General features: G+C 34.6%; 5 protein-coding genes and 1 pseudogene across 5 annotated transcripts; 2 read left to right on the forward strand and 4 right to left on the reverse strand.

Annotated features, from left to right (window-relative positions):
• Positions 1-12,628: 12,628 nt before the first annotated feature.
• On the forward strand, positions 12,629-16,303 carry LOC144548285 (putative disease resistance protein RGA4). Its single transcript, XM_078296970.1, has one exon. The coding sequence runs from the start codon at positions 12,629-12,631 to the stop codon at positions 16,301-16,303; it is 3,675 nt and encodes a 1,224-aa protein (XP_078153096.1).
• A 1,906-nt stretch (positions 16,304-18,209) lies between these two features.
• Positions 18,210-19,640, forward strand: LOC144548538 (short-chain dehydrogenase/reductase 1-like). Its single transcript, XM_078297239.1, has 5 exons — positions 18,210-18,284; positions 18,383-18,632; positions 18,711-18,764; positions 18,875-19,058; positions 19,162-19,640. Exons 4-5 carry the CDS (start codon positions 18,951-18,953, stop codon positions 19,543-19,545), a joined length of 492 nt encoding a protein of 163 aa, XP_078153365.1. The 5' UTR covers positions 18,210-18,284; positions 18,383-18,632; positions 18,711-18,764; positions 18,875-18,950; the 3' UTR covers positions 19,546-19,640.
• Positions 19,641-20,448: 808 nt separating this feature from the next.
• Positions 20,449-23,549, reverse strand: LOC144548532 (uncharacterized). Its single transcript, XM_078297232.1, has 2 exons — positions 23,294-23,549; positions 20,449-22,528 (listed from the first exon to the last, which is right to left on the reverse strand). Exon 2 carries the CDS (start codon positions 22,321-22,323, stop codon positions 20,608-20,610), a length of 1,716 nt encoding a protein of 571 aa, XP_078153358.1. The 5' UTR covers positions 22,324-22,528; positions 23,294-23,549; the 3' UTR covers positions 20,449-20,607.
• Positions 23,550-29,002: 5,453 nt separating this feature from the next.
• Positions 29,003-29,206, reverse strand: LOC144548682 (uncharacterized; annotated as a pseudogene).
• A 6,065-nt stretch (positions 29,207-35,271) lies between these two features.
• Positions 35,272-38,444, reverse strand: LOC144548533 (uncharacterized). The gene is made up of 2 exons (XM_078297233.1): positions 38,156-38,444; positions 35,272-37,487 (listed from the first exon to the last, which is right to left on the reverse strand). The coding sequence occupies exon 2, from the start codon at positions 37,280-37,282 to the stop codon at positions 35,567-35,569; it is 1,716 nt and encodes a 571-aa protein (XP_078153359.1). The 5' UTR covers positions 37,283-37,487; positions 38,156-38,444; the 3' UTR covers positions 35,272-35,566.
• An 11,051-nt stretch (positions 38,445-49,495) lies between these two features.
• LOC144548534 (uncharacterized) lies at positions 49,496-51,406 on the reverse strand. The gene has a single exon (XM_078297234.1). The coding sequence runs from the start codon at positions 51,389-51,391 to the stop codon at positions 49,676-49,678; it is 1,716 nt and encodes a 571-aa protein (XP_078153360.1). The 5' UTR covers positions 51,392-51,406; the 3' UTR covers positions 49,496-49,675.
• Between the last annotated feature and the right edge of the window lie 2,359 nt (positions 51,407-53,765).

Raw genomic sequence — 53,765 nt, forward strand, 5'->3', positions numbered from 1 at the left:
CTGACGATATATATATGTTAAGAAAATGGGAGACATCAACATGTTCATACATTTAATTTGCTAGTGTAATTACATTTTTGTTTGCAATTTCTTAAGTGGCTACTTGTACGCATTACAAATAGCTAGATGATTCATAATTCTGAGATTTAAAAGAAAAACAAAAGGTACAAATAAAAAAAAGAAAGAAAACAAACTTGAGATTTGAAAGGAGTGCGCAAAGGACCTATTCCAATTGTTAGGTATCCATTTTTCCAATACAAGATGGGGCTGCTTAGCAGCTACCATGGTCTATGGCATCATTTATCCTGTTTTTTAAGTAGCTCTATGGTCGTCACATGCTTCGTGTACATGTTGTTGGGTAAATCCATCGGAAGTCTGATTATTTATTGTCGTCACGTGCTCTATGGTCGTCACATGCTCACACATAGCCTATGGTCGTCACATGCTCACACGGTCTGATTATTTTTAAGTAGCTCTATGGTCGTCACATGCTCACACATAATCTGATTATTTTTAAGTAGCTCTATGGTCATCACATGCTCACACAGTCTGATTATTTTTAAGTAGCTCTATGGTCGTCACATGCTCACACATAGTCTGATTATTTTTAAGTAGCTCTATGGTCGGCACTTGTACCCTTTTCAAGATACTAACATTACTGTCACTGCTGCCAGTAAAATGTACTAGTTTGGAGACTCAGCTACAATTTAGCAAACAGGAACTAATAACATGAAAATGAAAACTTAACCAATCTAGTTAATTAATGCCTCTCATAATTTAGAAATAAGGATCGTAGTACCAGTTGGTTTATTCGTGAACCAACAACCGAGTCCAGTCAGTTATTAGCCTGTTCAGCAAAACTCAATGTATAACCTCATTTATGTCTCCAAAAGGTATATAATTTCAAAAGAAGAGAAACTAACCATTGCATTTCAAAAGTGGCCTTATAAATTGAAATTGGTACAGTATGAATGAAGGGACCATCTATTTTACGCGGCACAAGCCAGTACAGCAACCAGCTCATCTCACTTTTACAATAAATCTGTCAGTGAAGTCATTTGGTTTATTTTCATTCTGGACTTGACAAAAAACTCCAAGCAGACTTTCCATGGCAGGACTGCTAAAAGTTAAGTACCACACTACAAGTTTTCTTTCAAACATTTCATCGAACAAGTTCCGAGTATAATAAGGGATTTCCCAAATTTCATTTTCATATCATTTGATGTGGCATATTAATCACAGAGGAATACGCCTCCATGCCCTCGGCAACCACTGCATGCTCAGCAACTCCGTGAAAAATATTAATCACAAACAAGATTAGTGAGGCTGAACTAGGAAATTCAATGAGATTCAAGAGGGAGAATTGTGTACAAAATAGAGAAAGGGAGAACAGACATAAGGGATGAAGCCGGTTTTAGCCCCTCTAGAGAGAGAAAGGAGCACAATTACTGTACCAGCAGTCCCAGTGGCCGGTACTGATGAATAGGTGAGTATGTCATGTGAGAGAATTTTTCTTTTATAGCAGTACTATGTAGATTTTTCAAATTTCAATGCATAGATAACAGGTTTAGTAATTGCATTGTAAATATTTTAAAAAGGAAATAGGGAATTGGTGTCCATCTGCATATATATTTACTACGATACATTTTTTATGAAGAAAAAGGTATTACCTGTATTTGAAAGACTTCAATGTGCAACATACTCTTGATTAAATCATAGCTTCAATAGGTTAATTTCAGCATATAAATTTTGTTGTCGCTACCAGGACAGTGTAAAAATATGGAGACTCAACTATAATTTAACAAATAACATGAAAACTTGATCTATCACTATCCGAGTTCATGGCTTTCATAATTAGAAATAAGGATTGTATTGTAATACCAGCGTGTTTTTACATGTACTCAGTCCAGTCAGTTATCCAATTCAACTCCCCCCCACCCACACACACCCACTTCTTAACAAGAAAAAAAAAACCTATAATTCTGAGGGAGAGAAATTGACCTTATGAAATTGGTTCAGTACAAAAGAATGCACGATCAGTTTTAAACGGCACATTCTAGTACAACACTTGAACCTGCACACAAATAATCCATCATAACTTGAAGTAAGAGAAATACTTGGTTCAACATTGAACTGATTTAAAATGATAATTATTAACAAACTCAGCCGTGAATTACCTTCAATATAAATACACTTTGGTAAAATTTAAATCCAACGCTACAAGGCTTCTTTCAAACATTTCATCAAACAAGTTTTGAGCACAGTCAGGGTATTTCCTAACGTTCACATTCACATCAATTGATGGAGCACTAAATACAGAGGAACGTGCCTCCACACCCTCAGTAACCAATTATTAATTTCAAGCTGCACTCCATGCTCGGCAACCCCGTTAAGATATTATTCACAAACAAGATTAGTGAGGCTGAACTAGCCTGCACATGCACTAACAGTTACTAGCAAGCACACACTATAAACTACAAAAGGACCAAAGCTTAATTTAGTTTCAACTTTATGGACATAGCTTTCACCATTTCAAAAGGTTCCCAGATCTCTCAGATGAATTTTGTAATTTTTGTGAAATTGTGGAAGTTTTGCATGGTTCAGCATCAAATGTCAGTGCTAGTTGCTCCTAAAAACCAGCTTTATATGAAAGCCTAAGGTCTAGTAGTAGAGTAGCTGCCAAGCACCACTACCTAATTGTATACCTAGCAAGTACTGTGTCACCAAGTCGGATGTAGCACAAAGCATTTGATAAAGAAAAATACAATAAAAAAAATGCAAACTAAATAAATAAAACATCACCAATAAAGAAAGAACAGTAGAAAAAATAATAAAAATTTCTAGAAAAACAGAAATATTGAGCAAAGCAGTAGAAATGCTTCATCAGAGTAACAAACTGCCCAAATTACATAAAATGATTATCCAAATTAAAATTAGCTATCTCCAACCAAACTCAACACTTCAATCATTAGTCTTACTAGTTGTCTGCTCCATCAGATCTCTTGCATCATCATCTCGTCCCATTTTTAAAAGCAGTTCTAATACTGGTGCAGAGGCAGCTAATCGGGTTTCACCCCTTCTTGCTTCATTCCCTTTAGCACACACATAGCCTCTTTTACTTTTTTGTTCTTAGCATATGCTTTGAGCAAATAAGTGTAAGTTAAGAGATCTGGCGCTACATGATTGAGCTGCATCCTATTTAGGATATTCATCACATCATCAATATTACCATCATTTACATAGCCAAGAAGTAAAAATCGATATGACACAACACCTGGTTTTATACCTCCCCTTACCATAAAGTCAAGTAACTTTTCAGCTTCCTTGCTTTGGCCTTGTTTGCACAAAGAATCCATCATTGATCTATAAGTAACCTCATCTGGCAAAAAGCCTCGATCAATCATATCCTTGAAAACTCTAATCGAATCTTTCCAACAGCCTAGTTTAGAATATCCATTTATAACAATAGTATAAGTGATAAGATTAGGTGTGACACCGTTATCAATCATATGATACAGTAGTTTCTCTGCGTTGTCAGTTTGCCCCCTCTTGCAAAGTGAATCCACAATTATAGTGCAAGTCACGGTGTTAGACAATATTCCCTTTGAAATCATCTCGTTCAACAACTTCTTTGCTTTTTCTAGTTTGTTCATCTTGCAGAGCCCATCTATAAGAGTAGAGTAGGTTAAAACATTAGGAACCTTTCCTCTAGAAATCATATTACATAGCACCTCCTCTGCCTTTTCACATTCCCCCTCCTTGCATAATACATCTATGATGATAGTATAAGTCACAACATTGGGATCATGCCCTTTAGAAATCATGGACTGAAGCAATTCCACTGCCTTGTCCAATAGCCCTTTCTTGCACAACCCATCCACTAGAGTATTATATGTCACAACATCAGGTTGAATTCCCTGAGAAACCATGTAGCACAACAGTTCCTCTGCCTTCTCAGTATCCCCTTCCTTGCACAGGCCATTAATCAGTGAGCTGTATGTGACTACATCTGGCAGAATACCCTCTGAAAGCATCCGCTCAAACAAACTAAATGCTTTACTAATTACACCTTCTTTACAAAGGCCGTCAATCAAAGAGGTATATGTGACTACATTAGGCACAATACCCACTGAAAGCATTCGTTCAAACAAACTAAATGCTTGACTAACCGCACCTTCTTTACAAAGGCCATCAATAACAGTGCTGTAGGAGATCACGTCAGGTGTGCAGCCAAGCTTGGGCATTTCATGGCAGCAGCCTCACTAATCCTATTCTCATAACAGAGGCCCTTGAGTATAGGAGTGAAGAAGCATGTATCAGCTCTCTGGCCCTCCCTAATAAACCGTCCAAAGAAAATCAACCCGAGTCCAGGCCGATTCATCCGAGTACAGTAGTCAATCAACATAGTATAGGTCACGACATTGGGTGAGGGTGAGACTCCTTTAGTTTGGCTCAAACGGTTAAAGAGTGAAAATACAATTGCATAATGGTTGTTTGAATTCTTCATACGAATTAAGGCCTTAAACAGATGATTAAAGGAATAGATGGATGGTGCCGGGCTCTTAGCAGCCAACAAGCGATCAAAAAATTGAAGAGCATCTTTCATAGTAAGGGTGCCCGACCAGCAACGTTCTTTCACAGCCAGTTCCAATTGGCGGATCCCCATGGCCATGTATTGAAAATGGTCACAACTGCCCCTTGGAGATGGTTCACTAGAGGCTGTTGGTAGCCTCTAAAAATGGGTTGCCCCCTTGTTCAACTATATGGTGTCATAAAAATAAATCAATACATTCCCTGAGAAAAATAAATGAAATAATTGTTAACAAATTTTGCGTAACATGACAAAGGCTATAGGTAACAGAACAGTACTAGTTAGGCATCAGTCAGATACGTGATGCCCACCTTTGCTTAATAGTGATGCACAATGCAAATAGTCAAACACAAATAGATGAAGTTTTCCAGGTTGGTACCATTTCAATTTAGATCAGCTACCATGCTGCTACTCTATGTACTGCTGGGTACTACCAGATGCCTTTTTGTGTTATACAATGTCATACTCATTCGTTATATTTTCTTATTTGGACTAGATGTGCTTTATTGTGGGCAGTGAAGGTCAATTTGGGCTCTTCCCAAAGGGCTGTTTGGTCAATTTTTCTAATTAGGGATTTGGTCATTGAGCAGGTCATCTAAGGCATCAAAGAAGCAACACAGGACTCAAAACTTGATAAATAATAAATCTTAGTACCATAATAAATGTAGCAAAAGGCTAAATAGAGGACTCCCTATTTACTTAATTAATGTTCGAATTCGATCCTCTTATACCAGTAATTATTCAGCTAGTAGTGGTCTGCATCAGACAAAATTCGATTTTATGAACCAGATTTTAGTAGTTACTTGAGACCTTTTGTGTTTGCCTTTTGTCCAATTTACAAATCATTTCTATATTGAGGATCTTAGATATAATTCCTATACTGTACTAAAAAGGTGAGATATCCAGATTTGGTATGATTCGAGAAATACCTTACAAATAAACAATCTAATACCAGCCTCTTAATTTCCCAATAAAGTAATTACTTCAGGAGATAACTAAACCATAGAAATCTAAAATTAAACTTAACCTTACAAATTGAAACTGTGGCAGTAGATAGTGTGCATGCACAGTGGTAATCAGAGATGCCAGTACCAAACTTGATCAGCTCAATAGCAAAAGAACCTGATATTGGAGTCCTTGACTGCAACTGGTACTGTAACCTGCTCATAAATGAATTATGCTTAAGAGAATACTTGATCCAATAATCAATTGTCTTTTCATGATTCATTATAATATTATGTCACCATTATTCTTGTAACCTTCAAACCAAGTTTAGATGCCATGAGGTAACATGCACTAGAAAATATTCAAGTAGATGTATCTAAAGCAATTAAAGAGAGAAGTAGAAATAAGATCTGAGAACTTTTGTATTCCTTTTAGCTTATATTTTCAATTACAATAACCTCTATTTAAAGAGTTGTTTAGAGTCTAAGATAACTAACCCATCTCCTGTTACAAAGCTTTAACAGAACACTAACCAACTTCTCTATTACAATGCCTTAACAGAAAACTGTTAGGCTAATCGATTGCTTAACTGAAACTGTTACTAGCATATTCAATCTAACTATTCTGAAGTTGGTGCGCATAACTGGATGGTTCCAGTATGCTTGTCAGTATGCCTCAGAATGGTACTCTTAGTGTGTTCTCATTCTTTTTATTATTTATATCCATAATTACTAAACTGGTTGTTGGTTCATAACCTAAACCATTGTTTCCTTCCTAAATAATCCAGCTTCACTTATAGTTTGACAAGGCAAAAGATGCCTTTTGCATGGGCAAAGCTTCTTATTTTCCACAATTTAGGCTCTAACTCAACTTTTTTTTAAGAATACAAAACAAAGTTTCTTAATTACCAAATTATAGGGTTAACAACTGCAATTAATTTATTTTATGGATTATTTCTCCATCTGGGGAATGAAGCTAAATTACTTCCCAATGGAAAGGTTGAAACAATTTAATTCATGTACTGTCTCTTTGGGGCAATTTATCAAGCACCTCGTGCACAGTCAGTGGGGACACATAATTTGAGGAAAGGAGAAAAAAATAAAAATCAATTAAGGTGCTAAATTACTGGCATAAAAAAGTGGTAGAGGAGGGCATAGCTGTTACCATGGTTAAAGAGAGTCTAGTCTGTCTTCTTCATTCGTGTATTTCAGAGAAGAGGTTGAGAGATTGTTTAGAAAACGTGCACAAAGCGTTGCCGTCAAAATCTGCTGGTGGAAGTGAGAATATCTCTCTGAGGGACATTTTCACAAACAGTTGATGTGCAAGAGAGTTGTATTAAACCACTTAGAAAAAGAGAGGAGAGGAGAGGGGGGTAAGAGAGGAGTTTGTAAGGAGGAGGCGATTAGTGAAATAGAAAGGGAGAGTAATTCTCTTCTCCAAACCTCTCACTAATATCTAGAGAATTCAGCGGCGCTGAGCGTGTGAGTGAGGGGTAATTTGGTCCGATTTTAAAACAACCAAGCAGCAGACAATTTGGCGAGACCTTCACCCTTCATTTTCTTTTTTTCTTTTTTTTCTTTTTATAACTCAGATCACCTAGACAATTTGGCGTCTTTACTTTTGATAGGCATTTGAACCCTCCTCTTATCTTAATTTTGTTTTTGGCTACTTATTATTCATTCTACTTGGTTGAAAATTTGATTGTGTTTAGTTATTATTTTTTTTGTCAATCAAGTTTTTCAATCATTGTACATAATTATTATTTAATTTTACTTCATTTTCTTAATTCAAATTAGCCCACAGGAACTTTAATTAAGATTTCACTATATAAAACCTTACATTACTGGTTAAAGTCATCAATTTTGATATTATGTCAATTATTAGTTGTCAAAAAAAAAATTAAAACTTTGATTGAAGGATGTGAAATAATTGAGGGGCTTAATTGAATACAAATTCAAAAACTTGTTTCAATCAAATACAACAACTAAAATTTCATACTGGGACTTCGTCTCATTTTATATGTTGATTTATGCTAATGAAGGAATAAAGTTAATTTTCTATAACCATGAGCTGGTTCAAATGCTGACTTTTTGTCACCACAATTTTGTTCCACTAATCAAACAATTATTTCAACCCTTATTTTTTTAAATGTAGTGTTTTGTTTTTTATTTTTAGTAAATCTATTATGAGTTTAATATCATCAAGATAATTTGTTAAAACAAATTTCTGATCTATTGAATCGGTTATAAACAGTGTTCTAAATAGCTAGCTATAGCGGCGCTATAGCTTTTCCGGACCATAAACGCTAAGCTATGAGATAAAATTGCGCTAACTCAGCTACGACCGTTATAGCTATAATAGCTGACCGCTATTACCGCTATATGAGACCCGCTATAGCTACCGCTATGCTACACATAGGTTTTTTTTTACAATTTATATGGACTTCTGTACTTCTATTCTTATTTCTAATACTATATAGTCTTCTACGATAAGTATACTAAACCAAACTATATGCTTCTATTTTTATTTGTGATTTATTCTATTATTCTATATCGAGAAATATTCAAATACTAATTCTTCATTTTGATTGCTCTTTGCATAGTATTCATTTGTAAAATTATTATCGTTCGTTTCAATTGAAAGCTGATTTTGATTATTATTATAATATATAAAATGTTTAAATATGTATATTGACTTCATTTGTCTTATAAAATTAATTGCTCTTTGTCTATTATAATATGTAATACTATGAAGTATAAACTATTAAATAATGTTACTTTTTAGATTTTTTTTTTCTTATTTGCGTAATTAATAAAAAAATATAGACTTAAATTAGTTGTTATTTAGTTGTTACATCAATTCTCTAATATTGATTATGTTTGAAAAAGAAAAATCGCTGTGTATGATAGCTTCCGCTATAGCTACGCTATTTGCAATAACTTTTTTTTTGATCTCCCTGCTATGCTGCTATAATCGTTATTTCGAACCTTAGTTATAAACAACAAATTAATTCAAACAATTCAGATTAATAGAGTAGAGGAGTTGCGGCGGGACACCGCACTGTGACTAATTTTGTTCTATGGGACCGGAAGAAGTATAAAGTACAATGTGGTGCTACTTTGGTCCGATTTCAAAAGGTAAATTTTTAATTTGATTGGCAATAAGTTCAATTGGAGTCACTGAGATTTTGGAAATAGCCTTCGCTGCTTATTCTACTTGGTGGATATTTGATTGGCAATAAGTTCAATTGGAGTAACTCAATCTTTGGATTTTGAAATTGGGATCGTTTGATTCGAATCAGTAATAATCTATCTGAAGTGAATTACACACATCCCGAAAGATGAATTTGAATCGGAAAATAATCTCGAACAACGAATTCGAATCGGACGGTCACAATCCAATCCGGACCCGTGAAATCAGACGAAACTTCAAAGAAAATGAAGTAACAAGTAACAAAAATAATAAAACAAAGACCAATTTGGTCGGTGGGATTTAAGGTTGCGTCGAGGAGATCAGGTGGAGAAGGAATTGAAATAAACGATAAGTTGGGCTTTTTAGAAAGCTTTGGAGCTCCATACAGATATTGTTATAAAGTCTCGTAATGGGCCTTCTATTTGTGAATTTTAACCTCTTTTACAAATGATCCGACATTGTAAAAAACAATTTATTGTGCAATCCACATGTTGTACACTTTCCTGAACAGATATCTTTACCTGAACTAGTACACTATGAACTTAGGCTCTTCCTATTGCCAATCAAGTACAACCAGCTGCCTTCTCCATTCCTTGTTATTTTCCATTATTTTGGCTCTAACCCAACTTGATGCATAATTTACCACATCTATAGGGGGTCCTAACTATAATCAATCTATGCCTTGTTTCCCAATTTGATAGAAACAGAAAATGATATTTTTCCTTAAATAAATCAATATCAGATCCCATACTGTAAGTTTCTTTGAGACATTTCATCAAGTAACTTGTGTGCACGGTCAGAGATTCCCAAATGATACATTCATATTCACAAATTCGGTACAAAATACAGATCTTAAATTGAAGGATACAAAGAATCACTGTGATCTATCAAAACGCTAAATTTTATGGCCTAAATGCAAAGCACCTAAAAAATCTAACACGAGGCAAGCATAGCACCTACCGGGTTTGCCTTGTTGCATTTCAGAGAAGAATTCGAGAATTGGTTTAGGCACCATGAGTAATGTATAGCCACAAGACGCTTGTGCTTTGAGCTACGGTACGTCTGTTGGGTATTTCAACAAATTAACACTTTTGTCTTGCAAGAGAGCCATAAACCATCACATCCAGGATATATTTTTTAGTTAATTAGCAATAAGCAGGGTTAACCGTAGGTTAGCTGGACGTGAATACGTGATGGTTTATAACGTCTAGCGGATGTGATAAACCATCACGTTCTTACTATATTATGAGATTTCACGATATCCTACCCCTATTTGGATATTCATTTTCTTTTCTGTTAATAAAAAATTGGTAGGGTTCTTCTTAGGAAGATTTTAGTGAGGCATACTCTTATGTAATAGAGATGAGTGTTATGAATATAATTGTGTATGTCCATTCATTTGGTAACTCTCAACACTAATCACCTAAATTTATTTTCTCATTTATTAGTATAATTAATTTAAATAGTTTTTCATTTACAATTTGTGGCTTATAAATAGTGGGCTTGTAATCTTGTATTATATGTATAAGAAATATATGAATAAGAGATGACCATCATTTATACAGTCTATCTTGATTTTGTTTATATATGTTTGTTAATCCTTATTTTACAACAAAAGGGAAAAACAAAAACAAAAAAATTGAGACAATAGATTCAGAGAAATAATATTTTGCTCTCATCAACACAATAGAATAGAGTAGTTGAGTAGTTCAATATCATTACATTTTAGTTTCTTCGAGATGTTGTTGTAAAGTAATTCGGATTAAATATTTAAAGTAGTGAGATGCATCATTAAAAAAAAAGAGATGGAAGTTGATGTATTTTGAACCGAGATTTTTATTTTTACCCAAAATAAAAAATAATTTAATATAAATAACCACAGTTTAGCAGGGATTTTATTTTTACCCAAACCGTATAAAATATTTACGGTCCGGAATTTTAGCTAGTATCGAATATTTATGGTCCAAAACTTTTTTTTTGGAACCGTATAGAATATTTACGGTCCAAAATATAATTTTTTTTTTTTGGGAATTGAGTGAAGTTTCGTATGAAAATTGACCAACATACAGTTTTGATATCTCATGATCTGTTTGGTGATTTCATACGAAACTTGACAGCCTTGTTCTATGATGTCAAGACTGCATGTCGGTCAATTTTCATGATTTTTAGAGATATTTTGCTATGTTAACCAAGGGTGCAAAGTTGGGCTCAGAATGCACTCCTTTAGTAGTTCGGGCGATTTTTGAGACCTGATATCTCACTATTTGTTTGGAGATTTCATACGAAACTTTACAGCCTTGTTCTATGATGTCAAGACTGCATGTCAGTCAATTTTCACGATTTTTGGAAATGTTTTTCTATGTTAACCAGGGGTGCAAAGTTGGGCTCAGAATGCACTCCTTTAGCAGTCCGGGCGATTTTTGAGACCTGATATCTCACTATTTGTTTGGAGATTATGTACGAAACTTTACAGACCCGTTCTATGATATTAAGACTGCATGTTGGTCAATTTTCATGATTTATGGAGATGTTTTGCTATGTTAACCAGGGGTGCAAAGTTGCTACTATGTGCAATATTTTAGCAGTTTGGTCAGTTTGCCCAAATTTGCACCTGTAATTAATATAGCAAAACATCTCCAAAAATAGTCAAAAATTGATCGACATGCAGTCTTGACATCATAGAATAGGGCTATAAAGTTTCGTATGTAATCTCCAAACAAATAGTGAGATATCAGGTCTCAAAAATCGTCCGAACTGCTAAAGGAGTGCATTCTAAGCCCAAATTTGCACCCCTGGTTAACATAGCAAAACATCTCTAAAAATCGTGAAAATTGACCGACATGCAGTCTTGACATCATAGAACAAGGCTGTGAAGTTTCGTATGAAATCTCTAAACAAATCATGAGATATCAAAACTGTATTTCGGTCAATCTTCATACGAAACTTCACTCAATTCCCCCCCCCCCCAAAAAAAAATAAATAAATAAATTTTGGACCGTAAATATTCTATACGGTTCCAAAAAAAAAAAAGTTTCGGGCCGTAAATATTCTATACGGTTTGGGCAAAAATAAAATTCATGCTAAAATGTGGTTATTTATATTAAATTTTTTTTTTTTTGGGTAAAAATAAAAATCTCGGTATTTTGAAGGAGATTGCTGCGTTTTATATTTACTGCATCATATGAGACACATACCACTTTAAAGATAAAAACATCAACTAATACTTTAGTTGGATGAATTCGACAATAGACAGATCAATGAGCGAGGTTTCGAAACTAGTATTTACATTTCTATCGTTATTATATTTATTTACTTCCATAATGAACGTATTAATGAGGAGATAGGAGTAGGTCCGATGGGCATTGGACCTACTTTTAGGTTCAATTAGCTCTATCACCGTACGATTAACATTAAGATCTGAGCACACGGAAATTGATAAAAAATCATACGGATTTTAATAAGAGTGCACGATTCTTGATGCAATTGAATGGCCAGATCACCCATCAACCAAAGTAGGTCCAATGAGCATCGCACCTACTCGAAGTGATTAATGAGATACACTGAATCAGTCTTTACGTCTATATCTATATGTATTTAGAGTTGTTATAGATTTAAGGGAAAATTAAAGGGAAAACAAGAAGAGACACCATACCCCTTTTTTAAGTGTAAAAGTTCACATCCCTCAACCCTACCTACTCCCCTAGCTACCTACTCTTTCTGGAGCTTACCGATCATCAAATTATATTTCTCCTCTCATCTCCTTCCTGTCTTGACACATCTTGTTCCGTGTACCTAACCTAGCTATTTCTTACAATATATACACCCCGTTGACCCCAACCTATCCCCCTGTTCTTTTCCCCTCTTTTTTCTTTGTTGTTTCTCTTAAAATTAAAATAAGGGATGACAGGAGTTGAGTTGATTATTGGAGGGAGGTTTGCATCTGCCGTCATTGGCAAGCTGGTAAATCTAGGGTGCTCCTACCTCGGTGACAACTATGATCTGCATTCTGGGACCAAAAAGATGCTCACAAACTTGGCGATTCAACTTCCCCATATCCAAAGCGTCATTGAAGCAGCCGAGAAGCAGCAAATTACCAACAACAGGGGTCTCGCGACATGGCTAGAGCAGCTCAAAGATGCTGCGTATGAGGCAGAAGATGTTATGGATGACTTTGAAGCAAAAAGAATTCGTAAGATCATCAAGGGAAAGGGAAAGATTAGTGAAATTGCCTCGTCATCTGCTAAGATGATTAAAACTCTGTTTTCTTCTGATATAGAATTGAAGAAGTTGGAATCTGTTGTGGATAAGCTTGATAAGCTGTGCATGGGGGATTTCATTAATACTTTACAATCAACTCATGGTGATAAAGGGAAAGAACATTTGGACAATCCTGGTAGCGATAGTGAAACAAGCTCCTGCTTAGTCCCTGGTGTAACCATATTTGGCCGGGATGAAGAAATCAAGTTAATTTTGGACATGATATTAAACGTAGTATATGGAGATTTTTACCAACAGGCTTTAGATGATCCTGATTTACAACAGGGAGAAGGAGAAGAGAGCAGCAGCCTCTCTGATAAAATATTTAGGACTTGTTTAAGCTGGGGTATACCGGGGAAACTAATATTTATTCGGACAGTTAAAAAGGGTGATGCACCAGAACAAAGTAAAAAAAGTTTGTTAGGCTTGAGGGAATCTGGGAAATCAATGCTTAGTGACACAATTAAAAAGGATGATAATATTCTAACAGCGATTACTACTATGACACAATCTGATTCTATCAGCAACCATAAACTAGCAGTTATACCCATTGTTGGTCTAGGTGGTGTTGGGAAAACTACTGTTGCTAAAAAGATCTACAACGATGGGAGAGTGGAAGAGCATTTTACTTTAAGAGCCTGGGTCTATGTCTCAGAAAATTATGATGCTAAAAAAATTATGCAAGAGATGTTATGTTCTTTTGAAAGTCATACCTATATTGATCCAATGATGAGTTTGGAAAATGCTGGAAATAAGCTTAAAAATATTATTTCAAATTGCAGATTCTTACTTATCTTAGATAATATGAATGACAGGATGAAGCGCATATGGAGTAGGCTAGAGGAAGTGTTACTTTATGGAGTTCCAGGAAGTGTTGTTGTTGTAACCACCCAGAGCAAAAGTATTGCAAACACAATAGGAACTCTGCCTGAAGTTACACTGGATGTTTTGAAACCAGATTTATTCTGGGAACTTTTTCAGTATTACGCATTTGGCGGTTTGGGGAATCATCCAACTTTACTTCCGTCAAAACACGATGAATTGAAATTGAAAAAGGTTGGTAAACATATAGCTGAAAAGTTGCATGGGTTGCCTCTAGCAGGCAAGGTTATTGGGACCTTGTTGAGTACCAGGTTAGAAAGAGAATTCTGGGAAGATATTCGTGGAAGTGATTGGTGGAACATTGAAGATGTCCGCGAGAACATCCTTCCATCTATTGTTGTTGGCTATAATTATTTGGATCCTGAGCTAAAACAATGCTTTGTATTTTGTTCCATATTTCCAAAGCACTATGTATTTGAAAGGGAAACATTGGTTCAGATGTGGATTGCACATGGCTTTATTCAACCCGGTAAAGAAGAGACAAACAGGCTAGAGAAAGGAGAAATTAGATTAGAAGATATAGGAAGGAAGTGGTTTGATAAACTCGTTAACAGATCCTTCTTCCAGCCAACATTAAGTGATGGCAAGTACATCATGCATGATGTGGTGCATGACCTAGCTATTATTGTTTCCTCTAATGAATTTTGTTTCGTGAAAAGCCATGATAAACATCTGCCATATTTAGCCCGCCACATGGGCATAGATTGTGATAATTTAGAGGTGGAGTGGAAATGCAATGAAAGTACAAGACTGCGAACTGTGATTTTGTTTGGTAATTGGACAAACTGCAGTGCCGAATTCATTAGCAATATCGTTTCCAAATACAATGGTCTACGTTTGTTGGACTTATCTTACATTATGCTTGAAAGAAACGAACCCATTAATGCTGCTTGTCAACTATCGCATCTCCGATTTGTGGATCTCTCCTTCACTGGTATTAAGTCGATTCCTGATGAATTTTGTGCCTTATGCCATCTTGAGGTGCTAGATATGCGAGGCTGTTACTTAAAAAAGCTACCTAAAGGAATGAATCAACTTATAAACTTGCGGCATTTATATGCAACCTCTCATGCTATTTCTCTAATATCCGGTATAGGGAAACTAACCAAGCTCCAAGAGCTTGAGAAATTCCATATAGGAGAGCGTGAGGGGTATAGGATCAGTGAGTTGATGGACATGAATGAAATCAGTGGACACCTTCTTCTAAGTAATCTCAACAATGTACCCAGTAAAGAAGAAGCAGCTAAATCCCAATTAGACAAGAAAATGTTCCTCAAAAGTTTAGAGTTGGAATATAATACCTATGGAAGTAGACAGGTGACAATCGAGATTCTTGATGCCCTAAAGCCAGCCTGCAGTTTAGAAATTCTAAAAGTGACGGGATGTGGATCCGAACCTTTTCCAGGTTGGGTGTTCTCACCTGATAATGGTTTTTGCAATTTAAAGGTTATCCATGTAAATTACTTACGGTTAAGCAGCCTTCCTGCTTTTGGGGAGCTTGCTTCCCTCGAAATTCTCAGCTTTGATGATTTACCATTAATTGAGAAGGTTGGTAGTGAATTATATGGCAGCTCCGATGTGGTATTTCCATCTTTGAAGGAGTTGAAATTCTCTAGAATGTCATCATGGAGAGACTGGTCAGTTGCAGAGGCTGGAGAGACTATATTTCCATGCCTCATGAAGCTAGTATTATCAGAGTGTCATCTCCTTTGTAATATTGAAACAGTATTGAAAGGGATGCCTAACCTTGCTCACTTGAGCATAACTCAAATCTGCGACTCTTTGACTATATATTGTACTCCCTTAAAGTTTCTTGAGGTTATGGAACTCACGAATATTAAACAACTTCAATTTGTTGAAGGGTTAGCATACCTTGTTTGCCTCAGAAAGTTAGTAATAGCAGGTTTTGAGAAAATCAAGCAGACCTATGACAAACCTGGCTTTGGTACATACGAGATTTCTCCAAGAGAAATTGACTACCAATGTCTGGATTCTCTAACTTATCTGCACCTACACCACGGCTACCCAAGTACTCAGAGCCTCCCAAGAGTAGGAAGACTATCATCACTGCGTTCACTTGTGATAGAAAACTCCTATGCAGTAGAATATACTAGAGATGAAGAAAGTTGGTTCAAACAATTAATATCCCTAGAAAAACTTGAGTTCCGTAAGTGTTTCAGGCTGCAAGGGCTTCCTTCCCAATTACATTTGCTCACTTCCTTGAAGAAATTACAAATTAATTATTGCAATCGGATTGTTTCGTTACCGGAATATGGTTTACCACAAAATCTTGCAGAACTGTACATCGAGAATTGCCCAGATCTAATACACCGATGCCAACCCAATCAAGGGGATGATTGGCATAAGATTTCTCATATTCCATTTGTTCACTTCAAGTTACCAGATCCCCATATCTCATCTATATCACCTCGCTAGTCACTTCTGAATCACCTCGCTAGCGTCACTTCTAACTTTCAAAGGTGTGTTGTACTTGTATCTTTCATCTAGCTCCTTTTATTTTACTTTCTTAATTATATATGTGATTTTGAATCTTATGGAGAATTTATATTTTGATCTGCATTAGGCATATATAAAATCTGAAATAAATCATAATTTTGCTTCTCTTTAATTCACAATTGGATTTCATGCCCTTCTATACAGAGATTCCAAGATCTGATCAAACGTTATGATTTTATCCCTTGTTTGCACGTACCGCTGGGAAGATTTTGAAAAGCAAAAGGAAACTACGGATTAGAGTAAAGTAAATTGCAGCTCGCAATATATACATCTGCGTTCTCCAGGTACGTCAATCTCGCTTTAGGGCACTAGCTTTTAAATTAGTCAAAAACGATTTCTTGAATTGTTTCTAAAGATGGCTCAAGATGGCTCATGAGGTAGATAGTCTGTTGTCACAAAAAGCAAGCTAGGCATGTATTTTCAGTTTCTTTAGTAATATCACGAATTGTTTTTTGCATCAAAAATTTAATAAATTCACATCAAACAAATTATTAATTTAATCTAAGTTTTTAGTTGAACAACCAAAGTTTGTATACCAAATACTGGCAGCTACAAATAAACAATTTTAATAAATTAAACGAAAAAAAAACATTACAACAACTACTGACATTTAAATATTTGAATATATAGAATCTTTGTATAATTTATGACTTTGGTGACTTTAAATAATTTATATTACTATGTCGTTATTTTGTGGCAAATGATGAGAAACAAGATCTTGGCCTAATCTCAACTCACGAAGAGATTTATTCCAAGTTATACTTGAAAAATAAATTAGTGACTAACTTTATATGAGCCAATTATTTAATTCTTAAAGGCAGATAAGATGTTAGCATAAAAAATAATAATTCAAGATTACTGATGATAATAATGTCAAAGTTATCATATATCTTAAACCGTTTGCATAACAAAGTCCATTTTTTGCTTTAAAATGAAAGAGTTCATATTCAACAATCATTTAGATCTAATATTATATTAAATAGTGAAAACATTTGGAGGCTCTAAAAAAATATGAAAAAGAAAAAAATTGTTGAGTACATTTAATTTAATTTTCACCGAAATTCGAATTATTTCAATATATTTTGTCATAAAATCTTAAGTGTGGGAGAGAGCATGGTTCTAAAGTGCAAACTCTGATCTTAGATGCATGGTTAGAGGGGGTCCTATGCACGCGACGAGAGAGTTGCTGGCCTTGACGTCAGATCGATGAATGCTTGCGAGAGGGTTCAATTCATAAGAAGTACGGGTAGGTTATCGACCCAGATCCAAATCTGGAAGTGCAGACCGGATCAGGCAATGAGTCGTCGATCAAGATATTCGCGGATCTGACACGATCATCCGGATTTGACAGAAAAATGCAATTAAGAATAGTCTTATTTTATTTTATCTTGTTGTAAACTTGTAATATAATTAAATAGATGTTTAAACTTTGATGTAAATATTTTTTTGTCATCTTACCCTGAAAAAAAAAATAATACACACTTACTTGACATGTTGTGGAATTAAGTACCTAAAATTAATTTTATATGGATATGAATATAAAATTCCATCCAATCAACACAGTATCCATTGCGAACTTATTTTGATCAACACATCGTACCGCTAAGCAGTGACGCAATCTGAATTTTCTCCGTAGAAATTCGAAGCGCGCAGTTGAATTTCTAGTCCTGCTAGGAGTTCTTTTTTATTAATTCTGTAGACTTTTTTTTATTTCGAGACTTTAGATCTTCCGTGTCCTTGTGATGAAAATCTGCTAAACCCTTTCTCTCTCAAACTCACATAAATCTATAAATCCCATAATAGATGGACACAAATAACATATTCAAAGTTTTATACTTGAGAGCAAGAATTTCTTTGTCATTCAATCCTCAACGGCGCCTAAAATGGAACCAAACAACAAGTACAAGATTTTTATTTAATTTCTACATATCTGTCTCTCTAAGAAAAAAATATTTCTATGTACGTAGTTGCTTCATGATATTATTTTATTTATTTCAGGATTGCTTTGGTAACAGGCGGAAACAAAGGCATTGGATTGGAAATTAATATGCAAAAAACTGGCTTTCAATGGAGTAGATGTTATTCTAACAGTAAGAGATGAGAAGAGAGGTAAGGAGGCAATAGAGGAGGTTACTAGAGATTATGGTCTAACAAATATAATCTTTCATCAGCTGGATGTTACTGATCGTTCTAGCATGAATCTTTAGCTGGTTTTGTCAAAAACCAGTTTGGAAAATTAGTTATTCTGGTATACAATGTTGTGCATTTAAATATATAATATGCACAAATTAAATACTGTGCATTTACTAACAAACTATGTTTACAGGTGAACAATGCAGTGGTTGGAGGATTTGAGGTCACAAAGGCAATTGACGAAAAGGTACATTCATTAATATATAACAGATATGGTAATGGGAATTCGTTTTTTTTTTTTTAAATTAGGTTGCTTTTACTGGTATATGGATGTTAATTTTAATGATTTTTGTACAGCTTCCGCAACAAGAAAGGGCTGCAATTTTCCTAAATAACATGATAGAGCTACGAAAAAGCTGGTGATTGCTTTAATATGAGCTATTATGGAGTCAAGAACATGATGGAAGTGTTTTTACCACTTGTACAATTATCCAATTTTGGAAGAATAGTGAATGTCTCATCGAGCCACGCACGACTACAGGTAAATTTTTCAAATTACTCTAGAAAACCTGTAAATGTATGAATTAATTTCTTATACACCTACTATTTTGAGTTTTTTTTTTTTTCTTTTTTTCTTTTTCCAGTATGTGAACAATGACAAGATCAGGAATGAACTTGTCGATATTGATGAACTAATTGTGGAGAGGATCGATGATATTGCAAAATCTTTTCTAAAATCTGTTGAAGACAATACATTTGGATTGGAGGAAAATAGATGGATGCCAGGTAATAAATTATACCGCGTGTCGAAGATTTTAATGAATGCCTACACAAGAGTTGTTGCAAAAAGTTATCCCAGTGTAACCATTAATTGTGTGCATCGAGGCTTTGTCAACACTGACTTCAGTTTAAACACCGGGGCTCTAACTGTGAGCGAAGGTGCTGAAGGCCCGAAGATGGTTGCTCTGGCTGAAGGAGAGCAACACACTGGCCAGTTCTATGATCGAACTCAGATCTCCACCTTTTAGCTAATTTTATTAAGTAGAAATTTATAGTTTTGTCCTTTATATTTTGTAATTTTCACAGGAACATATACTTTTTAGACCCATTATAAAATAAAATTACTACTTTATATATCTTATTCAACCTCCCAATCTCAATTTTCTAGTTCTGTCTGTGCTAGTTATGTTTGAAGCTTTTGTTTAATATTCATCTAGAATTGGAAAGCATTTGTTTCCCCCCTTTAAGAATTTATTGCATATAAACATAGACAAGTTTAGATTTTCTGAGTATAATTGACTACAATATATAAGTTGTTTAATGCATACTTGAGTATTATGTAAACCAAGTCACATTTAGCTATATCACTTGATCCATTCCTAATAGGTATTAGAAAACCATGATCGTTATTTGAACCATATGATTTCAATCAAAGAGTACAGATTAAATAACTGCAATCAAAACATAAGTCAGAAGTTCAGAACTAACAAAAACATTTATAATTCAGCCTCAATTTAGGAGGCTTAACATTGGTACCCAAGATAGAGGCGAAGTATGAAGGACAAAAGCTTAATTTGGTTTCCAATGATATTTCAATTTTGTGGACAATCATTTCTCCAATTCAATAGTCTCCCAGTTTTCTCGAATGGATATTAATTGCTAAAACCTTTGTGAAATTGAGGAAGATTTGCATGGTACAAAATTTGAAATTTAGAATTCAAATGTTAGTGCAAGTTGGCTCTCCAAACACCAGCTTTTATACGGCTTAAGATTAAGGGCCAGTAGTGGAGTAGCTGCCAGATACTGGTACATTAATTGTACCTGGTAAGTGCTTGATCAGTAAATTGGATGCAGCACGACTGCAAGTGAAAAACAATGAAATCACACAAAAAAAATGCAGAATGAGCAAATAAAACATTAAAAAATTATAACAGAAAAAAACAATGAGAAAAAAAAAAATTCATCCAGAATAAGATAAATATTCATAAAGACAGTACAAAAACTTCAGTTAATGGCGCAACAAGCTGCCCAAAGCATAATAATTGATTATCTACATTAAAAAAAAGCCATCTTCAACCCGATTTGGCACATCAATCATTTGTTTTACCACTTGTCTGTTCCATGAGATCTCTCGCATCATCATCTCTTCCCATTTTCAAAAGCAGTTCTAATACTGGTGCAGAGGCAGCTAAATCGTGTTTCACCCCTTCTCGCTTCATTCTATTCAGCAAACACATAGCCTCGTTAACTTTTCTGTTCTTAGCATATGCTTTGACCAAGGAAGTGTAAGTCGAGAGATCTGGGGTTACATGATTGAGATGCATTCTATCTAGCATATTCATCACATCATCAACATTGCCATCATCTACATAGCTCAGAAGTAAAAATCGATATGGCATAACACCTGGTTTTATACCTCCCCTTACCATTAAGTCAAGTAACTTTTCAGCTTCCTTGACTTGCCCTTGTTTGCACAAAGAATCCATCATTGATCCAAATGTAACCTCATTGGGCAAAATGCCATGATCAATCATATCCTTCAAAACTCTAATCGACTCTTTCCAGCAGCCTAGCTTAGAATAACCATTTATAACAATATTATATGTGATAAGACTCGGTGTGACACCTATATCAAGCATATGATACAGTACTTTCTCTGCTCTGTCAGGTTCTCCCCTCTTGCAAAGAGAATCCATAATTATATTGCATGTCACGGTGTTAGGCAATATTCCTTTTGAAACCATCTCATTTAGTAACTCCTTTGCCTTTTTTAGTCTGTTCATCTTGCATAGCCTATCTATAAGAGTACTATAGGTAAAAACATTAGGATCCTTACCTCTAGAAATCATAATACAAATCAAATCTTCTGCCTTTTCCGTTGCCCCCTCCTTACATAGTGTATCTATGATGGTATTATAAGTCACAACATTGGGATCATGCCCTTTAGAAACCATGGACTGAAGCAATTCCACAGCTTTGTCGAATAGCCCTTTCTTGCACAACCCATTTACAAGAGTAGTATAGGTCACAACATTCGGTTTAAGCCCTTGAGAAACCATGTAGCGCAACAGTTCCTGTGCCTTCTCAGTTTCTCCTTCCTTGCACAGGCCATTAATCAGTGAGTTGTACGTGACAACATCTGGCACAATACCCTCCGAAAGCATTCGCTCAAACAAACTAAATGCTTTACTAATTGTGCCTTCTTTACAAAGGCCGTCAATCAAAGAGCTATATGTGACTACATTAGGCACAATACCAACTGAAAGCATTCGCTCAAACAAACTAAATGCTTTACTAACTGTGCCTTCTTTACAAAGGCCATCAATAACAGTGCTGTAAGAGATCACATTAGGTGTGCAGCCCAGCTTTGGCATTTTGTAGAGCAACATGGCAATGGCCTCACTAATCCTATTCTCATAACAGAGGCCCTTGAGTATAGGAGTGAAGATGAAAGCATCAGCTCTCTGGCCCACCCTTATGAACCTTCCAAACAAAATCAATCCATGTCCCAGTTGATTCATACGGATACAGTAGCCGATCAAGACACTATAGGTGCAAACATTGGGTGAGGGTGAGACCCGTTTAGATTGGGTCCAGCGGTTAAAGAGTGAAAAGACAGTTGCATAATGGTTGTCGGAGTTCTTCATATGAGTTAAGGCTGAAAAGAGTTGGGTAAAGGAATAGATGGATGGTGCCGGGTTCTTAGCAGCCAGCAAGCGATCAAAGAATTGAAGAGCATCTTTAATAGTAAGGGTGCCCGACCGACAACGTTCCTTTACAACTAGTTCTAACTGGCGGATCCCCATGGCCGTGTGTTGAAAATTGTCACAAGTTCCACTTGTAGAATCGGTGGTAGCCTCAACACTGCTTCTAGAATATGGGCTGATACACCCGTTTGTTTGACTTGTTTGGATAAAAATCCACTTGGAGAACACAGCCTTCACAGTTCAAGGAGATAGGTCGGCTGCAAGGGACTTACTGAATGAGTGCTATAATTAATCAATGGATCACCTACATAATAAAAAATGAAAGAATGGTGAATAGATTTTGCATAAAGTGGTAAAGTATTGCAGGTCAGTACAATAGGTACCACACTAAGTACTGTACTAGTTAGGCTTCAGTATTTGGGAGCTAGCAATCCTTACAGTACAATGTAAATAGTTTAACACAATTAGTAACAGAATCTTGCAATCACAATTTCATTCAGATCAGCTACAGTTGGTACTACCATATGTCCTTTTTGTGCTATACATTTTTGCATCTTTTTTTTTTTATTTGTGCTTACGCAGGTATAGCAAAGGGCAGCTGTATAATCAAATTAAGCTCTTCCAGAAGGGCTATTTCGCCATTTACCAGCCAGGGATATGGTCAATGAGTGATCTAAGGAATCAAGAAGAAATAAGAGGCTGCAAAACCTTCTAAATTAATATATCATGTTAAATAGTTGGTTGTACAAGTATACATTGACCAATTTTCGCTCCAACCCAACTTTTTAATACATTGTAGATGATGATGCTTAATTACCAGATTTATAGTGTTCATAACTGTAGTCAATTGGTTTTATGCTGTGTACGGTACCCAAGCATCTATTTCACAGAAACAGCAAAGGATATATTCCATGAAAATATTTGACAAATTGAATTCCAGACTGTAACATTTCTGGACATTTTTCCAAGCAACTTGAATGCACAGTCACCACGATCTACCAAGGTGCTAAATTTCTGACATAAATGCAAAACACCTAAAGAAGCTGGAACAGGAACACAGAGCTCTTACCACAGTTAAAGAGAGCCTAGTCTGTCTTGTTTCATCTGGAAGAGGAGGTAGAGCGGTTCATTAGGTAACAAGTATGACGGGTGGTGCTTTGAGCGACAATTCTTCTAAGAAGCATTTTGACAAACAGTTGAAGTGTAGGAGAGAGTTGAGAGAGGAGGTGAGCTGAGAGTAGAGAGGAGGAAGACAGAAGTTGCGTTGGAAGAAGAGAATGAGGCGGCTGTGGTGGCGCTGGGAGTAATTTAGTTCAGTTGGGGAGAAAAAGGGTAGTGCTTTCGTCCGATCAATATTGGTCGGTGGGATTTAAAAGGGGCGGAGATGCGAGAAAATCTTTGTTTAATTGGCGTCACTAGCAAGTCTAGCAAGAGGCGCCTTCGTCCGATCAATTTTGCACTTTTGACTCGTAGGCTGGAGCCATAATTGTTTTTCGTTTGTTTGCTGCTTACTATTTGTGTACTTTTGTCGAACATTTTTTTTGCCTAAAGTTCTTAATTTTTTTTGTTCAGCCAAGATTTTTAATGTTTTTTTTTAACTCAATTAGCCTTCTAAAATTATTAATTAAGACTTAACTTTGTAAGTTCTTACATTACTGCTTAAAATTACCGATTTTGATATTATGTTAATTATTAATTGACTAATTAAAATATTAATTTAAACCAATCTCAAAACATAAAGGAAATGGTTGTCAGGAAAAAACAATAAAACTTTGATTGAAGGATGGAAAATAATTGAGAGGTTTAATTATATAGAAGTTACAAAAACTTCATTTATCCAAATACAACAACTATTTGTCACCACAATTTTATTCATATTAATCAAACACAACTAATACTTTTCAGTTGGCGCTTAGTGAAAAGAGAATTGTTCAAAACACAAATAAGGCATTCTAGAACTAACCACGGACTAATACTTTTCAGTTGGCGCTTAGTGAAAAGAGAATTGTTCTAGTTACTCGGGCCATCATATCCGAGCGCGTCCCCCAAGTAGTTTAACAGAAAAACCTTCCAATATTGTCTAATTTCCATTTCCAACGCTAATATCCAAACATTTAAAGCTATGTTTATAACATTTTAAAATGTTACTCGCAAATATATAAATCTCTGTCTAAAAGCATTTCTAGATAATTTTAACTCTGAACTGCTTTTGTCATGAAGCCAAAAAAGAAAAAATTCTTTTCACCCACTATTTTTTATTTTTTTCTGATAATTATAATTTATTTTTCCGATGATCCATGATAAAATTTACCAATCTAAAAATACGAACATTTTCTATTCGATTTTATCTTTCAAATAAGATCCACGAAGAAATATTTTTGAGTAATTTTAAAGTAATTTGTTTTTTTTAAGTAAAACTCATGAACACTTTTAATTTTCAAGTTTTTAAATCTCAGTCTACAACCGTTAAAATTTTCAAAGCTTTGTACATGAGGTTTATATGCTTTGTAAATGCAGTGTTATTGTTGAGATTTATATGCTTTGAAGTGTTATTGTTGAGGTTTAAATTCTTTGTACATGAGGTTTATATATTTTATTCTAGAAATTTAAAGTGTTATTAATGAGGTTTATATGCTTGTACATGAGATTTATATGCTTGTAAACAGAGATTTAAATTATTTTCTAGCAAAATAAAAAAGCTGAAAGTCACAAAGATTTAAAGTGGTAAAAAAAAATTACGTCACAAATATAACTCGAAAGTTATTCTTCATGGATCTCATTTGAAAGAGAAAATCAGATAAAAAAACGTTTACATTTTTAGATTCGCAAAATTCATCACGGATCGTCAAGAAAATGAATGAGAATGATCAGAGAAAAAATAAAAAAAAGTGAGTAAAATGAATCTTTTCGTTTTTGGGTTGAAAACAAAAGTAGTTAGGAGTTAAAACTATACAGATTTAGAATTTTAATACTTGCAGATAGAGGTTTAAATGCTTGCGAGTAACATTGTAAAATGTTATCAACAGAGCTTTAAATGTTTGATATTAGTGCTGGAAATGAAAGTTAGATAATATTGAAAGTTTTTTTTGTTAAACTACTTGGGGGACGCACTTGGAGATTTTGTTTGGGATACAATTATCAGGCTCCAATATAATAATATATATGAGGAGGGCTAAAATGCCCATTGGTTCATGCCTCAATCGTATTCTAATGTTTTTATTTTTAATTTCAAAGTTCAAACAGACGATCCAAACTGCTCAACATGATATCCACGTTTAAATATGATTGGAAACCAAATTTTATATTTTTTGGAATTCTTTTACTTTTTTTCAAAGTAGGTACAAAATAATTATTTTTCAGAAAATTGTGAACCATCTAAAACAATGATTTTGTACCTATCTTAAAAAATAGTAAAAAAATTTCAAAAAATATAAATTTTGGTCTCCAATCATATTTTAACATGAATATTATGTTAAGCAGTTCAAATCTTTTATTTAGACTTTGAAATTGAAAATAAAGATGTTAATATATGATTGAGGCAAAATGAAGGTAGACATTTGAGCCCTCCTTTATTATTTATACAGGAAGTTTGCAAGTTGAAAGTATGTATCTTGAATGGACAAAAAAGATTAATTACAGTCGTTAGTTGACTAAGGGAAAAAGCAAATTAATTAGAGGGGAAAAAAGGGAAAAGCTTATCCAGAAAACACAGGAGATATCTGCTAATAGGAAGGTCTTTATGTAAAGTGGTTTGAGATTTTAATTTGAACAAAAGGAGGAAGTTTGAAATTAGGTGAAAATGGAGTGGATAATATCCGACCGATATTTGATACGTATTTAAAAACTAAATACGGATATTGAATATTTGAATATTGATATGTGCGAATTCGGATACAGATATAACTTTAAACTTTAGCTATTCATATTGAATAGTAAATATATACCATTATAATTATTTATAAGATCAATATTATGAATTTTGATATTTTTTTAATAATATTTATATTTTTTAATAAATAATAGTACTGAAAAGGGATATTTATCCGTATTCATCAAATATTGAATCTGTATTCGTATAAAAAAATACAGATATAATTTTACCACTATTTGATCCGCTTTCATCGCTAAATTTGAACAAAGAACAAAAGGAAGGGAGAAAGATGCATCAATCCAGTTAAAGGGAAACTTCTTATAGGAATAAACAAAAATGAGAAAAATTGAACAATATTTTGTGCACTTTTTATGTCCTTATTGAAATATTTATTAGCGGAAGAATTATTTTTTATCTTTATTTTAGTGGAAGGAGGATGTTGATTGCCCCTAGCTCCTAGTCACTGGGATAACTAGTTTAATTAATAAATTCGCATCAAACAAATATTAATTTAATCTAACTTTTTAGTTGAACAACCGAAGTTTGTATACCAAATAGAAATTATTCCAGGGGACATCTGTACAGCAACACAACCACACTATAAATTTAAAAAAAAAAAAATGGACACTACTATTGGAAACAACCAATTCTAAGAAATCACATCAACAAAATACACTATTAAAATTACCGACCAGTTACAAATTAACTATTTAACATTATAACAACTACTGACATTTTATTTTATTTACGGCGGGATATCCATTTGAATAAACAGACTTATTGTATAATTTATGACTTTGATGACTTTAAATATAATTAATATTGCTATATCGCTAATTTGTGGCAAAATGAGAAAAAAGAATTTGGCCTAATCTCAACTCAATAAGATATGAGTGAGGCTATGCTACTTTGCAATGTGCACATTGTTCCGTACATTAAATTTATATCTCTATTTTTAAAGTCCAAATAGTCAATCCGAATAGCTACATATTATTATCATATTTTTTTTTATTTGAATATTATGATCATATAAAAATATACTTGGAGATCGAATTTTATATTTTTTGAAACTTTTTTACTATTTTTTTTGGTAGGTAGAAAATCACTACTTTCGGATGGTCCAGAATTTTTTAAATCAGGCGATTTTCTAATTGTCTCAAAAAATAGTAAAAAAATTTCAACAAAAACATAAAATTTGATCTCCAAGTATACTTTCATATGATAATAATGTTGAGCGGTTTCAGATCGACTATTTAGACTTTAAAAATAAAGATATAAATACAATGTACCGAACGATCCGCGCATTGCAAAGTACCATAGCCTCACTCATAAGATATTTATTCGAAGTTATACTTGAAAAAAAAAGTTAGTGACTAATTTTTTATTTGAGCTAACTATTTAATTCTTAAAAGCAGATAAATCTTAACCGTTAGCATAACAAAAATAATTCATGATTACGGATGATAATAGGAAAGTTATCATATATCTGAACTGTTTGCATAGCAAAATCAATTTCTGCTATAAAATAAAAGAGATAAATTGTAACTGTTAACATAACAAAAAAAATTCAACATTATATCAGAGGTATCATATATCTTAAACCGTTTGCATAACAAAGTTGATTTTTTGTTTTTATTTATAATGAAAGAATTCATACTCAACACCCATTTAAATTAATATCATATTAAATAGTGAACACATATGAATGTTACAATTCTTCTTACTAATTAAATAATTTCAATTATAATCAAATCGCAAACCAAATCTATATTTTTGTATATATAACACAACAAAATTTAAAAACTTGAATTATATGAGTTATATAAATAATCTGAAGCTCCAGCAACTACTGTTTAGATTTTTGCAATTCGGTCATATTCACTGTCAGCTATGTTACTCGGATACTCCACATTTGGCGCCGTACCAATATCAGATATGGATATGTGTACGATACGGCCCCGATACGTATCCGATATGCCAATTGCCGTATCTGATGACGTGGCGTATCCTTAACACTCTGATACGGTCAATGATACCCACTGAAACGCACTGATATCTGTGGGCAGACGGACATAAACCTCAACCATTGTAGCAACTTAACTTTGTTATTGTTACATAGTAATTTATATAACTTACATAGAATACCTTATTGAAGATTTTTGATATTTAATTTATATAATACAAATATTGAATTAATAATATAATTAATATAATATATAGTAGGCGTATCGTATCCGAGATTTTTGAAAATTGCCGTATCACCGTATCTGTATCGTATTCGATACGATACCCGTACCCGCATCCATGCAACATAGACTGTCAGTCTTTCAATTTCTCCGTTTTTCTCAATCTGTAATTTCAAGCAGCAAGCATGCGGATAAGCACTTAAGCAATAAAAGGAAGATGTGTATAGAAACCCTAGAAACCATTATGTGCTTAGCTACGAGTATAGATGCAAGCCCTTCCGAAAAAACAATTAAAACTTACATTTCTTATGTGCTCAACTTGTGTTGAAATGCGTCGGTCGATTTCTTGCACAACTTAAAAAACTACTCTCTGTGTTTAAGAAAATAATATCAGTAAAATAACTGCACAGACAAAAATATTAAAAAAATAAAACAAACTAATAACAATCAAATGTCTACCTACAGGTGCCTTTATACAAATTATTAATTGAAGTTGAAACTAATAACAAATTTACATGTGGTATTTTTTTTAAGGTAATTAGTGGCTTTAAACATAGTGACAAACGAAAAATTCGGGTTCGGTTCAGCGGGTTCAAAAATTCGTGATTCGGATATAATTCGAGAATGATTCGGTACAATAAGAAAGCAAATAATTACCTTAAACCCTACGATTAGATCCGCTTTTTCAACCGCCACCGCACTCCGACGGCGACCAAATAATTTGATCAGCCGGCATAAATCTGCACGCCGATCGCTATGAGAAAGATGGTGATCAAAGTGAAATAGAGAACATCATGAACCAAGATCGATATCCCACTACTCTGCATGTTTCCAAATTCGATGATGCGACAGCAGCCTGGTAACTAGAAGAGCAGTCCTGGAATGAGCAGCACAAACAACACCACCGCTATCCCCAATCCGCCATCCAGCGGTGATGCTGTTTGTGCTGTTTGTGCTCCTCACTCCAGGACCGCTCTTCCAGTTTGTTCGTGATATTTAATTTTTCAAAAATAAAATAATTAATAGCAAAGCCGAAAGAGAGGGTTCGGTTTGGTTTAGTTGTTTTCGTTTGTTCTTAATTTGAGTGAGAGGAGTAAGAGAGGGATTTCATTTGGGGATTACATGTGGTATTTCACCTTTTTGATAAGTAGGAATTTGTTTACTGCATTTTATTTAATAAGTAGGAATTTGTTTACTGCATTTTATTTGATTTTCTCTAAAATTCAAATTATTTCAATACATTTTGCCTTTAAATCCAAACGAGAACGAAATTTTTTGAGTTCAATTATAATCATATCGCAAACCAAATCTTTATACATGTATATATAGCTCACCCAAAAAAAAAAAATTTGAATTACATGAGTTAAATAATAATCTCACAATTAATTTATGTTGTTCATTCAAATATTGTGCAAATAACACAATTTGTGCATGCTATATCATGTTTTTTATCCGTTTCATAGATTTGTGTTTACCGAGTTTTTCATTTTTTTTTCACAGCTCTATAAAGAAATGAAAATGATTCAACATTTTATAAATAGAAGCGTAAATTAAAGGCGGAACTCAGTTTATTAATATTGTCAAATCGAGATGCATTAATAATAGATTAACTTGTCAAATATTGATATTATTTTTGAATTAAATAAGAAGTTTTGAAAAAGAAATAATAGTATATTAATATATACTTCACATTTTAATTTTTAGCAGAACACATCAAATTGTACAAATATTTCACACAAGTCTCATTTCTACTACATCCAGTTGCATTGATAATAGAACACATCAAATTGGATTGACCCGTTTGCTTTATGATGTGATCTTCCAGGAATCCAGGGGCTCGCACACATCGAACCCAATTTATAGAATATAAAATAAAAGCTGGGACTCAGGACTTGGGAGGATGGGATAAATCATACATTTACTTGTAAAATAAAATAGTGGCTCAAAGCTCATTTCACAGATAATTAAACATCAATCAAATTCTTTAATAGAGTAACATGCAACAGAGCAGTTTATTCATAGAGTAGTGAAATGCCCAAAGTACATAAATTAATTATCTAATTTAAAACAAAAGCCATCTCAACTCGATTAAGCACTTAAATCATTAGTCTTACTAATTGTCTATTTGTCTAATTATGTTTTTGTCTACAATAATTGGTACAACAACTTTCATCATTGAACTAGGACATTTATAACTGCCTCTTATAAACTAAAAAGAAAAAGAAACAAAAAGAAGATCCTAGTTTGTAGAACCCAAAATTGATTTCTTCAACATTTCAGAATGCTTCATCCCCTTTGGTTTCACATCCACAAAATGTATAATGAACCTTTTCTCTGAACTTGCAAGTACGTAGCTCAAAGCAAACTTCCCTCCAGACCTTTTTGTTGCCCCCCGGGTATTTGTCACTAATCCTTTCTCGTCTGTTAGCCAACACACCATCCCAAACCTAAGTCTCGCTCTATCCATGTTATAGCACAAAAAGGTGGGGAGGTCAACAAGCAACTCAAGTGGATAATCTAATTTGTTTGTAAGATAATCTATCTTTTTAATTAAGATATCAGTTGATTGGTTCAACACTGCAGGTGCCATTTTTATCATCTTAACCACATCATGGTAATCTAAGCCAGAATTGACCGGACAGTCAAATCTCTCTTGTAACTTGTCACCTCTACCTCTAAACTTGGAAACCACTTTTGCCATCTCATCTGAGCACTCAGCGAAACCTAGTTTTATCAAAAACTCAGTTTTGGCCTTTAGAAAAAGTTGTTCATCTATATGCACAGGTTCATCAACGCTCCTTGTACAAGCCAAGCTGGTAAACTTTGTCGGGTTTGCCTTTATCAGGTCACTTAAGCTTTTTGGGGGCAAGCTCAGGTGGCGTAAAACAGAATCTGAACTCCTGCATGGAGAAGAGCCCAATATTTCGGGGTGGGCAGAAATAATACTAGCTATGTCACCAAGTTCCATCCCAATTTCAGTGAGGAAAATTACAAAATGTTCACAAAATGTTCACAAAGTTTCCAATTAGTATATGAGGGTTCTTCACAAATAAATTCAAGATCTCATCAGTTTTAAGACCAACCTTAATTAATATGGCCACAAGCAAGTATATGTTTTTTCCTGATTCGTGGAAAACAAATACTGGCATTTCCTTGATTAGAGTTGCTAATGCCTGTTTGTCAAAACCCAATCTGTCTAGAAAGGTTAACATTTCAGAAACTCGGCTCCAATTGTATTTGCTCCTGTCAGATAAACACTGGATTACCAATTCAAACTGAACTCCAAGGCTACTTAATTTCTCATATACCCGAAGAATATTCAAATTCACTTCCCCCATCAGAAGATTCGGGCAACAAGTGACCAATTTTACAATTGCTGCTCTACCAATGCCAAAATTTTCATAATTTTAGAGTTTAGATAATAACACCTCCCCATTGTATCTAAACACCTCTGCTGATTCTAGGTAGATTCTACCAATTTTAATTCTTGGTACCCCATAACTCCACAAAACATGGTAATTCTCTAGCAAGAGAGGATCATCAGATAAATATATTATGTTTTTTGGTAACAGGTGCTTGTATTTAGTAGGGTACAAACCGATGCTTTCTAAAAAGGGTTCAAATTCATTAATTGGAAGAAATCGAAGTAATATACTGATAGATTGATCAAAGCTTCTGTCCTCCTTTAATTTTGAAACTAGCTTTCCGAGAAACACTGGAGTGTTTTTACTGAGGTGCTTGGCATCAGGGAGTGAATAGCCTCTAGTGCTGTGGAAATAATCACAGAGATCCTTTTGAGCTTGAGAAAAGCGGGTACCGGTCCTTCGAATTCAGGTTGTTATTGTGTTTTTCTCTGTAGACATGTCTCCACCAGTACTGAGTACTGACAGTAGAAGCACCCCATGCACAGTCAGAGGACTCCTAAATTTTACAAGTGAAGTACCAAATAAGGGATCCAGAATTTGAGGAAAGGAAAAAAATCACCATAATCAATCAAGGTGCTAAATTATTGGCTTAAAGGAAGTGGCAGGGGAGAGCAGAGCTGTTACCATTGTTCCGAGAAGAGGTTGAAAGATTGTTTAGAGAACGTGTACGAGTAGCCGTCAAAATCTGCTGCTGGTAGTGAGAATATCTCTGAGGGACATTTTCACAAACACTTGATGTGCATGTGCAAGAGAATTGTATTATACCACTAAGAAAGAGGAAGAGATGGGTAAGAGAGAGAGGCAATGGTGAAATAGAAAGGGAGAGTAATTGATTGATGTTGCTTAGTATTAGTATTAGTATTAGTATTAGTGAGAGGTTTGGAGAAGAGAGTGAGGTGGCGGTGAGCTGAGAGTGAGAGCTGAGAGGGACGAGTAGATCAAGGGTGGTACTTTCGTCCGATTTTAAAACCCTTCCTATTTCACAATGAAGAAGGTACTCCTTTTTTTTAATATATCTAAATTGAAGAAGGTACTCCTTTTCATGTATCTAAATATATTTATTTAGATAATTTATTTCACATCAAGTTGTATATTTGATAATCAAATTATTTATTTGATAATCAAATTATTTATTTAGATAATCAAATTATTTGATAATCAAGTTTATGATTTTTTTTTTAAAATTATTACTCTAAAGGTAGTTTTTTCTTTTCATATATCTAAATAAATAATTTGATTATCAAATATACAACTTGATTTAAAAAGTTACAACACGACATATATACAACTTGATTATCAAATACAGAGCACAACTACTATGTATTATCAATTAGAGTTTTAACATTCATAATTATATATACATTTCCTTTCTTAATATTAGATATTCTTAATAGCTATTGCTGAAGTCGCACGAGATGCCGTCACTGACACTGAAGCAGCAATAGCTGTTGTTGATTCTGTACGAGCTGCCACTACTGACACTGAAACCGCACGAGCTGCCACCGATGTCGAAAAGGACAAACTACATGTGAGAAATATGGTAGCTATTGTGGCTATTTCAGGTGTTATTCTGAATTTAGAACTAACTCTAAAGGGGACTGACCAACATAAAATGCCTAAGCATGAGAAAAATATGGTGGAAGTTCTGTCTCGCATCCACCAGAGTGATTATGTCACTTATCATTATTGTCTTCTCTACGTATTCAGGGGAACTAGTTTAGTACACTTACTAAAGGTGAAAGAGACATTTTACATTCAGTAAGTGTACCAAGTAAGTTCCACCTGAACAGAGAGAGAAAACATTAATTATCAAGTGACATGCTAAATCTGATGGATTCGAGACAACTTCCACCAAATTTTCTAATGTTTATGAATTTTATCTTGGTCTGACTCTTTAGAGTTAACTCTAAAGTCAGAAATAACACCTGAAACAACCACTATGACTATCCTATTTCTCACATGCAGAGAAATAACAAAAAAGAAAAAGAAAACAGAAAATAAATACGACGAAGATTTCAAAATTTCAAGTTTTTACAAATTTTAAATGGGTAATCGTTGTCATAACCATCATCAAATTTTGAAATATCTCATTTTCCCATCACAATTTGAAAATTGTTTATTTTCCCACTAAAAACGAACAGCCTTTCTCATTTTTTTTTTTCTTTTCCTAAATCTAATTTTAAAATTTTATTTGAACTGATGTCAAATTTATTTAAACTTTATTTTCGATAATTAGTCTTTAAATAATAGTCAAATAATCATGGCCACTAGAAGAGTAGCATTCCAATACTAAAAAAGTTTGTGGAAAATGATAAATTGAATAACCTCTAGAGCTGGCACAAAAAATATCCACAATCAATCAAAGCTCTAGAAATGGTACCAGAAATATTATATCTCCACATAATTTGTCTTTCTGAGCCACTTAGATTTATGATATTTTTCCTAAATAAATAAACAAACAATCATAAAAAAAAGAGGATTACGTATGTCTTTTGAGTTTTTAAAAAATATACAAATTGTCCATGTAAGTTTTGGAGAGAAAAAAAAACAGAAAGAGTGCTGCTGAATTTTAATAAATAAAAGAATTAGTAGAAATTCTACCGATGAAAATTATTTAATATTTGAATTGGTAGAAATTCTACTGATCCAAACTATTTTTTTTTTCTTTTTTCTTTTTGAACATGTTTACATGTGTTGGGATTTTCAATGGTTCCATTATCTATGACTACTTGATTTATGTTATGCTCCTCATATGATGAAGCCACAGAGAATCCAAACACATCTCTATTTTTCTGAAAAGAAAAATATATGATTTAAATCAATAGAATTTTTACCAATTCTTCTATGCATAAAAATTCAGCAGCACTCTTTATGTTTCTATTTTTTTTTTATATATATATTTTTTTTTTCTATAGATAAAAAATTCTCTAAATTTTGTATTTTAACTTTATATTTTGTCATTTTGCAAGTTACTGATAGATGAAACAAGCAATATTGTCGTCCTTGCTTAAACCCAGTCACTTAATAATGACCCTTGAAAGAAAAAAGCAAGTAAAACTTGAAAAATATTGCAATTGCCAACTAATATTTCTCAAATTGAAGCTAACACCGAATGTCTCCGAGATAAAATTTACAGCCACACCCAATCGTAAATTCATTGTGGTAATTTGTGCATGTATTAATATACCTGTACATATTGGCAACTTCACCCCTATACCGATAGATATTGTCAGACATCAAATTAAAATGAAGATACAAGGGATAATATATAGCCATGTCAATTATATCCGGGTTGGACGAGACCTTAAATCTAATGAAAAGGTCTGCTGATCATATAAACAAACTATAATTAACGGAAAGGAAAAATAGTAATGGTTGAAGCCAATATGCATTGCAAACATGTGCACTGAATGTTTCATTCGGAAGGGCCATTCAACTTTGACATATATCATTTTAGTTTTGATGAAAATTACAAGAAATTATGTAATGTTCAAAATAGTAAAATGCTAGAGATATCTCACTTCAATTAAAAGAATTGTACTTGATGTTCATAACACAGATAGCCTCATCTAACAACATTGAATTTCGATACAATACAATACGGGTTTTAATTTACTGACATCTGACATATACTTAGACTAGAATGCAAAGCAATCAAAAAAGCAGGCCAAAAGTGTGGCTGCAAAACATTAAATCACCCAAAAATATAAAAAAAATATAAAAAGAATATGTTCAGGCCTTTTTCACAAACACTTCTATTGTTACAAGTAACACTAAATGGAGCAACAAACTGTGCAAAAGTACATAAATTGATCATTTAAATTCAAATAAGCTATCTATTGACAACAGGATTAAGTACTTCAATCATTAGTCTTACCAATTGTCTGGTCCATGAGATCCCTCGCATCATCATCTCGTCCCATTTTCAAAAGTAGTTCTAATACTGGTGCAGAGGCAGCTAAATCGGATTTCACCCCTTCTTGCTTCATTCTGTTCAACACGCACATAGCCTGATCTACTTTTTTGTTCTTTGCATATGCTTTCAGCAAGGAAGTGTAAGTTGAGAGATCTGGCGCAACATGATTGAGTTGCATTCTATCTAAGATTTTCATCACATCCTCGATAGTGCCATAATTTGCATGGCCGGTAAGTAAAATTCTATATGATACAGCATCTGGTTTTATACCTCCCCTTACCATTAAGTCAAGCAACTTTTCAGCTTCCTTGCTTTGGCCTTGTTTGCACAAAGAATCCATCATTGATCCAAATGTAACCTCATTCGGCAAAATGCCATGATCAATCATATCCTTCAAAACTCTAATAGTCTCTTTCCAGCAGCCTACGTTAGAGTATCCATTTATAACACTAGTATATGTGATAAGATCAGGTGTGGCACCTTGATCAAGCATATCACACAATAGTTTCTCTGCTCTGTCAGGTACTCCCCTCTTGCAAAGTGAATCCATAATTATATTGCATGTCACGGTGTCTGGCGGTATTCCCTTTGAAACCATCTCATTTAGTAACTCCTTTGCCTTTTTTAGTCTGTTCATCTTGCATAGCCCATCTATAAGAGTGCTATAGGTAAAAACATCAGGATCCTTACCTCTAGAAATCATAATACAAATCAACTCTTCGGCTTTTTCAACTGCCCCCTCCTTACATAGTGCATCTATGATAGCAGTATAGGTCACAACATTGGGATCATGCCCTTTAGAAACCATGGACTGGAGCAATTCCACTGCCTTGTCCAATAGCCCATTTTTGCACAACCCATCTACGAGAGTAGTATAGGTCACAACATTAGGTTCAAGTCCTCGAGAAATCATGTAGGATAGCAGTGTTTCTGCCTTCTGAGTTTCTCCTTCCTTGCACAGGCCATTAATCAGTGAGTTGTACGTGACAACATTTGGCACAATACCCTCTGAAAGCATTCGCTCAAACAAACTAAATGCTTTACTAATTGCGCCTTCTTTACAAAGGCCATCAATCAGTGAGCTGTATGTCACTACATTTGGCACAATTCCCACCGAAAGCATTTTCTCAAAAACACTAAATGCTTTACTAATTGTGCCTTCTTTACAAAGGCCATCAATAATAGTGTTGTAGGAAATCACATTAGGTGTACAACCCAGCTTTGGCATTTTATTGAACACCATGGCTACGGCATCACTAATCCTATTCTCAGAACAAAGGCCCTTAAGTAGGGGATTGAAGATGTTAGGCTCAGCTCTCTGCCCGCCCTTAATAAATCGCCCCAAGAATACCAAGCCTAGTCTAGGCTGATTCATTCGGATACAGTAGCTGATCAAGACACTATAGGTGACACCATCGGGTGAGGGTGAGACCCGTCTAGGTTGGGTCCAGCGGTTAAAGAGTGAAAAGACAGATGCATAATGGTTGTTGGAGTTCTTCATACGAGTTAAGGCTGTAAAGAGTTGATTAAAGGAATAGATGGATGGTGTCGGGTTCTTTGCAGCCAGCAAGCGATCAAAAATTTGAAAAGCATCTTTAATAGTAAGGGTGCCCGACCGACAACGTTCTTTTACAACCAGTTCCAATTGGCGGATCCCCATGGCCGGCCGTGTGTTGGAAATGGTCAAAACTCCTCTTACAAGATTGGTGGTAGCCTCAAAACTGCTTCTAGAATATAGGCAGATACACCTCTTTTTTTTATTTTGTATGGACAGAAATCCAAAGAGCTCAGCCTTCACAGTTCAAGGAGAGAGGTCTGCCGCAAGGGCCTTACTGAATAAATGCTATAATTTATCAATGGATTACCTACAAACATAAAAAAGAAAAAATGATGAATAGAAGTGTTGCAGGTCAGTACAATAGGTACCAACAGACATGTTTAATGGCAATGCACATTTAGTACAGTCTCACAATGTAATAGTCCAACAAAATTAGGTAGTCTCACACAATTTCGATCAGATCAGCTACCATGCTATTAGGCTACAGTTAGGTACTGCCAGATGTATTTTCTGTGCTATACATATTTGTATTTTTTAAAAGTTGTGGTTAGGCAGGTGTAATGATTAGCAAAGGACAGTTGTATAATAAAATTAAGCACTTCCAGAAGGGCTTTTGGTGATTTGCCAGCCAGGGATATGGTCAATGAGAACTCCTATTTACTTCATTAATGGGACTGGTTCTTTTGCTTTTTGTTCACTTTATACATTGGTTCTACGTTGAGGATCTAAAATATAATTTCTAGTGCCATAGCAAGAAGATCAGGCCTCTAGAATCGATACACCTTGACCAAGAACAGAGTTGACGCCTGTCATAATTACAAACGATACTTTACAATGGAAAGGCTGAAAAAATTGAATCCATACTGTAACGTCTCTTTGGGACATTTTATCAAGCAACTTAAGTGCATGGTTAGAGGACTCCTAAATTGTAAAAGCACCTGTAAAGGAACCAGCACAGGAGGGCAAAGGTGTTACCATGATTAAAAATACCCTCGTCTGTCTTCTTCTTTCTTGCATTTCAGACAAGAGGTTGAGAGCTTGTTTAGAAAACGTGTACAAACCGTAGCCGTCAAAATCTGCTGCTTGAAGCGAGAATATATCTGTGGGACATTTTCACAAACACTTGCCGTGCAAGAGAGTTGTATTATACCACAGAGAAAAAGGAAGAGAGGAGTTTGTAAGAAGAGGTAGAGATGGGAGGCAGCGATGATGTTGGTGTGCTAGCAGAAATTTTGAGCTTTGATCCGGACCTTCCGATTTTTAAACAAGCAAGCAACAAGGTTCTATTAAACCTGATCTGATCGGTGGGACTCAAGTCAAAGATGCGACACCTGTACTTTGATTCACGCTCTTCTTTCCGTTTTTGGCTACTTATTATGGGAGCTATCGCAATGAGTCCAAACGGATCCAGTACCTCAGCAAAAGGAGATCTCCATTATCTCCTTCCAAAAATATTTTACAACTTTTCTTAATAATGTCCTCCCCTTATTTTTTATCTTTTTTCAATAAAAAACCAAAGAACATTTAAATTATTATTAATCTTTTATATATCTGTTTTTGTTTCAAAGAGGATAGAAAATTTTTGCTCCCGAGAAAAAAAAAAAAAACCACCCCTCAAGTAGAAAGATCGTAAAGTTTATAGTTGCTCTCCTGAATTTATTTAAACTTTTTTATAACTCCTGTTGAATAAATAAACTGCTAAAATTCTTGATTTGAATAAATTAGAGTGTGGAGTTTTGAAGATGCGTTGAAACTTTTGCAATGTTCAAGTTTTTTGCATTTCTTCAAAAAGAGCACAACTATTTGTGATCTTTTATCTCATTTTTTGTTTTGTTCTCATGCCCAAGTATAGCACAGGATATTCTTCAAAAAGACAGTAGTATAGCACAGGATATATATATATATATTTTCATTTTCTCGTGTTTAGTTTACACAGCAAATAAGGAATTAAAGATAAATTTTTTCTTTGTAAATTTAAGTGGGGTCCATTTACAATATTAAGAAATTCAATTATAAAAAAATTAGAGATATTTTTCAAACCTATGGCATAAAAAGCCAAAACCTTTTAAAATTATTTTGTCATGCTATACATGGGGTTGGTTGATGTTTAATTAACATATAACAACAGTAACCATTATAAGTTACAAAATTTCTCCTAACAAGCAATTTCTTCTCCAATTCTATGTAAACTACCAGTTTACCAAATGAAAAATACTGAGTGAGCTCAATTGATCCTAGCTAGGAAAAATTGATGCTTACCGCCTTCTTTTCTTCCTCTACAAGTTCTTCATGTACGCAGCAGCAATACATAGATTCTACATAGAAAGGCTACATTCAATTCAATAAGTAAAGGACCACAAAAAGCAATAACCTTCAATTCATTCCCATAATACCCTTCAGTGGCATTAGCTAGCTCTTCATCATAAAAATTCAAATTAAGGTTTTATTTCAAGAAAAAAGCTTATCATGGTTGGTTTTTTCTATTTCGGCCCAATATGACCTAGAATGTTTTATTGACTTATTCCTTGAATTAAATGTTTCTCTTTCCAAAACCATTAAAGAATGTTAATGTTTGTTGGACGGAATTAATTTCTTCCAAAATTTAATAGTTTAATATTTTCATTTAAATTATCTCCAGGTTGAACGAAACATTAAACCTAAGAAAATGTTCGCTGGATCATATAAAGAAACTATAATTAACGGAAAGGAAAAATAGTAATGGTTGAAGCCAATATGCATTGCAAAAATGTGCACTGAATGTTTCATTCGGAAAGACATTCAACTTTAACATATATCATTTTAGTTTTGATGAAAATTACAAGAAATTATGAAATGTTAAATAGTGAAATGCTAGAGATATCTCACATCTCACTTCAATTAACAGCAAATGTACTTGGATGTTCATAACACACACAGCCTCATCTACAACATTGAATTTGGATACAATACAATACGAGTTTTTACTGACTGACATATACAAAATAAAGCAACAGTAGACTAGAATGCACAGCACCCAAAAAAGCAGGTCAGAAGTGTGGCTTCAAAACATTGAATCACCCAGAAAAGAAACAAAATATGTCCAGGGCTTTTTCACGAACACTTCTATTGTTACAAGTAACACTAAATGGAGCAACAAACTGCCCAAAAGTACATAAATTGATCATTTAAATTCAAATCAGCTATCTGTTGACAATAGGATTAAACACTTCAATCATTAGTCTTACCAATTGTCTGGTCCATGAGATCCCTGGCATCATCATCTCGCCCCATTTTCAAAAGAAGTTCTAATACTGGTGCAGAGGTAGCTAAATCGGGTTTCACCCCTTCTTGCTTCATTCTGTTCAACATGCACATAGCCTGATCTACTTTTTTGTTCTTTGCATATGCTTTCAGCAAGGAAGTGTAAGTTGAGAGATCTGGCACAACATGATTGAGTTGCATTCTATCTAAGATTTTCATCACATCCTCCATAGTGCCATAATTTGCATGGCCGATAAGTAAAATTCTATATGATACAGCATCTGGTTTTATACCTCCCTTTACCATTAAGTCAAGCAACTTTTGGGCTTCCTTGCTTTGTCCTTGTTTGCACAAAGAATCCATCATTGATCTGTAAGTAACCTCATTTGGCAAAATACCTCGATCAATCATATCCTTGAAAACCATAATTGACTCTTTCCAACAGCCTAGCTTAGAATATCCATTTATAACACTAGTATATGTGATAACATTAGGTGTGGCTAGTGGTTTGCTAAACCCGTTAGGGGTTGAACCCGTTTTGCCCGGCCCGTACCCGTTACCCGTGGTACCCGTACCCGTTGCCCGGGTACAAACGGGTAGACGGGTAGACGGGTAATAAACGGACCGGACAACATAATTTTGAAAAAAACCCGTTGTACCCGTACCCGTCTACCCGCCAACCCGTACCCGTCTACCCGCCAACCCGTACCCGCCTACCCGTACCCGTACCCGTCTACCCGTACCCGCCTACCCGTACCCGTCTACCCGTACCCGTACCTGACCCGTTACAAAATTTGAATTTCAAAATTTTTTTGGCGGCACCCTATAGAATTCAGATCCAGTGCAATACCTGACTTTGTAGAATGAGATCTGAGTCATCAATTTTAATTTGGCATGAATCTCAAAACGGACCCCTATATCTAAACTCCATCTGGGATGTCTTTTAACTCGGCACGAATCTCAAAGCATAAAAATTCAGAAAAAAACAGAAAAGAAAAAAAAAAAAAAAAAAAACCCGCCCGTACCCGGGATACCCGTACCCGTCAACCCGCAACGGGTACGGGTAATAAACGGGTAGGGTAGTGGTTTTGGGAAAACTACCCGTCTACCCGTTGCGGGTTGTACCCGTACCCGTCCTACCCGTCTACCCGCCCTACCCGTTACCCCTAACGGGTTACCCGGAACGGGTCACGGGTAACCCGTTAGCAAACCACTAGGTGTGGCACCTCGACCAAGCATATCATGCAATAGTTTCTCTGCCCTGTCAGGTTCCCCCCTCTTGCAAAGTGCATCCACAATTATATTGCATGTCACGGTGTTAGGCAATATTCCCTTTGAAACCATCTCATTCAGTAACTCCTTTGCCTTTCCTAGTTTGTTCATCTTGCAGACCCCATCTATAAGAGTACTATAGGTAAAAGCATCAGGATCCTTACCTCTAGAAATCATAATACAAAGCAACTCCTCTGCTTTTTCAATGCCCCCCCTCCTTACATAGTGTATCTATGATGGTATTATAAGTCACAACATCGGGATCATGCCCTTTAGAAACCATGGACTGAAGCAATTCCACTGCCTTGTCCAATAGTCCTTTTTTGCACAACCCATCTATGAGAGTATTATATGTCACAACATCAGGTTGAATTCCCTGAGAAACCATGTAGCGCAACAGTTCCTGTGCCTTCTCAGTTTCGCCTTCCTTGCACAGGCCATTAATCAGTGAGCTGTATGTCACTACATTTGGCACAATACCCACCGAAAGCATTTTCTCAAACAAACTAAATGCTTTACTAATTGCGCCTTCTTTACAAAGGCTATCAATAATAGTGTTGTAGGAAATCACGTTAGGTGTACATCCCAGCTTTGGCATTTTATTGAACACCATGGCTACGGCATCACTAATCCTATTCTCAGAACAAAGGCCCTTAAGTAGGGGATTGAAGATGTTAGGCTCAGCTCTCTGCCCGCCCTTAATAAATCGCCCCAAGAATACCAAGCCTAGTCTAGGCTGATTCATTCGGATACAGTAGCTGATCAAGACACTATAGGTGACACCATCGGGTGAGGGTGAGACCCGTCTAGGTTGGGTCCAGCGGTTAAAAAGTGAAAAGACAGATGCATAATGGTTGTTGGAGTTCTTCATACGAGTTAAGGCTGTAAAGAGTTGATTAAAGGAATAGATGGATGGTGTCGGGTTCTTTGCAGCCAGCAAGCGATCAAAAATTTGAAAAGCATCTTTAATAGTAAGGGTGCCCGACCGACAACGTTCTTTTACAACCAGTTCCAATTGGCGGATCCCCATGGCCGGCCGTGTGTTGGAAATGGTCAAAACTCCTCTTACAAGATTGGTGGTAGCCTCAAAACTGCTTCTAGAATATAGGCAGATACACCTCTTTTTTTTATTTTGTATGGACAGAAATCCAAAGAGCTCAGCCTTCACAGTTCAAGGAGAGAGGTCTGCCGCAAGGGCCTTACTGAATAAATGCTATAATTTATCAATGGATTACCTACAAACATAAAAAAGAAAAAATGGTGAATAGAAGTGTTGCAGGTCAGTACAATAGCTACCAACAGACATATATTTGTATTTTTTAAAAGATGTGGTTAGGCAGGTGTAATGATTAGCAAAGGACAGTTGTATAATAAAATTAAGCACTTCCAGAAGGGCTTTTGGTGATTTGCCAGCCAGGGATATGGTCAATGAGAACTCCTATTTACTTCATTAATGGGACTGGTTCTTTTGCTTTTTGTTCACTTTACACATTGGTTCTATGTTGAGGATCTAAAATATAATTTCTAGTGCCATAGCAAGAAGATCAGGCCTCTAGAATCGATACACCTTGACCAATAACAGAGTTGATGCCTGTCATAATTACAAACGATACTTTACAATGGAAAGGCTAAAAAAATTGAATCCATACTGTAACGTCTCTTTGGGACATTTTATCAAGCAACTTAAGTGCATGGTTAGAGGACTCCTAAATTGTACAAGCACCTATAAAGGAACCAGAACAGTAGGGAAGAGGTGTTACCATGGTTAAAGAGACTCCAGTCTGTCTTTTTCTTTCTTGCAATTCAGAGAAGAGGTTGAGAGCTTGTTTAGAAAACGTGTATAAAGCGTAGCCGTCAAAATCTGCTGGTGGAAATGAGAATATCTCTGAGGGACATTTTCACAAACAGTTGATGTGCTTGTGCAAGAGAGTAGTATTATACCAATTAGAAAAAGGAAGAGATGAGAGCTGGGGTAAGACAGGAGGCGATTAGTGAAAAAGAAAAGGAGAGTAATTTGTTTTTGCTTTTAGTGAAGTGAGAGGTTTGGAGAAGAGAGTGAGGCGGCGCTGTGCCTGTGAGTGAGGGATCATTTGGTCCGATTTAAAACAACCAAGCAACAACAAGGTGAACCCAATCTGATCGGTGGGATTCAAGGGGTCAGAGATGCGAGACCTTCACCCTTCCTCTTTTTCATTTTTACATTTTTTTTTTTGCCCTTTTTATAACTCGGATCTCCTAGATAATTTGACGACTTTACTTGGATTTGCTCAGGAGACCATTATCCTCTTTTGGTTATTGACTACTTATTATTCATTGTACTTGATTATTCTCTTTTGGTTTTTGACTATTTATTATTCATTGTACTTTGTTGAAAATTTGATTGTGTCCAGTTATTAATTTTTTTTGTCAATTAAGTTTTTCAATCATTGCACATAATTATTATTAAGTTTTACTTGATTTTCTTAATTCAAATTAGTTCACTGAAATTTTTAATGAGTTTGGCTAGTATAACATCAGTGTCATTTCAGCCTATATATCACCAACTCTTAAACCTATTAAATCGACTTCGAATGACTAATCTAAATTGTTTAAACCGATTTACATTATGAGTGATGCGTTTACATACAAATTTTTTATATTTTCGAATTATTTTAGTATCAAATCAAGCGGTAAAAATATTGAAAAATTAATGTATTAAAATTAACTTAAAAACTCACACTTTTGACAGCTTGACTTAATACTAAATAAATCGAAAAGTTATAAATTTTGCATGTAAACGCACAACTAATGAAGTAGATCGGTTTGAACGGTTTGAATTCACTGTTTGAAGTCGATTTGATAGGTTTTAGAGTTGGTGTTATATAGATTGAAATGACACTGATGTTATACTAGCCAAACTCATTTTTAATTAAGATATTACCATGTAAAGCCTTACATTAACGGTAATGTAAAACTTTGATGGAAGGATGTGAAATAATTGAGGGACTTAATTGTATATAATTTCAAAAAATTTATTCAACCAAATACGACAACTAAAATTTCATACTCGGACTTTGTCTCATTTTATATGTTGATTTATGCTAACGAAGTAATAAAGTTAGTTTACTATAACTATTAGCAGGTTCAAATGCCAACTTTTTGTCACCACAATTTTTTTTTCCACTAATCAAACAGTTATTTCAATCCTTATTTTTTGAAATGTAGTGTTTTATTTTTATTTTGAGTAAAATTATTATGAGTTTAATATCATCAAGATAATTTGTTAACACAAATTTCTGATATATTGAATCAGTTTTAAACAACCAATTAATCCATACAGTTCAAATTAATAGAGTAGAGGAGTTGCGGTGGGGCGCCGCGCTGTGACTAATTTTGTTCAGTGGGAAAGAAGTATGAAGTACAGTGTGGTGCTACTTTGGTCCAATTTAAAAAGCAACCCTTAAACAAAGGTAAATTTTTAATTTGATTGGCAATAAGTTCAATTGGAGTCACTAGGATTCTGGGAAAAGTTTCACTGCTTATTGTACTTGGTTGGATATTTGATGGCGTCCATCTAAATCGTCGATCCAAACCGTTAGATGTGATCTTCACAATAAAATGTGCTTGGAGACCAAATTTTACATTTTTTGAAATTTTTTTACTATTTATTAAGATGGGTACAAAATTCAATGGTCTGAATTTGACTAATTTTTGTACCCATCTTAATAAATAGTAAAAAAATTCCAAAAAATGTAAAATTTGGTTTCCAAGCACATTTTATTGTAGAGATCACATCTAACGGTTTGGATCGACGATTTAGACTTTAAAAATGTAAAAAACGGTTGTTATAGAACTCAAAAATTGTTGTAACTTGATCCCTCCTCTATATTACAAATAGTTTTGAATATAATATTATGTCTTAAAAACGAAAGAGGAATTTCATATTTTAATGATTCAATTCTATGATTTTCTGTTGTACTTATTTCACAGTATTTATTTATTTCACAATGAACTTACTCTATCACAATTTAATACTATTTTAATTTGTACATATAATTTTTATTTTCAAAAAAAAATTGAGAGATAAGTTTTGAAAAATATATACTCTATAACGCACGATATAAATAAATGACGGTTGATTGTGAGCATATATTTTATTTTAACTACTAGCTAGACTCATAAAAAAAATAGAAACTTTAAATTGCCATTTTAGCAAAATTAAGAAGAAGAGTGCTATTTTTTTATTATCTCAACTAGAAATTTAGTGATATTTTTCAAACCTACCTACGGCATAAAAAGCCGAAAGCCAAAAGCCAAAAGCCAAAGCCTTTTGAAATTATTTTTGTTATGCTATGTGTGGGGTTGGTTGATGTTTAATTAATATATAACAACACTAACCATTATAAGTTACAAAATTTCTTCTAAGAAGTATTACCATATATATGCAACACACATACCCATAGCATGAAGGATGTGTGTTTTGAAAGTTATTTTTTAATAATAATTTATGTGTTGTTTATGATTTTATTACGAATATTATTATTCTTGTTCCTTGAGATTTAAATGTTATATCTTTGAAAGTATTTAAGAAGATACACTTGATCTTGAATCATAAAACTCCTAAGATGAGAAACATTTAATCACTAAATAAGTTCACGATCGTGGTAATTAAGGAGGAACATTAATTACCGAGGAAGATTGTCATGTAGATTAAAGTACATTGAAGTTCTATAAATATTGATAAAGGATTATCATTTAATTACATGAATATATAAAAATGTGTATTTTATATATTTAACATGACCTAAATGAATGAAACATTATATGGATTGTGTTTTGTGTCATTAATGTTTCCATTGTGTCTTTAGAATCTTAGATATGAGATATGTAGGTTTTTCACATGAGAAGTATATAATGTGATTACTATTTAAATACTATCTTAAGATAGGAATGAAATAGTAGTTCGTTGTATACAATTTGTGCGGGAGAAATATATATGTTAATATTATCATTGTCCCTCAATTTGAGTTATGATATTACTGGGCCCCTTGGTAAAGTGGAATTATATTGCATGCAATATAACTGATGTAGTTATAATTATAATTCACTTGAAAGACAAAAAAAACGAATATAATGCAAAAATGACACGATCCTATTTTGCATATTATTCATAATATCATGTGACAATGATAGACACAAAATTAGTGGATTGAGTAAATGATTACTATGTCGTTTGGATAACTATAATGTAATGATAGAACCTCTTATAGTCAATAATATAAAGTTTTATATTATTGTCAAGATGACATAGATCATCTATACGGTCACACCAACTGAAGAGAAACAACAAGTATTTTACATTTCATAATGATGTATAAGATAAAATACATGTGATGAAATGCTAAAATAAAATGTCATAATATGACATGCTTAGACCATAAATAAATTTATGAAGTTATGCAAATATTATTTAGTATAATGTTTGGAGTAGAACGAGGGTGTTCTTAAGCTCACCAAAGTGTTTGGTGAGCTTGACTCCAAAACCCGTCAAATCGATTTCAAATGACGAATCCGAACCGTTGGAACCCGCCTATTTTACGTGTGATGCGTCTACATGTGAAATTTTTAAACTTTCGAATTAGTTTAGTATAAAGTCAAGCGATCAAAAAATGTTCAAAAAATGAATGCACTAAAATTAATTTATTAACCTTCTAATTTTGACCAATTGACTTTATACTAAACTAATTCGAAAGTTTAAAAATTTCACATGTAGACGCATCACACGTAAAATAGGCGGGTTCCAATGGTTCGGATTCGTCATTTGAAACCGATTTGACGGGTTTTGGAGTCAAGCTCACCAAACACTTTGGTGAGCTTAAGAACACCCTAGTTCTATTCTAATGTTTGAATGCATTATAAGAATAATATAAATATTGTATAATAGAATAATATGAATAATATTATTTGTTCATAAATTAATTTATTAAACCAATCACAATATGAGATTAAAGAGAGCATAAAATGACAAAACAAGGCTAGTTGCATGTGTGTAATTAATTTAAACATTATACAAATGGATGCCCTAGCCCTTGCCTATTTAAGGTGTAATTAAGAAAAAATACACTAATTTTCTGCCAAAACCCTAGCTAAAAATCCCCTCATTGAGCAGCCATGTTTTTCTCTTTCTTCTTGGCCGAAATTTGTGGGGATTGCTTCTAGGCCGAAAATTGTGAACTCTCATCTCTCATCTCATCTTGTTAGGTTTAGCCACCAAGAAATCAAATAGTTTATTGATTTGAAGATCAAGAGGTGGTTGGATCTAAGTTTTGAACTTCACATCCATCTATCTAAGAGGTGTGGTAGTTCGTTGTTTAGGTTCAAGGTGAACCAAGAGGTACTTCCAAAAGAACGGCGGTTCCAAGAGATATAGAAAGGAAATCGACTTCCCTCTAATAAGAGATTTGACAATCTCTTTAGGTATAAATTTTTATTTTATCTTATGTGAGAAATAAATTTATTTAATTTTATTTGAAGCACATGAGATGCTAGAAGAATTTGTTTAACGTAATATTGCTTGCAATTGTCATACAAATGAGATCCGTTGTGTATTGAGTTAAAATTTTTAATTTTTACTCTCTTGACATACACATGAAATCCCTACATAGCAAGTTAGATAACAAAGCAATTTCTTCTTCAATTCTGTATAAACTACCAGTCTACCAGACGAAAAATACTGAGTGATCTCAATTCATGCTTAGGCAGCTTCTGATTTATACATTCTATGGCTGAAAACAGACGAAAGTTCAAAGAAAATGAAGTAAAAAGTAATAAAGATAATAAAACAATGGCCACCTTTTCATATATCTCTAAGACATCCCACTGATATTACATAATACTACAACACTCGATGTAATGGGGCATTATCTTAAGTATCATCCAGGTCCACATATATCCTACATATATAATTTTTTTTTCTTTTTTGAAATATACAAAGAAAACAGCGAGTCAGTCTGAATAGCCTTATTGAGTTATTCAGGAACTGATACAAACAATCAATAAGAAACCATGCTCAGCTCAACCATCATCCAGGTCAAAGGGGCGATTATTGGCTGTCAAGAATAATCGCCTCTTCGCCCTCAACCTAAAGGACCCAGTTTTCAGAGAAATTTTTATATCGGTCCTTGGAACGTGAGAGAAAATATTGTTCCTCACATAAAGGCCCCTGAAACCTGTCAGAATGCAGAAACTTGCAGTAAAGCCTCTGAATTTTACCAGAATTCAGTAATAACAGTTCCGAACACAGAAATAAGCCACTGAATCCTGTCAGAACACATAATTTGCAGAAAAGCCCCCGAATTTTACCAGAATTCAGACATAACAGTCCATGACCCTGAAATACTGGAAAGACCTTGAAAGTTGGAAGGACAATTGATACTTACAACAACACTGGTATCCAAGGTAGAGGCTAAGTATGAAGGACAAAAGCTTAATTTGGTTTCAAATGATACTTCAATTTTTTCGACAATCATTTCCCCATTTCAATAGTTTTCTTGAATGGATATTAATTGCTAAAACCTTTGTGAAATTGAGGAAGATTTGCATGGTACAACAATTGAAATTTAGAATTCAAATGTAAGTGCAAGTTGGCACCCCTAACACCAGCTTTATACGGTTTAAGATTAAGGGCCAGTAGTGGAGTAGCTGCTAGGTAATGGTACATTAATTGTAACTGGTAAGTACTTGATCAGCAAGTTGGATGCAGCACAACTGCAAGTGATAAAACAATGAAATCACACAAAAAATAGAACTAAATGCAGAATGAGCAAATAAATCATTACAAATTATAACAGACAAGAACAGTGAAAAAAAATAAAGAAAACAGCTAGAATAAGAGAAATATTCAGAATGGCAGTACAAAAGCTTCAGTTAATCGCAACAAGCTGCCCAAAGCATAATAATTGCTTATCTACATTAAAAAGTCCATCTTCAACCCGATTTGGCACATCAATCATTTGTCTGACGACTTGTCTGCTCCATCAGATCTCTCGCATCATCATCTCGTCCCATTTTCAAAAGCAGTTCTAATACTGGTGCAGAGGCAGCTAAATCGGGTTTCATCCCTTCTTGCTTCATTCTGTTCAGCACACACATAGCCTCGTCTACTTTTCTCTTCTTAGCATATGCTTTCAGCAAGGAAGTGTAAGTTGAGAGATCTAGCGCTAGATGATTGAGATGCATTTTATCTAGGATATTCAACACATCATCAATATTACCATCATTTACATAGCCGAGAAGTAAAAATCGATATGGTAGAACACCTGGTTTTATACCTCCCCTTACCATTAAATCAAGCAACTTTTGAGCCTCCTTTGTTTGTCCTTGTTTGCACAAAGAATCCATCATTGATCCATATGTAACCTCATCCGGCAAAAAACCTTGATCAATCATATCCTTGAAAACTCTAATCGAATCTTTCCAACAGCCTAGCTTAGAATATCCATTTATAACAATAGTATAAGTGAGAAGATCAGGTGTGACACCTTTATCAATCATATCATACAGTAGTTTCTCTGCATTGTCAGTTTCCCCCCTCTTGCAAAGCGAATCCACAATTATAGTGCAAGTCACGGTGTTAGACAATATTCCCTTTGAAACCATCTCCTTCAGCAACTTCTTTGCTTTTTCTAGTTTGTTCATCTTGCAGAGCCCATCTATAAGAGTACTATAGGTAAAAACATCAGGAACCTTTCCTCTAGAAATCATATTACATAGCACCTCCTCTGCCTTTTCACATTCCTCCTCCTTGCATAATGCATCTATGATGGTAGTATAGGTCACAACATCGGGATCATGCCCTTTAGAAATCATGGACTGAAGCAATTCCACTGCCTTGTCCAATAGCCCTTTCTTGCACAACCCATCCACCAGAGTATTATATGTCACAACATTAGGTTGAATTCCCTGAGAAACCATGTTGGACAACAGTTCCTCTGCCTTCTCAGTATCTCCTTCCTTGCACAGACCATTAATCAGTGAGCTGTATGTGATTACATTTGGCACGATACCCTCTGAAAGCATTCGCTCAAACAAAATAAATGCTTTACTAATTGTGCCTTCTTTACAAAGGCCGTCAATCAAAGAGCTATATGTGACTACATCCGGCAGAATACCCTCTGAAAGCATTCGCTCAAACAAACTAAATGCTTGACTAATTGCGCCTTCTTTACAAAGGCCATCAATAATAGTGTTGTAGGAAATCACGTTAGGTGTACATCCCAGCTTTGGCATTTTATTGAACACCATGGCTACGGCATCACTAATCCTATTCTCAGAACAAAGGCCCTTAAGTAGGGGATTGAAGATGTTAGGTTCAGCTCTCTGCCCGCCCTTAATAAATCGCCCCAAGAATACCAAGCCTAGTCTAGGCTGATTCATTCGGATACAGTAGCTGATCAAGACACTATAGGTGACACCATCGGGTGAGGGTGAGACCCGTCTAGGTTGGGTCCAACGGTTAAAGAGTGAAAAGACAGATGCATAATGGTTGTTGGAGTTCTTCATACGAGTTAAGGCTGTAAAGAGTTGATTAAAGGAATAGATGGATGGTGTCGGGTTCTTTGCAGCCAGCAAGCGATCAAAAATTTGAAAAGCATCTTTAATAGTAAGGGTGCCCGACCGACAACGTTCTTTTACAACCAGTTCCAATTGGCGGATCCCCATGGCCGGCCGTGTGTTGGAAATGGTCAAAACTCCTCTTATAAGATCGGTGGTAGCCTCAAAACTGCTTCTAGAATATAGGCAGATACACCTCTTTGTTTGATTTTGTATGGACAGAAATCCAAAGAGCTCAGCCTTCGCAGTTCAAGGAGAGAGGTCAGCTGCAAGGGCCTTACTGAATAAATGCTATAATTTATCAATGGATTACCTACAACATAAAAAAAGAAAAAAATGGTGAATAGATGTGTTGCAGGTTAGTACAATAGGTACCAACAGACATGTTTAATGGCAATGCACAATTAGTACAGTCTCACAATGTAATAGTCCAACAAAATTAGGTAGTCTCACAATTTCGATCAGATCAGCTACCATGCTATTAGGCTACAGTTAGGTACTGCCAGATCCATTTTTTGTGCTATACATATTTGTATTTTTCTAAATTTGTGGTTAGGCAGGTATAATGATTAGCGAAAGACAGTTGTATAATAAAATTAAGCACATCCAGAAGGGCTTTTGGTGATTTGCCAGCCAGGGATATGGTCAATGAGAACTCCTATTTACTTCATTAATGGGACTTGTTCTGTTTGCTTTTTGTTCACTTTACACATTGGTTCTATGTTGAGGATCTAAAATATAATTTCTAGTGCCATTGTTAGAAGATCAGGCCTCTAGAATCGATACACCTTGACCAGTAAAAGAGCTGATGCCTGTCATAATTACAAACGATAGTTTACAATGAAAAGGCTAAAAAAAATGAATCCATACTGTAATGTCTCTTTGGGACATTTTATCAAGCACCTTAAGTGCACGGTTAGAGGACTCCTAAATTGTAAAAGCACCTGTAAAGGAACCAGCACAGGAGGGCAAAGGTGTTACCATGATTAAAAATACTCCCGTCTGTCTTCTTCTTTCTTGAATTTCAGACAAGAGGTGGAGAGCTTGTTTAGAAAACGTGTACAAACCGTAGCCGTCAAAATCTGCTGCTTGAAGCGAGAATATATCTGTGGGACATTTTCACAAACACTTGCCGTGCAAGAGAGTTGTATTATACCACAGAGAAAAAGGAAGAGAGGAGTTTGTAAGAAGAGGTAGAGATGGAGGCAGCGATGATGTTAGTGTGCTAGCAGAAATTTTGAGCTTTGATCCGGACCTTCCGATTTTTAAACAAGCAAGCAGCAAGGTTCTATTAAACCTGATCTTATCGGTGGGACTCAAGTCAAAGATGCGACACCTTTACTTGGATTCACGCTCTTCTTCCCGTTTTTCAAAAACGGGTTTTGGCTACTTCAATATGGGAGCTAGCGGAGTGAGTCCAAACGGATCCAGTACCTCAGCAAAAGGAGATCTCCATTATCTCCTTCCAAAAATATTTTACAACTTTTCTTAATAATGTCCTCCCCTTATTTTTTTATCTTTTTTCAATAAAAAAACCAAAGAACATTTAAATTATTATTAATCTTTTATATATCTGTTTTTGTTTCAAAGAGGATAGAAAATTTTTGCTCCCGAGAAAAAAAAAAACACCCCTCAAGTAGAAAGATCATAAAGTTTATAATTGTGCTCTCATGAATTTATTTAAACTTTTTTTATAACTCCTGTTGAATAAATAAACTGCTAAAATTCTTGATTTGAATAAATTAGAGTGTGGAGTTTTGAAGATGCGTTGAAACTTTTGCAATGTTCAAGTTTTTTGCATTTCTTCAAAAAGAGCACAACTATTTGTGATCTTTTATCTCATTTTTTGTTTTGTTCTCATGCACAAGTAGGAGAGACAGTAGTATAGCACAGGATATATATATATATATATTTTTTTTTTCATTTTCTTGTGTTTAGTTTACACGGCAAATAAGGAATTAAAGATAAATTTTTTCTTTGTAAATTTAAGTGGGGTCCATTTACAATATTAAGAAATTCAATTATAAAAAAATTAGAGATGTTTTTCAAACCTATGGCATAAAAAAGCCAAAACCTTTTAAAATTATTTTGTCATGCTATACATGGGGTTGGTTGATGTTTAATTAACATATAACACCAGTAACCATTATAAGTTACAAAATTTCTCCTAACAAGCAATTTCTTCTCCAATTCTATGTAAACTACCAGTCTACCAAATGAAAAATACTGAGTGAGCTCAATTGATCCTAGCTAGGAAAAATTGATGCTTACCGCCTTCTTTTCTTCCTCTACAAGTTCTTCATGTACGCAGCAGCAATACATAGATTCTACATAGAAAGGTTACATTCAATTCAATAAGTAAAGGACCACAAAAAGCAATAACCTTCAACTCACTCCCATAATACCCTTCAGTGGCATTAGCTAGCTCTTCATAATAAAAATTCAAATTAAGGTTTTATTTCAAGAAAAAAGCTTATCATGG

The sequence above is a fragment of the Carex rostrata genome, chromosome 33, assembly GCF_964058835.1.
Source record: "Carex rostrata chromosome 33, lpCarRost1.2, whole genome shotgun sequence".
Classification (NCBI taxonomy): domain Eukaryota; kingdom Viridiplantae; phylum Streptophyta; class Magnoliopsida; order Poales; family Cyperaceae; genus Carex; species Carex rostrata.

Excerpts from the sequence above, each read along its gene's own strand:
- LOC144548285 (XM_078296970.1), top strand. The coding sequence starts at position 12,629 with ATGACAGGAGTTGAGTTGATTATTGGAGGGAGGTTTGCATCTGCCGTC.
- LOC144548533 (XM_078297233.1), bottom strand. The coding sequence starts at position 37,282 with ATGGGGATCCGCCAATTGGAACTGGTTGTAAAAGAACGTTGTCGGTCG.
- LOC144548532 (XM_078297232.1), bottom strand. The coding sequence starts at position 22,323 with ATGGGGATCCGCCAGTTAGAACTAGTTGTAAAGGAACGTTGTCGGTCG.
- LOC144548534 (XM_078297234.1), bottom strand. The coding sequence starts at position 51,391 with ATGGGGATCCGCCAATTGGAACTGGTTGTAAAAGAACGTTGTCGGTCG.
- LOC144548538 (XM_078297239.1), top strand. The coding sequence starts at position 18,951 with ATGAGCTATTATGGAGTCAAGAACATGATGGAAGTGTTTTTACCACTT. Across the intron at positions 19,059-19,161 it reads CGAGCCACGCACGACTACAG|TATGTGAACAATGACAAGAT; the intron begins GTAAATTTTTCA and ends TTCTTTTTCCAG.